The sequence below is a fragment of the Gossypium hirsutum genome, chromosome A11, assembly GCF_007990345.1.
Source record: "Gossypium hirsutum isolate 1008001.06 chromosome A11, Gossypium_hirsutum_v2.1, whole genome shotgun sequence".
Lineage (NCBI taxonomy): Eukaryota > Viridiplantae > Streptophyta > Magnoliopsida > Malvales > Malvaceae > Gossypium > Gossypium hirsutum.
This window is the reverse complement of record NC_053434.1, coordinates 121,537,213-121,609,301: the sequence shown is the minus strand read 5'-3', so window position 1 is coordinate 121,609,301 and position 72,089 is coordinate 121,537,213. Positions and strand designations below refer to the sequence as shown.

Here is a 72,089-nt window from a genome sequence, read left to right as displayed (position 1 = left end):
ACTGGCGTGCGTCCCACAAATACCTTCATGGACTTCTTCCAAAATTTTCTTGGCTTCCACAGCATCCACACATCTTAACAGTACTTGATCCTTCCTTTTTTTATATAACACTTCTCCATCTAAGACATATTCAATGGCTATCTTTCTCAGAGTTCTTTTGTCATTCTCTGTCGCTTGATCAGGGTATTCCCGATTCTTCACATATTGTAGGATACTCTGATACCAAGGACAATCATCTTTTCCCTCTTCCTCAATATTGCAGCAATTAGCCGGGGTCTCAGAGATACTCATCTGAACAGGCCTCATTGCCTCAAGTCTATTCACCTGAATCATCGAAGCTAGAGTAGCTAATGCATCAGCCATTTGGTTTTCCTCCCGTGGGAGGTAATAGAAGGTGATATCGTCAAACTCCTCAGCCAATTCAAGAACTAGTTTTCTATAACCGATTAGCTTAGGATCTCTAGTCTCCCACTCCCCTTTGAGTTGGTATATCACCAACTCTGAATCCCCGTATACTCTCAGTACTTTAATGTTCCGTTCAATGGCTGCACGAATGCCCATAATACATGCTTCATATTCTGCCATGTTATTTGTACAATCAAAGTCCAACTTGCTAGCAACAGGATAATGATCTCCACTTGGGGATACCAAAACTGCCCCAACTCCATTACCCGTAGCATTTGAAGCTCCATCGAAATTTAACTTCCATATGTGATCCATTTGAGGATTTTCTTCAGTATTCGCCACATGCATCAAGTCCTTGTTTGGAAAATCAAAATTCAAAGATTCATAGTCCTCCAAGGCTCTACTAGCTAGGAAATCGGCTATTGCACTTCCCTTTATGGCCTTCTGACTGACATATACTATATCAAATTCTGAGAGCAAGATCTGCCATCTAGCCATTCTCCCGTTCAAAGCAGTCGATTCCATCATATACTTTAAAGGATCTAACTTTGAAATCAGCCAAGTCGTGTGATACAACATATACTGCCTCAGTCGTCGGGTTGCCCAGATTAGAGCACAACACAACTTCTCAATTGATGAGTACCTCATTTCGCAATCGGTAAATTTCTTACTGAGATAGTATATTGCCCTTTCTTTCTTTCCCGTCTCATCATGTTGGCCCAATACACATCCCATGGAATTCTCCAACACTGTTAGATACAATATCAATGGCCTATCTGGACTTGGAGGTGATAAGACTGGAGTATTAGCCAAGTACTGCTTTATCTTATCGAAAGCCCTCTGACACTCTTCATCCCATTCACCCGGATTATGTTTCTTTAAGAGCAGGAATACTGGATCACATTTCTTTGTCAGTTGTGAGATGAACCGAGCAATGTAATTCAGCCTCCCTAGGAAGCCTCGAACCTCCTTCTGAGTGCGCGGGGGAGGTAAATCTCGTATTGCCTTTACTTTGTCTGGGTCAACCTCGATCCCCTTTTTGCTAACTATGAAGCCTAATAACTTCCCTGATCTGGCTCCAAACGTGCATTTGGCCGGGTTAAGCTTGAGCTGAAATTTCTTTAATCTCAAAAATAACCTTTTCAAGACCTGAACATGCTCTTCTTCCGTTCTAGACTTCGCGATCATATCGTCAACATAGACTTCGATCTCCTTGTGCATCATGTCGTGAAACAAAGTCACCATAGCTCTTTGATATGTTGCTCCCGCATTCTTCAATCCGAAGGGCATTACCTTGTAACAGAATGTTCCCCATAAGGTAATGAATGTGGTTTTCCTCATGTCCCCAGGATGCATCTTTATTTGATTGTATCCAGAGAAACCATCCATGAAAGAAAACAATGAATAGCCCGCCGTGTTATCTACCAAAGTATCAATGTGAGGCAGTGGAAAGTTGTCCTTTGGACTAGCCTTGTTCAAATCCCTATAATCCACACACATTCGTACCTTTCCATCTTTTTTGGGAACAGGGACGATGTTGGCTACCCAATCCGAATACTTGACTTCTTGTAAGAATCCAGCGTCGAATTGTCTTTTGACTTCTTCTCTTATTTTCAACACAATGTTAGGTCTCATTCTCCTGAGCTTCTGTTGAACGGGTTTACAATCCTCCTTTATGGGCAGACGATGCACCACAATGTTAGTACTTAGCCCAGGCATATCTTGGTACGACCACGCGAAAACATCTTTGAACTCTCGGAGCAAATTAATGAGGTCTTGCCTTGTCTTTGCGGTGATTTCAGTTTCAATTTTCACCTCCTTTCCATCCTCTAGGCTCACTATTTCTAATGATTCCCTATGAGGTAGGATATGCTTATCCTCTTGTTCCACCATTCTTAACAAGTCCGGAGATGCATCATAATCTTCGTCATTTTCAAAGTGGGATCCCTCTAAACACACTTCTTGCTCAAAAATAGGCTCCGCGTTTGAGGCAGCGTCACTCATGTCATTGATATCTGAAGACCTATGAGGGCATATCAAAGAATATACCAAGAATATATAAATTTATGAATATGTTTGTGCAAAAGAATTACAAATGAAAGAATTATTTGTAAGACAATCAATCAAATGGAAAATATAAAAGGAAAAAAAAGTGACTGATCGAGATGAACGTAGACACGTATTTCATTAAAATAATGATACTTAGGCCCAATGCCTATTTCACAAAAGATTTCATATCGTTTCTAGGCCAACAAACAACAGGAATGTTTTGAGCATTACTCTGAATAAGCCCTAAAGACTACAGGGATTTCTTCAGCAGTCCAATTGTTTAGCTCGCTTCCAGGCTCATAAGGGCAGATCTCCAACAAGGCCCTCCTTTCCGTTGCTTCTATGGCGTTGGTATAAACATTTTCCAACATTCTTCCTCTGCCGCTACCGGACACTCCACATTCAGAATGAATAAATCCTCCCGACACAAAAGATGCAGATATGTGGGGAAAGGTTAAAGGCTCACACTTAGCTTCATGTCCATTCAAACGCGCCCTTCTTTTCTCTTGTCTCTTCTCTACTTCTTTATTTTTCTGCTTCATGTCTGGCTTGTACCCTAAACCAAATCTATCAAACTTTTCCTTCGGCATTGGTGCCTCAATCCTCCCCTGAAGATATTTTCCCAATCCTTTCCCGGGTAAGGCTCTTCTTCCTACCATCAATCGCAATCCCATCTCAGTGGTCCTGGATATTTTCGGTACTGGAATTCTATTTCCCTCCGCAATAAACATCGCGTTCATAAATTCTAACGACCGAAAAGAACATTCTAGTGCCTCATCGTTGATGTCCACATAAGGTGCATCGCTAGTCATCATTGCGATAATATCCTCCTCTGCATCTATCGTTACCAACCGATCCTCCGATACCAACTTCACCTTCTGATGTAATGATGAAGGTACTGCCCCTGCTGAGTGTATCCACGGTCTCCCCAATAGACAGTTGTAGGAAGGTTTAATATCCATTACCAAGAAATCCACCTCATAAGCGACTGGGCCAATCCTTAATGGTACCTCAATTCTCCCCATAACCTCCTTTTTTGTTCCATCAAATGCCCTTACTATGCTCTGGCATGCTCTCATGTGCGAACTGTCTATTGGTAATCGACTAAGAGTGGACAAAGGCAATACATTTAGTGCAGATCCATTATCAACCAAGGCCCCCGGGAGTGTGTACCCTTTGCATCGGACAGTAACATGCAGGGCTTTAGTAGAACCTCTTCCTCCGGATGGTATTTCATCATCATTGAAGAAGATAAAATTGTCAGCACCAATATTGTTGATCAACTGATCCAGCTTGTTTACCGAAATATCGTCAGCCACATATGTTTCGTTTAGCACCTTTAAAAGTGCATTCCGATGTACTTCTGAGTTTAGGAGTAAAGCTAATACAGAAATGTGGGCTGGCTGTTTGTGCAGTTGCTCTACAACACTGTATTCACTGTGTTTCAAAACTTCAAAAACTCCTTTGCCTCCTCTTCTTTTATTGGTTCATTTACCAATGGCTCAACTTCTACTGCTTTCCCTTTCCTCTGTTCTTTCTTCCAATTCTCTTCCCTGGACGACTCTACTTGAGCGTCATGTCTTTTTCCATTGCGGGTGTAAGAACCTATTTCCTGGTTTCTTTCTGCTTCTTTTCCCAAAATGGTCACATTACACCCGTAATTCCACGGCACCATTTTGTTATCCCTATAAAAGAAATTTGATGGTTTCTGGATTACAATTTTCGGTGTTACCTGAGCCCTAACCTCATTACCCTTAGGGCATGAGATAATGACCACAGGATGATTTATTTTTGGAGCCTTTGTTCCCAACTCTGTCGCGCATATGCTCCTCATTTCTTTCGCATCTTCATAAAACCTCATCTCCTTGTTATCCATTATGCTTTGAACCAAAGCCTTGAATCCTTCACATTCTTGGATTTCATGCCCTGTTTTATGGTGAAATTCACAATAATTTCCCATCTCATGCCCTTCCTCAGAATCTGAAATAACCAACCCTCTTTTCGCCATTTCTTTCCAGACCCGTTTCAATGGAGTTTTTACTTCAGCAATGTCAGTCTTGACTTCTTCTCCCGTACCTTCGCTAACCATATTCACCCCCTTATCTGCGTGATTAGGTAACAGATTCTTTGTGTTAGGTGAGTCGTCAAGTTTGAAAACACCTAAATTGATAAGTCCTTCTACTACCTTCTTGAAGGCAGTACAATTTTCTATCGAGTGCCCAGAAATTCCCGCATGATAATCACATTGCGCGTTCGTATCATACCATTTTGGATACGGGGGTTGTAGAGGACTCAAGTAACGAGGAGCAACAACATGTGCATCGAATAAAGTCTGATACAACTCCTTGTATGACATCGGGATTGGCGTGAATTGGGGCTTTTCAGTAATTTGCCTAGCTCCCGGCTCTTGTCTTGATGATCCCTGTTGATTAGCAACCACTTTCTTTGGTTGATTCACGGTAATTGACCTACCATAAGCATTCACATTATTCACTTCATTTTCTCTTTTCCTCGGGGGTGCCCTCCTATTATTTTCTCCTCCATCTATTTTTCCACTTTTAATGGCATGCTCAATCATTTCACCATTCATGATTATATCCGAGAAGTTTTTTGAAGCGCTTCCCAACATGTGAGTGATGAACGGGGCTTTCAAAGTATTAATAAAAAGCGTCGTCATCTCTTTTTCCAAAAGTGGTGGTTGCACCTGAACCGCCACCTCTCGCCACCTCTGCGCATATTGTCTGAAGCTTTCGTTTGATTTCTTCTCTAAATTTTGCAGAGTTATCCTGTCAGGCATCATTTCTGAGACATGATTGTATTGTCTCAGGAAAGCCTGTGCTAAATCTCTCCAAGTAGCAATTTTAGCTCGGCTCAGCTGATTGTACCACTTTGACGCCTCTCCCGTAAGACTTTCCTGAAAGCAGTGTATTAATAATTGATCATTATTAATATGCCCCGTCATTCTTCTACAAAACATAGTAATATGGGATCCTGGGCAACTAGTCCCGTTGTATTTCTCGAATTCCGGCATCTTAAATTTGTAAGGGAGCACCAAGTCCGGAACCAAGCTCAGATCCTTTGCATCTATTCCATAGCTTTCGATGCTTTCTATTGCCCTAAACTTTTCTTCTATCCATTTCCATTTCTCCTCAAATTGTTTTGGAAATTCCTCCTTCGCCTTGTCCTTTTCAACCATCTCATCAAGATCTGGGACAGCAATATTATTCGGGCTATCACCGGGATTAAAGCCCGCTCCGGGTTGAAAATTCCTTGGGATTGAAGTATCGCCTTGGAACTGCTGGGGCCTAACCGACACAGAGGGTCTCCGCGGATGCAGCTCAGTCTGTACTTGCGCATGCGGAGGCGTGAAACCTGGAGGATAAAGTGGTTCACCATTGTTTTCTTCTTCACTAACAATCACAGGACCTTTACCCTTATCTACTCCCTTCAATAATTGCGTCATCTTAGCCACCAGATCATTTTGGGACTCCTCCATCTTTTGCACCATGTCACGCTGAATCTTTTCCATTTGCTCTTTCATTTGCGCCTGCAACTGGTCTTGCATTTCTTTTTGAAGTCGCTCTAGCTTCTCCAACCTTTGGTCCATAATTTTTGCCTTAGCTCGGGTGCCGTAACTTTGTTGGTTTTCCAGGTTAACTGAAATGATTTTATTCGATTAGGTTTTTTTTTAAATGGTCATTAATGCATATGATGTGATGCAATGCATGAAAAGAATGCAAAGAAAAAGAGGCACTGATTCTAATTCAACTTCATTAGAAAACTTTACTAGATAAAGAGTTTCTTTACATAAAATAGACTACATATATGGCTTTGCCCTTACACTCAAAGCCTTAACCTTTCTAAGAAGCCAAGCTAATTCTCGGCCCCTGTCCGACTTTAACTCATATTTCAAACTTAATAGATCAGCCTGAACCGCCAGGGTTTGCAGATGATCAGCTACTTCGCGCACTTGAGCCACCGCCTCTCCCATAATATAATCTCTTTCTCTAATCTGCTCTTGAGACCGACGGAATTGTCTTTGCCACTGCTCATTATTTTCTTCCAGAAGCTCTATCCGGATTTCACTATTTTGCAATGCATTCTCTAGCCTCCTATTTGTCCTTTTAATTCTTCAATTTTGTCTAAGCTCGCCCTTATTCAACCGTAGCATTATGATTACAGTACTGGTGAAGCGATCTTTCTAGTTCAGTTATCCGGACTTCAACTCCGTCTTCTCGTCTTGGCAACTAGTAGACTCTTTCCCAAGGCGACTTCTCGAGTCTGAGTATCCTGAAATTTCTTTTCCCATTGATTAGCTTTTGTCTTTTCCTCCTGAATTTCTTGTCGCCATTGTTCTGGCGTTTTACCCAAGCCAGCAGCTCTTACCGACCTATACAACTTCTTGTAATCTGTCTTCAGGCTGTCCAAATCTTCTTCTGCTTTGTTCTTTCCTTTTCTCAATTTATCGACCTCTAATCTTTGAATGTCCACATCCAGTCCTAACTGTATTTTTCTTCCTCTAGTTGTTCTATCTTCTTCCCCAATTCTAAACTCCTTTTTTCAAATTCTTGTTTGATGATTTCTATCTCAGAAGGCAAAACTTGTAAGTGTTCCTCTAAAGATCGAGCAGTTTTTACATTTGACGCCGGGATGTTGTCGTTGATCCTTTGATCACGCCACTGACTATACTCGGGGGTAATTGTCGGACCCACGGCTAAGATCTTCATTCGACGAGTCTGGTTCCAGGCACTAGATATTTCTCGAACCTTCTTCTTGTAATTGTCCTCCCTATAGGAAAAATCACAATAGGCCAACCCCTGCGTTGCTGGTATGAATTGTCGTGATCTATACTGTCTTGATACGAGTAGAGGAGCATATCCGATAGCTCCCCATATCCCGAGCAGCGGAACCCAGTCAAAATCTCCACATCGGTACAATATCTCATTAGGAATTAACCAAGGAGCCCTCTATTCGATATCTTCATCCTGGAGATTCTGGAGTATCTCTATCCATTTTTCTTCTGAAATATCATCCCGTCTTGGCGTGGCCACCAATTCTCCTAGAGGGGAGTAGCTATCAGAGAATACCCGATAAGAGACCTTTTCGACTTTCCAGAAGTGGCTATGGAACCATGCCAATAAGAGCTGCGCGCATCCAATAAACCTTCCCTCCCCTGCTTTTCGACACGCATTCAAGGATCTAAAAGTTTCAGCGAGTATTGCCGGAACCGGTGTAACCCCTTTACTAAGCCGATCAAACAAATCAGACACAGCCTCGTCTATGTGTCCTAAAGCTTTGGGGAAAACCACTAGTCCATAGATACCTAAAGCGAAGACATCGACCCTTTTCTTTAAGTCAGGATGTACAAGCACCAAATCTCGCAAACTTTTCCAAGGAACACATTTACTGTCGCCCTTCTGTTGGATCCGGGCAGCAACCCACTGCTCGCTCATCCCAGTGATGTTCATTAATTTCTTTAACAATGGAGGGACACAAGCAGCTCTGGAATAAGCCTTGTCGACTTGAATCTTTGGGCACCGAAGCAAGGTCGTATACTCCTCCACAGTAGGCGTCAAATCTACTTTTCCAAAAGTGAAACAACTGTAGGCAGGATTCCAAAACTGAGCAATGGCTCGGAATAAATACTTGTCCACTTTGACACTAAGCAGATAAGGTAGGTCACCGTAGTTACAATAGAACAGCTGCTTGGCCTCGACATCCCATTGATCCCAGACTTCTTTCATTTCTCGAAGGTCATTCTGGATTACACTGATACGGGTAAAATCCCACAATTCTGACACGTACCCTTCGGTAAGACTATCGCCTTTCTCTCATTGTGTCGTTTCAGCCCATATTCGCACAGCCACATTATCCTCTACTTTATCAAAAAACCCCTTTTCCATGATAAGCTTTCTACCCAGAAACTGAACATAAATCGACACCTCTTTTAGAATGAAGATGCCATGCAATCACAAACAAAGTAAATTAGCATTAAACACAGAATAAGATTTAAAATAAGCGACAATCATTCATTTAGGTAAGCACTAAAATTTGGAGTAGCTCTACCTAGGTCAGTTCCTATGGCTCATTACATGTGATTTGGTTCTAAAGTAGGGTACCTGAACCAGCAGATTCCTCGATCCTCACCCATTATAGGCTCATACGGACCGAGTTCGATTCAGGGGGATACATTTCCCTATGGCCATGCGGAGATGAAAATCTCACGAAGACATAGGTACGGATATATCCCGAAAGCGATTCACTATCCCATGCGGAGGTGAAAACCTCACGAAGGCGTAGCTTCTCACTCCCACTTAAAAAGGGTATGACCAGCGGTCATGCAATGCAATGTGCAGAGGTATAAAATAAAATACAGAACACGATAAAAAAAATATAACTCAAAACAAAAGAGATGCAATGAGAGGATCGTAAATTTAAATCGAATTTTCCACTTTCAACAGAAAGACAAGAAATAATCAACACGTGGCTTGACTCTCTTATTGTCCCCAGTGGAGTCGCCAAGCTGTTGACACCATTTTTTAGGATGAAAAATGGGGTTGACTTGGGTTTTGAAAAAAAGAAACGGGAGTCGCCACCAATCATCTTTTTTTATGAGGTGCGATTGGATCACCTCGAAGAGGGGTTGTTTTTAATAAACGGTTTGATTTTATTAAAACAACAAGTTTGGTCCACGAAATTTAGAAAAACGGGTTCGGGAGTCGGTTACGCACGAGGAAGGATTAGCACCCTCGATACGCCCAAAATTGGTACCTAGTTGATTACTTAATGTCTTAATGTCAAAAATTGAGAACCTTGAAGAATTTTAAAAATACGACCCTTGTATTAAAACGTTGAAAATTTTCAGGAAAAAGGGGATATTTCACGTTATTCGAGAAAGAGAATCATATCCAGTAAGTTAGGACACAATGTCTCAAATTCCCGATACGCGGATGAAAAATGCTTATTTAAAAGATATTTTATTATCTTGGTTTTAGAAATAAATCAGGCCCAGTAAGTTAGGGCACGATCTTTTCTTAATTCCCGAGATCGTTTAAAAACTTGAGTTTGAAAAGATTCGTGTATTTAGATTTATTATGAAAATCGAAACCCAGTAAGTTAGAGTACGATCCTTTCGAATCTAAACACGAAATATTTTTAAAACAAATTTTGTTATATCGAGTAAAATAAAACACGAAAATCGTAGTAAAAAATGTGAAAGCAAATTACATTGTTGTTATACGTGGTAAAATCATAATACACATAAAAATAAAAAATAATACGAGCAATAGCAACAATATAAAATAAATAGAAGTCATACCTACAATCATATAAAATAACAATATATATAAACAAATAAATTAAAACATTCATAATGACGAAAATGAAATAAATAAGTAACAAATACAATTAAATATAAAAAGATATATATAGACATAAACTAAAATATGTATATATATAAATTAACAAAATGTATAAAGTATGTTTTAATATATAAAAGAAACGATAAATGTGTATATATAAAAATATGTACATATATATGGGTGTATAAAACTATGGAATATGAAAATAATAAAATACATATAAAAGTAAGTACATATATATGTTGAAAAATAAAAGAAAGTATGTATGTACAAATTAAAGTTTAAAAATAATGAAAATATACGTATGTATACGAATAAATACGTTAATTTTGATACATGTTAAAAAAATATATTGAAAATGTATATATATTTATGTAAATTAAGATATACAAAAATATGTATGTACGTGCATATAAAAATATATATACTTATAAAATAAAAGGATATGTATGTATATAAATTAATAGTAATATGTGTGTATATACGGATTTATAAAAAAAAGTATATTTTAAACTATAAAGATTATATATAAATATGTATATATTTAGGAAAATGAAAATATATATATAGATATATAGATATGTACATAAGTTGTAAAATATATAAACTATATAAGTATATATGTTATAAAAACAATGTATGTATATCACAAAAATATATGCATGTATATGTATATATGTGCCGAAAATTTAAATAAAATAAATATAAACAAATAGGTAGTAATAATAATAATAATAATAATAATAATAATAATAATAGGACTAAATCAAAACGGAAACGAAATCTCAGGGCTGAAATCAAAAATGAAATAGAGTAAATGATTAAAATGTGAGGCGCGCGAAAAGGGAAGGACTGAAAAGGGAAATATTCCCTAGTCCTAGAGTGCAACGTTTCAGCGCAAAGGACCATACATGGTCAAAGGACCTGATTGAAACAGAAACAAAACTCGCGGCCCAAATCAAAAAAAAATAAAAGGTTTGATTGCATTTCAACGCAAGATGGAGGGACTAAATGCATAAATTACCCATTAAGGACAAGCATGTGCAAGATTCCCCACTAATGCGCCGTTCATGATTGAAAAAAAGACAAAAAAGGCTCTGCCTTCTTTCAAACCACCATTTTTTCAAACACCCAACACTTGGGTTTCTTAACACCTTGAGTGCCACCACGCCACCAAGACCGACGGCCGACGATGGAAGAAAAACCCCGGCGGCACGGTCACGGCCAACTCCGATGAGTTTCTCCTCTCCTTATTTCTTTTGTTTTTATTTTCGTAAGTAGAAAGAAATAAAAAGAAATCAAACTAGATGTAAAAACACACAAAAATAAAGAAACGAAAATTACTTCTCCGATTCAAAGTTTATGTTTTTATTGTTCTTGTGTCCGTAAAAAGAGAGGAAGAGCCCCCTTTGCCGGCCATCGACCACCGCACCGGTCGCCGGACGCCGGCGACGCCGCCGCCGTTCGCGGTGGCCGGAAAACCAAAAAAAGCTCCATTTTTCTCCTTTTTGCGAATAGGGTCCAAATCTGGGGTTAGAAAAGCCGAAATCCCGGCGAAAAGGGCCAAAATCGAAAGAGACCTTTCGGTTCTTCCTCTTTCCACCGCCGCCGGAAACAGGTAAACTCCTTTTTACTTTTATTTTTTTATCTTATATATATGTGTGTTGATTGAATGATAATAAAAAAGAGAAAGAAATACTATAGAAAAACCGAAATAGAACGAAAATAAAGAAAACGAAAAAAAAACAAGGTGAATCACCTTCTAAAGCCCCCTTTTTTATTTCTTTCAATTTTTTCAAACGCCGAATCTTCTCTTTTTTTGTTACAAAAGTCCCCCCCTCCTTTTTTTTGTTTCTCTTTTTTTTCCCCCCTCCCTGGTCCGATATTGCTTGTGGCTTTTATAGCCAAAAATACAATATTCTGTTAATGTTTATTGCTCCATTTTTTTCCTTTTCCTTTGCTTGTTTGCAGGTGCGACAAAAGGCATGGTGGTGGCAGACAGCATGGGAGAGTGGGAGTGGTGCTGGTGGCAGACAACATGGGAGAATGGGAAGAGGCAAGTGGGAGTCTAGGGTTTTGGGATTGGGCTTGGATGTTGGGCTAGGTTGATTTTAGGTTTTGGGTTTTATTATTTGGGTTATTTTGTTGGTATGGGCCCGGGCAAAAATGGACTTTTACAATATGAAAAACCAAAAAAAAAAATGCTCATTATATGAAATAAAATGTTTTTTTTTCTATTAAAAAATTCTAGAAAGAACCAATGAAGTTATTCCAAGATTTAAATATACCTAGTGAAAAAAACGATAAACTAGAACTTATTATTATCTTTCATTGTATGTTGGTTTGATTGCCATTGCTTTATTTGCTTCTTGCTTTGGTACATGTTTAATATAAATACAAAATATAAAACTTCTTGAATGATTACTTAAAGGATAAAGTATTTCATAAGTCTCTTAACTCTTTGTAAATTTAGAATTTAGTCCTTCTATTTTTTTTAGATTTCAAAATTTAAGTTCAAATGTTAGCACTAGTAAAATTTAACAATGTCAGTAAGTAGACTTCAATTTTGAAATTTAAAAAGTAGAGAAATTAAATTCCTAAAAATAAAAGTAAAATGAACAATTTATATGTTAAAACTACATATTTGAATTTTAGTTAAAACTACTTATAAAAAAAAAGAAAAAAAGAAGGTGAATACTTAATACACTGCTAATATTATATATATGTTTTAACTCCACTTATAAATTTATCATACACCTCACTTCTTTTATATATTTATTTGAAAGCTGCTCGAAATATTTATAAGGAAAGACCAATTTATGTGTTGTAATAAAATATGTCTACATTACTGCCAAAAAATAATAAAATATGTTCACATTGAACAACATCTATATCAGTCAGACAACCTCAATAAATATTTAAAATCAATAGCAAGTTGTTGGTTTGTATATTGAAAATGCTTGCTCTAGGTTTATCGTATTTACAAGGGTTAATATATCTTTTTGCTCCCGAATTTGCCACTTGTATTTGATTGCTGCTTAAATATTTTTTTTATTTAATTGGTATTTAAACTTTAATTTCGTTACATATATTAGTACCTCAACAATAATATTGTTAAAATTTACTAATGTAGCATTAATGATCAATAGTATGATGACACATAGAAACTCTACATCTTGACACGTGACAAAAACTAAAAATTAAAAAAAAAGAACATATAAAGTCAAATGCAAATTGTTGCTTTGTATACTCAAAATGCTTGCTCTTGGACCATCTTATTTATAAGGTTCAATTTGGTACTTAAAGTTTTCTTATTGGCCTATTTAGATACTTGAACTTAGTTTAAAAGTTCAAATTGGTCCTTGAATTTTATTTTGATCCAATTATGTTCTTGAACTTAGCTTTTTGGTCTAAACTAGTACTTATAGTAAATGACTTATTTTAATTGATTTAAACTATGAAGCCAAGTTCAAGTATTAATTTGAACAAAAAGACCAAGTTTAAGTACTTAATTGGATAAAAAAAAATGTTGGGTACCAATTTAAGGCTTAGGTTGGTTTATTTCATGGAAAACAACTTATGGAAAATGGTTTATGGAAAATGTGACATTTTTCTTTGTTTGAATTAGAGTTGTCCATAAGTCAGGTCATCCGGCCCTGCCCTAAGGCTCGCCCGAAAAGTGGACTTCTAACAGCCAGATAGTTACCACCATAAAAAATTGGTGGAACACTGTCTAAGTCACATCCTCAACAGATTTAATTGTTTTATGTTAGTGGCTTTATATTTTATGCATTCTTTATATTTTAATCCTGAATTTTCTGTGCAAACCCTTGAAAAAAGAGATTCTAAGTATGTATTCTGAATTTCTGATTTCTATTAGCTTTAATTCTCAATCTATAAGGGTATTGCAAGTTGGTAAAATGGATTGATATAGGCTTCCCCATTCTGTCAAGGCTGATACTTCTCAAGCTTTCAGCTCTACCATTCCATGTATTGAAAACCATGAAGCGGATTGCCGAGGTTGTCGTAAACTATCGTGACCCTTTGGACATGAGGAACCGAAATGGTCCACCACATGATATGAAAGCAACTCAGATAGCCCCTTTCTTCCACAACGTCTGGATTCGTATTCGTGTAATGGAAACACCCATGCCTGACAGATTAGCAAGAAGATTAGCTTTGTATATAGCTCCAATGTGAGGCCTGTGTCTAATAACCAATGTTTTGTTTGCTTTTTTGGCCTGATTGCTAAATGATTCCAAAACCAAAACAAGCTCACAGAATTATTCAAATTAGATAAACTTCCTTTTTCTCTAACGTGCTTATATTCTGTTGCTCAGTATATGTTTATATTCAGCTCTACTTCATTTTTTTTTTACTATGTTTGAAAGATAGATTAAAATTGTTCTGTTAAAACTGCTTTGTATGTTTCTTCATCTTCTCCATTATGCTCCTTGAACCAACACATAAAATTGTGAATCTTTGATCTTAAAATGGTGGAATCGGTTGATCATCTTCAATTCCAATCTTTGATATTGTGGTGCTACAACGTAAATGGCTTAATTTAGTGATGATAATTTTTCTAGAGTTACCACTAAATAAGGGCTTTTATATTGCTCTAAGCTATAAAAATATAAATAGTTATTGATCAAGCAATACTCTCTATCTCAAATAAGCAGGCAATCAATTTAGATTATGATCCAATTAGAGGTAACAAAAGGGTCTCTAAAATTTTCCATTTCTTTTTGCATATAATTTTGGATACTTTAAAGAAGGAAAGAGAAAGGGTGTCTGTCAAATCCCAACTTTGTTTTTTTTCTCTTTTTGTAGGATCTTTAGCTGAACATTTATTTTGATCTCACTGTTGTAGAAAATAGTGGATATTCTCTCTAACTAGTACTACTGTCAACACCATGATATTGAAACACCATAAAGCTTAGAGCTTGTGACATAGATGGAGGTTTTTACATGATGTTGAACTCCATATTGCCTGAATGCAATATAGAACGGTATTTTAAAGCACCGGAAAAGTCACTCCGACAAATATAAACTAGTTGTTAGGCTCGCCAAAAACTTTTTACTTACACTTAATTGGGGCAGTTTTATGGCATTTCACCGATACTTATAAATGTTGGTAAAAGTAAATAGTTTTTTTGATATAGCTTGTTATTTTTCTTCTCTACCCATATTAGAGAAATGATATATTAAAATTTGCAAATTCATGATCACTTCAATAACCTTGTTCAATGTATCGATCAAAGCAAGTTTAACACAATTATTTATAGATTTAATACAGATTTGGACATATTGATTGTTACTAGGGGTGAAACGTTTGACCGAATCGAGTGAAAAAATTTTGAGTTAATTAAATTGATAAGTCCTATTTTATTATCCTAACTTGATTTAAAATTTTTTTGAACCGACTCAAGTTGAATCGTGTAAAATTGTTTGAGTTAAATTAAAAAAATTAGATATGTCAAATTAAAATCTTGTTACAGTATAAACTACTTTCATGTTAAAGCACATAAATTTGAAACCATATATATTTAAAAACTTTTTCAAAGCAAAATAATAAAAGAATACTTTAATTAGTACAATAAACTTGAACCATTAATGAACTTATTTAGCTCTCCAAAATTATTATTCTAGAAAAAATTTAAATTTTTATATTTCTTTATATACTTTTTAGAAATTTTTTAGAAATCTTTTTAAAAATATAAATTTTAGAATTTTTACAAATATTTTAAATTTTTGAAAATTATTTTGTTTATTTTATAATTTTTGTTCAAAAAGAGACCGATTTGTTCACTTTAAAACTTGATAGGGATAAGAAGAGTATTTATACTAATTTGTTATTCGAATTATTCAAATTATTCAGATTGTAAAATTCAACTTAACTCGAACACGAAACTCGAATTATTTATTCGAGTTGACTCGAATAATTTGAACAACTCAATTTAATTAATTTAAAATTTAAAACTTTTTTTAATTTTTTCGAATCACTTCGAATTTTACTCACTCTAACCCTCCTTTGTTGTTGAATCTTTTAAAAGCAAATTCCCCACTCAATCGACTCCTTTTAATTTCTCTTCAAAAACAAAATTAATAGACAGATAGAAGGTAATAGCACTTAAATTTAGAACATAAAAGATTAAGGTATCTAATTTCCCACTAGCCGTTTTTCTTTCTCTCATTTCGATGCACTTTCACTAATTTCCTTCACAATACTGTTATTTTATTTGAATATTATAATAAAAAGTTATAGTTAATGAATTAAGAGGATATACCATATCTTTCAAAACTAAATCTTGTCTCTTAATTACTTTCCATTATGAAAACAACTTTTTAATAAAATATACAAATAGAAGATAAGATTGGAATGAGGGAGGGATTACTTCTCTCCAACATACATCCTTTTCTTTTCTTTTCCTTTCCAAGTGGCACAAATGTCTTGGTCCTCTGAAATGATGTTTTTTCCATTAGTTTAAAAATATTGATATATTTTAAAAATATGACCATAAATTTAGGAATCATATTACTTGAAAAGATTTAACGAATGTTGAAGGATGAAGGACAGTGGTGGATCCGGCACGTCCCAAGAGAAAGTAATCTTGTTGTTGATTGCCTGGTTAAATTGAGTTTAGTTTGTAGGTCAAGTCTATAAGTTTTTAAAGACACACCCATTGAAGTTCGGGATAGTACAACAAGATAAAGTCAGTGATGCTTTTGCTCAATTTAATTTGATGTGAATTTAGGATTTCTTTTTTATCACAAAAAAATATTGATATATTTTTAATATAATTTTATTACTAAATTAACTTTTGAATTATATTTTAATACAATTGGCTCTGTCACAACTCAAGAGCAGCATATTAGGATTGATTGCAAACACTTAATATATACAATAAGGAAATCAACCCCGGATGATCTAAAGCAGCGGGCATAAATTGGCAAAAAACTAAGTATCCACCAAAGTAGAGAGAATAAAGACAAAACCAACCTTAAAATCACTTGCAAAAGCAAGAGTACATGCATAAACAAGACTAAAAAGCGTATTACAAGAGTAAGCAAAAATAAAACTTAAGACAACACGAGTCCAAACCGACTAATGAAATTATTTATTATTCTGAAACTCTCAAAACAAGAATAAATTAAGAAGTTAATGAGGAGCTACTCACTTTTTAAAGAAATTGTTAATGGTTGGTGGTGTTTCAATTATGATAGACACCGTTATCTGTCCATTACAACTTATGAAAACAATAAAAATACTCACAAAATAAATCTATAAACTAAAAAAAGAGAAGATGTATGAAGTAAATGAGAAAAAGAAAGAAAAAGAAATTTCATGTAAAAAAAAAAACAAGCGATAACTAACCTAGAAACTAACACCATCACTAAAAAATAATTGAAGGTGATAATAGTTAAACAGAAGGTGATAATAGTTAAAATCACAATAAATATATGAAGTTTGTAATTTATGTTATATAAAACTAGTTCACCACTTGTTTTCCTTTCTCTCATCAGTCATCTCAAACAACTGTTCTACTTGATTTAACATATCTTTTTCATTTGTATATTTTATTAAAAAGTTATGTAATAATTGTAGTTAATCAATTAGGATGACAACAGAAAGTAAATGTTGTCACTTTAACTTTTTAATAAAATATACCAATGGATTAAGACTAGATGAAACTTAGTAGAAGAAAAGAAAAAGCACACAAATGGTGTTAATTTTATTTTATCACTATACCACAAACAACATTTTATTCCCCTTTTTAAAAGTAGAACACTAAATTCATAGTCGTTTTAAAAAGGGTAGCGATCTATTTACTACTTTAATTTTATATAAAAAATTATTTTTTTTAATTTTTTAATTAACTTTTATTTAATTTTATTTAATTTGTGTTTTTTTAAATCATTTCAAAATAAATAAAAAAGTTAATAATTTTTTGGCATCCACAAGTATATCACATTAATAATTAATTTTTTTAAAAAATATAAAAATTTTCTGAAATTTAAAAAAAATAAAAATTATCAAAAAAAATTTAAAAGTATAAATTTATTTCATAATAAAAATTATAATAGTACTCTATAATTTTTGAAATTTTAAAAATTCTACATACAATTTTCAAATATTAGATTTTTCGTTATCTAAATTGTATACCTCCGTCACTTGTAGTTATTTATTATTCAATTAATAACTGGAAATGATTGACAGATTCAATCACAATCTTTCTTACTTTTGAGATAAGCAAAATATGCAAAATTAGTACTTATTTTACTCTTTCTGCCCATCACGAAAATACAATTTCTCCTCTATTTTAGTCTCTCATTTTTTTTCTTCAATTTTCAGTAAAGTAAATAGCTAGGGACCTATACTAATAATCTATCTAATTTTATTGTAGAAATTTCAGGATTAATAATAGAACCATGCAACCTAAAAATATTTTTTCTTGCACTTGTAGTTTTTTATTATTCAATTAATGACTGAAAATAGAGGTGCTCATGGGCCGGGTTGGGCCGGGCCAGGCTCAAAAAATGGGCCTAAATTTTTTGCCCAAGCCCGACCCAAATAAAAACACTAAAATTCAGGCTCGGCCTGGCCCGCCCGTATTTATTTTTATATTATTTTATATAATTTTTAAATATATATAATACATCAAAAATACTAAAAAAATCAAAATAAATATTTTCTAACAAATTGAAAATAAATTTTAAAAAATATGTAGACTTAAATAGCACTAAAATAGATGCAACTTAACAAGTAAATACCTCTAAAATAATAATAAAATTAACAAATACCTTTAAAATAATAACAAAATTAATAATAAAATAAGTTTTATATAATATCCAAATGATAACAACAAAATAGGAGCAACTAATAGTAATATGGTAGTAAAATAGGGAGAAAATAACAAGAAAATAACATTCAAAAATAAAAAAAAATAGCAGAATGCCAAAAATACCTTACCTGAGGCCCGGCCCATTTTTCAAACGGGCCTCATTTTTTGTCCAAGCCCATTTTTCAGGCCTATATTTTTGCCCAAACCCTCCCACATTTTGTGCGGGCCTTCAGGCCGGGCCGGGTAGCCCGACCCATTAGCAGGTCTAACTAAAAATGATTGACAAATTCAATCATAAACTTCTTTACTCTCGAGATAAGCAAAGTATGCAAAGTTGTACTTTACTGTTTACCCATAAGGAAAATACAATTTCTCTTCTGATTTAGTCTTTTTCTTTTTCTTTTTTTTTTCCATTTTCAGTAAAAGTAAATAACTAGGGAACTATACTAGTAATCTACCTAATTTTATTGTAGAAATTTTCAAGATTAATAATTGAACCATGCAAACTAGAAATATTTTTTCTTGGATAAAGGAGGAGATTACTCAATTCATTACCGTATCGCTCATGATCTATATAATAACCTCCATCTCAAATGCATATCCCATTTTTGCACAACAAGGGTATGATTCCACGAGAAGCAACTGGGCCTATTGTATATGTCAATTGCCAATGAATAAACCCGTGGAGTTTAAAAAATAAAAGAGATGAAAAATTAAATAAATAACTAAAATAATTTTTTTTGTAAAGTTAAAAGAGCCAAATAAATGGGCTAAATTTGAAGAAAATGCTTATTTAGGGAAAAAATAGAACAACGAGTTAATTTTTAAGATATTCAGAGAAATAAGATGATTTTGAAGTGAGAACACAAAAAAGGGTCTAACAAAACATGTTTTCGTTTTCTCTCTCCAAAATCGGTCTATTTCCCTAAATCTCTTATAAACCGGCCCATTTCCCTAATTTTTTTTCTCAAAATCAACAATTTTCTCAAATTTAGCCAATCATTTTTTTAAGAAATTAGTAAATTTTTTAAATATAAATTTATCATAAATATACTTAAATAATTCACAAATATGTAGCAAATATAGTCTCTTAATGGTTTGATGCCACATTATTTATAGCCAATAATAGTTGCTTAGTTATTAGGAAGGATTAACAAAGATGTCAGCAATTACCGCAGCACCAAGCTTAAGAAGAAACTCATGGCCATGGATATGGTTTCTCAATTCCAAAAAAAAACCATCACCATTCCAATCTTTTCACTACACTCCGTCTATTTCATTTCAATCTTTATTATCTCTATACAAAAACAACATTACTTACCACACCCCAACCAGAACTTTCATGAACTTTGAGCCAATGTCATAAACAAGCTTTCACCAAGACACAAAGAATCTGAAATAAATCATGTAAAGAAAAATACAAAAATTGAAATAAACCAAATCCAGAAATTACAGATATATCAGAAATCTAAAAAAAAAAAACAAATAAAATAATCCAAATTGGTATGGGACTATGGGTATTTAGATTAGAATAACAAGAATAAATAAGTTCACATTTTTCATCCCTGAAATAGCGAAAATACAATTTTGGTCATAAAAAAATTGTATTTTAGAAATTGCTTTTATGAATAATTTTCATTTTCATCATCTATTGTTAATCTAATGTTATTGTACACTCGTTTTAGTCACCTAACTTTAATAGTTTTTCATTTTTGTCACTAATTTTATCTTTTTAATTTCTTTTTAATTTTTTAAACTTGTAAAATTAATTTTATTTTTTATTTTTATAGTAAAGCATTTTAAAATCTAGGTTTTCCATTTTTTTAAAAAAATTTAAATTATTTATAAAATTATTTTTTATAGTGACATACATTTGAATTAAGAAAATTCATCTCATGAAACGAAGTTTAAAAAATAAAAAAAAAAAAAAAAAAAAAAACTCTTTTCCGCTACAAAATTACAAGGCAATCTAATTGTTTGTAGGGTAAACATCGCATTAATTATTTATGGCCCATATTGCTTTTATTAAAATTTGGATACACTATACAGTTCATAGTTTTCATTTTGGTCATTAAAAATAAAAAATTGTATTTTAGACACTGCTGTTTTGAATTGTTTTTATTTTAGTCATCCTCTATTAATTTAATGTTATTATACACTCATTTTTAAAAAATTAAGAAGTTGAAATTATACGTGCAAGTTTTGAATGTCTTGAAGTTTGACATTGTGGCAGTTAGATTAAATCCTTTATTTTTTAAAAATTTTACAACTTTAGATGTTTGGAAATGCAAAGAGACGTTAGAGCCAACTACATCCTCCAAAGCCCAAAGTATGGTGTGCATTGTTACAATGAGAATAAGAGAATGTGAAATGATGAGACAAATAATTGCAAGCGAGGGGATGAAATATCATATGAAATTATTTTTAGAGAATTGTAATGCTTGGAGTTTCATTGTTTTTACAAGCTTTTGTTTAAGGAACCATGTCACATCCCGAAAATCGGAGACATTTTGCATTCTTTTTATTTTCAAACAATTTGGTCCTGTTATTCTCTCTGTCTGGGTTTTCTAAATGCTAACAGGAGACATTTTTCTGTATTTTTTTTTCTCACGTGTAGAATATTATGCATTAATTTTGGATGAGAATGAAAAGTAAGCTTATGTTATGTAGGCCTTTATTATTATTATTATTTGTTTAGTTGGTTTAGCTTTGTGTAAGCATTAGATTTAATAAAGAAATGAAAGTTCTTTCTGGAGTAGATTCTTTTCAAATGATTTTTTATTTGTATGATAAATTTGTCTTGCTTTGTTTGTGTACATTATTTTGCAGTTATACAAAAATTATGGAGATTTCTAACATATTTTAACATGAGAACTAAATTAGGTGCCATCGGCAGTCAAGATTTACTAATCTACAAAACAGAGTTTAGGGACATCATGTTCCTTTGAAAATTCTTTCGGTGGTTGATATTTTAAACAGTTGTTCAATTAGCCGACATGATTTCCACCCATGCTTTTCCCTTCTCTTAATTCTTCATATATATTTTTGGTTAAATTATAAAGTAAGAATTTAAATATATAATATATTAAAGTATATAAATTAAATGTCATATTTGAATGAAATATAAAGATGAAAACTAAAATTTAATCATTTTTATATAATTTCAAAAAGGTAAAGGGATTAGAACTACTTGACCATTATATTCTCATGTAAAAACAAAACAATGAATCAGTTATTGATGCTGAACTTTGGGGAGCTTTGAAAGGTCTCCAAACTTGCTTGGAACCTTAGGCTGAAATGAATAATTCTAGAATTGGACAGTATTGAAGCTATTCTGGTGATTTAAGAAAATGTAATCTCAATTGTGACACGTACTATTAAAAATTTGTTGCAACTTTCTTAGATGGTTAAAGTCACTCATATCTTCAGAGAGGGTAATAAGGTAGCTGATGGGTTAGCATCAATGGCGTTCTCAAGACGGATGGATACGTACTTTTTCATGCAACAGCCAAATGAAGTCCTCCAACCACTATATGATGATTATTCCAGAGTGGCTTTGTCACGTATAGCTTAAGTTATAATTTAATCCTTCTCTTTGTACCAAAAAAAAAAGCAATAAATGAATAGTTTGTCATGTAAAGAAGGTGTTAGGGCTTCTTTTTTTTTTAAAATGTAGTAGTATAGATTTTAATTATTAATAATTTTAAAAAAAATAGAAATAACATTAATCATAGCATCAAATGTAAAAAAAAAGTGGGACTTTGGGAATATGTCAAAATTATTCTAAGATTTTTTATAGGAATGTATCAAATCAGTAAATATTTTATAAGATTGCTTAAAAATATAACATTTAAATAAATTAGAAATACATTTTCTCTTTAAAAAGCTCCGATGAAAGATATATGGAGTGAGATATCAATTTTTATTTGAATTGAAAAAATAATAATCCATCTAATGAAAGGAAACTTTAAAAAGATATTTCTCTTGTCGGCTGCAAAAATATGAGGCAATTCAATTATTTGTGGTGTCCATGTTTGACAATGATTTTTAAACACCGCATTTATTGTTTATGGGCCATCATGGTTGACGATGACTTTTAAATACCGACTTTTAAACACCGTGTTACTTGTTTATGGCCCATTGCTCACGTTGCTTTTATTAAATTTTTTTAACTTTTATAAAATTTCATTTTGGTCATAACAAAATTGTATTTTAGAAATTGCTTTTATGAATAATTTTTATTTTCATCACCTATTATTAATTCAATGTTATTGTACACTCGTTTTAGTCACCTAACTTTAATAATTTTTTATTTTTATCACTAATTTTATCTTTTCAATTTCTTTTATTTTTTTTCAACTTTTAAAATTAATTTTATATTTTATTTTTATAGTAAAACATTTTAAAATCTAGGTTTTCCTTTTTTTTAAATAATTTTAAAATATTTATAAAATTCTTTTTTTATAGTGACATACATTTGAATTAAGAAAATTCATCTCATTAAAAGTTTTTTTTTCCGCTACAAAATTACAAGACAATCTAATTGTTTGTAGGGGTATGTTTGATACAACCACTTCCGAACATCGCATTAATTTGTTTATGGCCCATATTGCTTTTATTAAAGTTCTCATTTTGGTCAGTAAAAATACAAAAATTGTATTTTAGACACTGCCGTTTTGAATTGTTTTCATTTTGTTCATCCTCTATTAATTTAATGTTATTATATACTTATTTTAGTCACCCGATTTTAATAACTTTTCATTTTGGTCACTCACTTTTTTTAATTACTTTTTTTTCTTTTTTAGAATTAGCTTTAGTTTTTTCAATAAAAAAAAAGAGAAACCTGGGTTTTATAAGGAAAATGAGTAACAAAACTAAGTTTTTACATTAAAAAAAAACATTTGATCTTTTCAATTTCTATTTTAGAATTAACTTTTAAATTAATTTTTTGAAAAAGTAGAATTTGATGAAGGGTTTACTGTACGAATGACATATCAATTTTATTTGAATTAAAAATAATAACAATCCATCTCATGAAACAAAGGGTGAAAAATTTCTATTGTTTACTGCAATTGTTTGTAGGGGCCATGTTTGGTACAATGATTTCTAAACATGGCGTTAATTGTTTGTGGATAACGTTGTTTTTATTAAATTTTAGGTAAACTACATAATTGGTCTCTAACTTTCATAAATTTCCATTTTGATAACTAAAAAAATTATATTTTAGGCACTGTCATTAGAGATTATCTTTATTTTGGTTATCCACTGTTAATTTAATGTTGTTGTACACTCATTTTAGTCACACAATTTTAGTAAATTTTTATTTTAGCCACTCATTTTGTCTTTTTAATTCCTTTTTGTTATAAATAAAGAGAAATTGAGAGAATAAAAAATAAAGAAAATATGAAAGCAATAGAGAATGTACTTTATTAATCAAAGGGATGATTACAATACTTCATTAAAGTCTCTATTTATAGGCATAAGGAGTATAAAAGAAGTAGAGATCTAATTCCAATAACTATTAGAATTTAAAGTATATCAAAATTTTATCTTTGTCATGATGGACATTCAGTTAATAAGATATTATAACATTCTCCTTTGGATGTCCATTGGTAAATAATGTGCCTCATTAAAACCTTATTAGGAAGAACCATGTGGGATAAAAAACCTAATGAAGGAAAATAGTATACGATCTTCTATTACAAGCTGCCTCGTTAAAAATCTTTACCAGGAAAACTCAATGGGACAAAACCTTGGTTAAAGGAAAAGAGTACAACTTATTTTTAAACACCCCCAGATGACAACATTACATTTACATCTTTGAGTCAACGCATTTCAATCTGGTGTAGTAGTCTTTCAAATGTTGAAGTTGGGAATGCCTTAGTAAAAAGATCTGTTAAATTCTTACTAGAACGAATTTGTTAAACATTTATATCACCTCTTTTCTCAAGATCATGGGTGAAGAATAATTTTGGTAAAATATGTTTCGTTTTGTCACATTTGATATAACCACCCTTTAATTGAGCTATACATGCTGCCTTATCTTCGTATAAGATAGTTGGCATCTTTTCCTGTAGGTAAATTACATATCTTCTGGATATGTTAGGTTAATAACCTTAGCCAAACATACTATCAACTTGACTCATTCATTGCAATTATTTTTGCATGATTTGAAGAAGCAACAACTAATGTTTGCTTTGTTGAACGCCATGATATGGCAGTACCCCCACATGTAAATAAATATCATGTTTGATAACGACCTTTATGTGGATTCGATAAGTATCCAACATCAGCATAGCCGACTAATAGGGATTTTGAATCATTTGAATAAAATAACCCCATATCAATAGTACCTCTGAGATATTTAAATACATGTTTAATTCTATTCCAATGTCTACATGTTGGAGAAGAACTAAATATTGCTAACAAGTTTACAGCAAAAGCTATATCAGGTCTTGTGTTGTTTGCAAGATATATCAATGCCCCTATGGCACTTAGATATGGTGCTTCAGGACCAAGAAACTCTTCATCATTCTCGTAAGGATGAAATTGATCTTTATTTACATCTAACGATCGTACAACTATCGGAGTACTTAATGGGTGTGTTTTATCTATGTAAAATTTCTTTAATATCTTTTCCGTATAAGTTCATTGATGAACATGAATTACATCTTTTAAATACTCGATTTGTAATCCAAGATAAAACTTTGTTTTTCCAAGATCTTTCATCTTAAATTCTTTCTTTAAACAATTTACTGTATTTTAAAGCCCTTTAGGAGTTCCAATAATATTTAGATCGTCAACATAAATAGCAATTATCACAAATTTTGATCCAAACCTTTTTAAAAAGACACATTGCCAAATTGGATCATTTTTGTAATTTTTTTAACAATTATTTACTAAGACGATTGTACCACATACGTCCAGATTGTTTTAATCCATATAAACTTTTCTTTAATCTAATTAAGGAATTTTCTCAAGAAACCCTATATCTTTTTGGGATTTTAAATCCTTTAGGGATTTTCATATAAATTTCACTATCAGGTGTACCATATAAATAGGATGTAACGACATCCATTAGATGTATGTCAAGTTTTTCACGTACTACCAGACTAATAAGAAATCTAAACATGATTACATCCACCACAGGAGAATATGTCTCTTCATAATCAATGCTGTAGAGGGACTCGAGCTGAGTCTTCCTCACTAAACAGTATGCCAAATCTAGATACGAGCGAGACATCAGTTTCACCTAATACTAAGACTGGGTCTCAAAGTCGCTCGGCTGAGGACGACGCACTGTCCCAAGCCATGTTGAGAGTTTTGGAGAGGGTCGTTGTACCCCATTTTGGATCTGGAGGCTGTGAGTCGGTAATTGAACGACTCCAGTCTAATGGAGTTGAGCTGTTTAGGGGCGTCACAGGAGTCACTCCTACTATGGCCGAGTATTGTTTGGAGGCCATCGAGAGGATAATGAATGACATCGACTGCACTCCTAAGCAAAAACTGAAGGGTGCAGTATCTTTCTTTCACGATGAGGCATATTAGTGGTGGTTATTGATTGGGGAGAGTACTCAACCGGATCGTCTGAATTAGGACTATTTCAATACTGCCTTCCAGGAAAAGTATGTAAGCATGAGTTATATTGATACTCGTTGGCATGAGTTCATGAATTTCACGCAAAGTGATAAGACTATGGCCCAGTATGAGGCTGAATTTCTAAAACTGAGCCGTTACGCTCGAGGCATGGTGGCATCCGAGTATGATAAATGTGTCCGCTTTGAGAATGGCTTGAGGGACAATCTGAGGGTATTGATAGCTTTGCAGAGGGAACATGAATTTGCTATTTTGGTAGAGGTTAAGCGCGTGGAGCGCCAGAATAGAGACCGAGAGAGAAGTAAGAATAAGAGGGATTCAGAGACCTCTAGTTCTGTTCGGAGGCCTAAGAAACAGGTCAGACTTGATGGGCTTTCTAGAGTGGGAGTTCCAGTTGCTCCTACTAGGGTTCAGCCATGCAGTGATTGTGGTAGGCATTATCTGGGCGAGTGTTGGAGGAGATTAGAGGCTTGTTTGCATTGTGGGTCGTTAAAGCATCGGATTAGAGAGTGTCCACAATGTTCTGATCGGATGCAAGCTCCGGGTTCGGGTTTTGTTTAGCCTCAGAGGGTAGTACTGCAGCCATCTAGGGGTCGTGGTCTGGCTAGGAATGGTAATGGTTTGGGCCGAGGACAGAGAGCATCGGGCGAATATGCTAATCAGACTAAGGTGGGATAGCCTGCACTGGTTTATGTTGCTCGACGCCGAGAGGACAAAGATGCCCTTTATGTGACCACGGGTACGTTCTTTATTTTTGATGCTCTATATACTTCTTTGATATACATAGGATCCACACACTCTTACGTAGCTAGTTCTGTTTCTAAAAACTTGGGGATTACTGTTGAGTGTACTTCTAGTGAGATATTTATACTGAGTCTGTTGGGACAATCTGTTCGGGTAAATAGACTATATAGGGATGTACCGTTGGAAGTACAAGAGGTTGTGTTTTCGACAAATCTGATGGAGCTACCGTTTGGGGAGTTCGACTTGATTCTGGGTATGGATAGGTTAGTAGAGCACTGAGTTAGTTTGGACTGTGCGACTAAAAGGGTCATTCTAAGGACCGAATATGATAAGGAAGTGGTTGTGATCGGTGAGCGTCAAGATGCAATCTCCGCTCTAGTGGTCGAAAAACTAGTTCAGAAAGGATGTGAGGCATATTTAGCCTACATCAGTGTTTTAGTTTCTAGGGACTCTTCTGTCGGGGATATCAGAATAGTGAGAGAATTTTTGGATGTATTTCTTGATGAGCTACCTGTGTTGTAGGCCAATTTTGGGCCCTTTTACAAAATACCCACAACCCAAGTTTATCCATACTTAAAACTTCAACCCATTTCATAACCTCAACTACCCATACAAATTAACCCAAACCCCAAACACCCATTCAAGCTAACCTGGTCGGCCCATTTACCCCTTTTACACCCCAAACCCAATACAAAACCCTTAGCCCAACTAAACCTAAGCCCAAGAACAGAAACCCTAGCTACCCAAACACTTAACCCTAGCATTCGGCGCCGAACCCCACTTGCGCACCAACCCCCTGCCATCTGACCAGCGCCGCACCAACCTTCTGACACCAGCACTAGTCACCTGCTCCACCGTGCCCATCCCCTGCAAGATAAAAGGAAGCACGCAAACAGCAAATTTAGAAAAAAATAATGTAACTAATAGGGCTATATAAAGTCGAATGAAAAGTTGTAAAAGGGGGTTGAAAAAGAAAAGAAAAAAACAAAAAGAAGAGATAAGGAAACAGCTAATTCCAGAGCAAGAAAGATAGCAATTTCTTCAATATTGAAACAAATAACCCCAAATCAAACACCAAACAAAAAAACAGAGAACAAAACAGTGAAATCGGTGAGCGAAGGTGATTTACATTTATTCCCTTTTTCATTTCATTTACATTTTTAGGTTTATTTTCTAACTTATACAAATTTAAATATATATATAAATAAATAAATAAATAAATAAGAATAAAAAAAATAAGATTTTTACCTTTCGCGGTGGCCGGCGCCGGCACCGGTGGACCTCCGGCGGCCGTCCGGTGACCGGCTCGTGGCCGGAGCTCTCCCTTTTCCCCTCTCTCCCTTCTTTCTTTTTTTTTTCTTTCAGCTGTTTCAAATGAAAAAAAATAAAAAAATTTTAACTTATATAGGGGACCAAAACGGTGCGTTTTGGTCCCCCCCTTTAACCAATAAAACGGCGCCGTTTCAGGGGTGGGTCGGGTCAACCCGACCCGCCCCAACAAGGATCTGCGTGTTTTTAAAAGCGGAAGGGCTATTTGCGCAATCGGCCCTTCCGCATTTTCAGTATTTTAAATCAAGTTCAGTTTTAATTATAATTTGGCCCTGTTGTTTTGCTCCGCGTTCGATTTGGTCACCCCTTTGCTACGCAGTGTTTTAATAAACGGGGATATTGCGCTCTTGGCCCCTCAATGTTTAGTGCGCGTTCGAATTAGTCCCATTCTTCTGTTTTTCATTCCGAATTCGCCCCAAATTTCATTTTTAATTCGAATTTAGTCCTTTTTTTGAAAAATTTAAGTTGTTTTATATTACCTTCGTTGTTTTACTGTATTTTAGATATTATTTGTATTATATCTATTACTATATTTTATTAACATCATCAATATTTTGTTATTATTATTATATGATATTTAGTTACATATATGTGTATAATTACTTTAAAATGTCACATTTTTACTATTACATATATATATGTATTTACTATTATTATTATATTCATTATTAATGTTATTGATTTTCACTTAGTATTTATACATGTTTCTTCATGTATGTATTTATATAATGTACCGATGCTTTTCTTTTTCATATTATTATTTTAATATATATATTATATTTGTGTATATTATTATATATATTTTTAATGTTATGTATTGTATATTTCTTACTGTTCATATACTTTTATGTCGTTGTATGTATATTTTTTATTATTAGTTATGTATTTTTTTATATATACTATTTCATGTATGTATTTTTATATGTTATCCTTATTATTTGTATTGATATTAGTATATGTTTATATATATATCTTTAATATATATATAGGCATATATTTATGTAACATTATTAATATTCGTTTTCCACATTATTATGATATATATATTATGTAAATATTATTTTAAATACTGTATTGTATATATATATCCATAGTACCACGTTACATATATATTGTGTATATACTTGTTTTCTTACCCCTATTATATTTATTGTTAATACATTTATTTTTTTTATATATACATGTATACATACCCTTTTTGTAATATTTTTTTTTTACACATATATGTATATATTTTATTTTATTGTTGCTAGTTATTTACTTTTTTACTATCTTATATGTACTTCAAACACTATACGTATAATATATTTCTAACACTACTACTATTTATATATATATTTTACGTATATACTCTTAATCATCTTCATATGTGTATTCATTGTATTCTTATTACGTTCTCGTATTCAATGCTAACATTGCATTTGATCTTGCATGCACGGTTATTATTTTCTAATATTATTGTTATGTTTGTTATTTGTTTCAAATGTATCAAGCCGTTTCATTTGCTTATTTTCATTTCGTATCAATTATGTCTTGCATTCTCTTGAAAATTACGTTCCGGTTTTCTAATTAATTTCAATAGTCAAGGCAATATATCGATTTAACATTAAGTCATCGAGTTCATCGCTATGTTGGGTGAACGTCAATTGACCCGTGTTAAAGCGATATACCCTTCTAAAAGAAAAACGGAATAAACTAAAATTTCTCGTTTTTAATCGGATCACGACTAAATTTTACATTGAACCCGTATTTTTGAAAATCAAGACAACCTGTGTTTATGAGATACCAATTTTTGGGCGTCGCGAGGGTGCTAATACCTTCCTCGCGCGTAACCGACTCCCGAACCCTAATTTTTCTCTGGCTTTTAATGTAGACCTAAACTCACCCTTTTATTTGTTTTAAAAGAAGTCTAACAGGTGTCCGGTCACACCTAATAAAAAGGATCGGTGGCGACTCCCTGTTTATTTTAAAAATCAAATTTTAGCTTCCAAATTTTCAATAGATGGCCACAATTAGCGACCGAAACCAAACGAATCTTTACGTCGCTACAACCTGGTTTAACTCCAAATCAGGAAGTTGAGTTTGACATTGAGCTTCTACCGGGTACAGCTCCGGTGTCTATCGCTCCTTACCGTATGGCACTGAAAGAGCTTACAGAGCTTAACACTTAGTTTGAAGAGCTTCTTGATTGTGGGTTCATCAGTCCCAGTGTGTCTCCATGGGGGCACCAATTTTTTTATGAAGAAAAAGGACGGTATCATGAAGATGTGTATCGATTACTGGCAGTTGAATGAACTGACTATGAAGAATAAGTACCCACTTTTGAGGATTGAAAAATTGTTTGAACAGTTTCGCGGGGCTTCAATATTTTTGAAAATCGAACAATTAAAGCATATTTTAGGAGCCACATGGGTTCGACCTTCCCACATGGGCTGGACAGACGATCGTGTAAGTCATACAGGCTGCCACACAACCATGTGCCAGACCATGTCAATTTCGTGATTCGAATTCCAAATAGCGAAAAAACGTAATTTTTAGGCTTTTCAGGCATTTTAAGACCTATAAATACCAAATAGAAGAATAGAAGAGGGAGCAATCAGAGAGTATTGAAGAAAACAACTCGAATAACACCATTGAAGTCGACTCTGAAGCAAATTTTCATCAAGATTGAAGATCTTCTTTTTAATTTCATTGAAGTTTATTACGTGTTTTTTATTTATTGTGGTTATACTGCCTTTGAGATGTTTTTATTCACGATTTATGTTTTACGCAATAAATATTTAGATCTTGTTCTCAATTATGTGTGCTTAATTCTTGGTTTGATATTTCTAGACTATTAATCTATGTTTGATATGCTTAAATCAAAGGAGGAATAAACCTTGTTTAAGAGTAGATTTAGCATAATTAAGTGGAGTTGCATGCAATCCTAAAAATAGGACGACATAAATCTATAGGATTGGAGTCAAATCTAATAAAGGGATCCATAGATTGAGTTAATGTGACAATAAGGGTTTTTATTAGAAAAAACATTTCAATTAATCAACCTAGAGTCAGTTGCTTTTATGCTTGAATAGAGGTATTAGCATAATTTAGGAATTTCTACGGATAAAGATACCTAGTGAATAAATTGTTTAATTCAGATTCATAATGACAAATTAAGTTTAGGTGGATTCTTTCCTAGGTATTGTTCCGTTTCTTGATTATTATTCGATTATTTTCCTGATTTATTCTTTGCTAAGTTCTTTAGTTAGTTAATTTAGTAATTTTAGTTTAAATCAATCATTCCAATTTGTTGGTTAAATAATAGGAAAACAGTAATTACTAGTACTTTTAGGCCTTGTGGAAGCTATATGTTTACTCACCGTAGCTATACTATTTCTCGATAGGTAGTTGATTTCGTGACTATCAATCATCAACTGAAATTTAATTTTTAAATCAAACAAGTATGAGACTAAGTCCTTAAGAGTTAAAAATAGAGGGAATAATTTTCAAAACTTTGAAGAGTTAGGGACTAGCTAGTGGTATAATTAAACCTACTTGAAAGAATTCTATCAAATAAGCTATCTATTTGGAAAGTCAATGTATGTGGTTAGCAAGCTAACTGTTTCTAAATGATTCCACAACTAAAAACAAGCTCAAAACATTTCAAATTAGATAAAGTCTCTTTTTTCTCTAACATGCTTGTATTGTGTTGCTCAATATACGGTTATATTCTCTACTTCATGTTTTTACTATGTTTGAAAGATGATTAAACTTGTCCTGTTAAAACCGCTTTGCATGTTTCATCATTGTCTCCATTATGCTGCTTGAAGCAACACATAAAATAGTGAATCATTGATCTGAACATGGTGAAATTGGTTCATCATCTTTAATTCCAATCTTGGATTTATAGATATGTGATTTAGTAGAGTCCGAGCCTTTACATGCTATTAAGGGGTTCAGAGTTACCACAAAATAAGGGCTTTCATATTGCTCTAAGCCAACAGCTTGCTAGTCAATATAGGGAACCTGGCAATTTCACGAGGCCTGACTGATTGGATTGTACTCGAGCCTCTGTTTTTTTTATGGTTCTGAATGCTTTTGGTGAGTGGGATTTTGGTGTTGCTACATCTGTAGTATGATGTGGTGTCTTTTCTTGCTCGTCTTGTAATGTCGGCCTTGCTTTGTTTGGGGTGCCTTCAAATCCCTCTTTTTAAAGTCGGACCCCCTTTCTTTTTGCTCACCTTTTTTAGTTATCTATTTTGTTTTTATCCCTCATTTGGATGTTAGTTCTTTAAAGGCAATCGCGGCTCCTTTTAACTTTTTTAAAGGTGATGATGACCATATGGTGCAGTCCACACTCTCCACGCCCCTTCAATTATTTTACAGTAATAGCTAAGTTTGGAACAAATAATATCAAAAAAAGTTGTTAAAAATGTAAATTTAATTATTTAAATAATATATCAATAATTTTAAAAGAAATTGAGCGTAGTTAAGGGTTGGTAATGTAACCCCTAAAATATAAAAAATTTAATTTAATTTTTTAGAAATTATAAAAATATAGATTATTTAAATAATAATAAAAATTATAATTTAATTTCAATTGTCAATACTTTTTTTTTTTTGAATTCGTTGCTCGAGAAACATCGATGGTGCTTCTTGTTGTACACAGCATGTATCATTACTCTTGAATTAAGAAAACAAATAATGTGAAAAATATTATGTCATGAAACAGTTCCGTTATATAATGATTTCAATGAGATATATATAACATTTAAAAGCAAATTAAAGCACCTTTCAACACCTCTTATCTTCTTCTTTCATAAACAAAAGTTGTCTGTGTTTCATAAAACTAGTCCCCACTTACCCTTTATCTTTCTCTATTCTCACACTATCATTTTCTCTCTTTTACTAAATTTTAATTAGTTTTTATACCATTTAACTTTATATTTCTATACAATTTTGTCAAGAATCAGAATAGAATGAATCGATTACTATAAATTGTATGTAGTTTGTTCCAGTAACTGTAGTAACATTTCGTACCTCACGTTCAACAATTGAATTATTGATAATGTTATAAAATATTTGTGTTAAAATTTTATATTAATATCAATTTTACATTTTATCTTTAAGATAATTTTTATTAAAAAATCACATTTTTACATTTAATATATCTTTTAATTTTAAAATATATAACAACAAGAATCAGAAGATAATTGAAGCAACTAAGCAAGCAAAGAAATTAACCCATATATAAAAGATTAATAAATAAATTATAAGGGGATGAAAGTTAATACCAAATTTGATTACAGTGGGTGATAGTGATTATAATGCAACCTTTTTATTGATGTTTCTTTTGTGTTCAAAATTTGAAGGGATTTTTGTGTTTGTCTCCTTTTTCAATCTTTGTAAAATCCCCCCTCCTTTTTCTTACATGATTTTTGAATGGCTTTTTATAGCCATCTTTTACATGATTTTCTATTATTTCTTTTTCTATTTTGTAGGTGGTGGTGGTAGACAATGGATATCAAAAATGGGAGAAAAAATGGGGCAAGTGGGAAAGTGGCTAGGTGGCTAGGGTTTCTTAGTTTTTTTTTTGGGTTAGGTTTTTTTCTTTTTTCTTTTTTTGGGGGGTTAGGTTTTTTTGGGGGGGGCTTAATGGGCTTTTGAATTGGGTTTAATATTTGGGTTCTGTAATGGGTTTGGGTAGATGTAAATGGGTCATGGGTTAAGGGTTTTAGTGGGTTTAGAGGTTTGGTTGGGTTTTGATGAAATCGGGCCCGGGCAATTTGGGCTTCTACAGCTGCCCCTCTTTGCTCATTGTCGTGCAACAGGAATAGAGCAAAGACTTTCAAGGAAGACCAAATTTGCCCGGTCTTGCTAGGTCTTGACTTGCTTTAGAACTCTTATTGTTTAGTTAGTCCCTTTTCAGTCCACTGCATCTTGTAGCTTTGGTTCACTCCACTGCATCTTATGATATACGTCTTGTAGCTTCAATCTATTCCAATGTAACTTCAAGGATATGAAATTTATGGCTTCGATCTACTTCACTGTAACTTCAGAAAGGTGAGATCTACAACTTCAATCTTCTCTTCTATCGCTTCAGTGAGATAAGGTTTGTGGTCTTTTCTTCTACGGCTTCAGAAAGGCAAGATCTGATGCCCTCGATCAACTCTACTGCAACTTTAAGGAGACAGAATCTGACGTCTTCAATCAGCTTCAATCTTTATTCTCTACTCGGCATGTGATCCTCTCGCAATATGAGTTGATTTTTGAAACTTATCTTGAAAAGCAGATTTTGAAAATACCTCGACATGTGACTCGAGGCTCAACTCACCTCTCGCAGAAATTAAAAAGCTCAACTCACCTTTCGCAATATAAATTGAAAAAAATACCACAGTGTGTGATCTGAAGCTCAACTCACCTCTCGCAATATGAGTTGATTTTTTTGAAAGACAGAAATTGAAAATACCTCAGCATGTGAACCGAGGCTCAACTCATTTCTCGCAATATAAGTTGATTTTTTTGAAAACAGAAATTGAAAATACCTCAGCGTGTCTTGAGGCTCAACTCATTTCTCGCAATATAAGTTGAATTTTGAAAACAGAAATTGAAATTACCTCAGCGTGTCCCGAGGCTCAACTCACCTCTCGCAATATGAGTTGATTTTTGAAAACAGAAATTAAAATTACTTCAGCGTGTCCCGAGGCTCAACTCACCTCTCGCAATATGAGTTGAATTTTGAAAACAGAAATTGAAATTACCTCAGCGTGTCCCGAGGCTCAACTCACCTCTCGCAATATGAGTTGATTTTTGAAAACAGAAATTGAAATTACCTCAGCGTGTCCCGAGGCTCAACTCACCTCTTGCAATATGAGTTGATTTTTTTTTTGAAAAACAAAAATTGAAAATACCTCAGCATGTCTTGAGGCTCAACTCATTTCTCGCAATATGAGTTGAATTTTGAAAACAGGAATTGAAATTACCTCAGCGTGTCCTGAGGCTCAACTCATTTCTCGCAATATGAGTTGATTTTTTTTAACAACAGAAATTGAAAATTACCTCAGCGTGTCCTGAGGCTCAACTCACCTCTCGCAATGTGAGCAGAAATTGAAAATACCTCAACGTGTCTTGAGGCTTAACTCACCTCTCGCAATATGAGTTGATTTTTGAAAAATAAATTGAAAATACCTCAGCGTGCCCTGAGGCTCAACTCACCTCTCACAATATGAGTTGATTTTTGACAAACATAAATTGAAATTACCTCAGCGTGTGACCTGAGGCTCAACTCACCTCTCGCAATATGAGTTGATTTTTTTTTTGAAAGACAGAAATTAAAAATACCTCAACGTGTCTTAAGGCTCAACTCACCTCTCGTAATATGAGTTGATTTTTTGAAACATAAATTAAAACACAAAAATTGACAATACCTCAGCGTACCCCGAGGCTCAACTCACCTCTCGCAATATGAATTGATTTTTGAAAAACATAAATTGAAAAATGGAAATCGTAAATACCTCGTCATAAGACCTGAGGTTCAACTCACCTCTCGCAATATGAGTTGATTTTTTTTGATGAACAGAAATAAAAACATTAAAATACCAAAAGTTGTCAACTGGTGGAACTCAGATGTCTTTTCCTTTGATTCAGTACAGCTATCATCACATCCTCTTGCTCTACTGGAATACCTATATATGTCATGCATGATGTTATCATGATATGCACATTTTGGTCTTAAATGCCTTTATGCCTACATGATTATACTATGTGCCTTGGGCTTGTTTGTCATATGTCCTCTTTCGTCATGATTTTTGATGATCTGTGTTCATTGCTTTGACTCTTGACTTTCTATTTAGGCCTTGTACCCATCCTCAAGCTTCATGAGTAATCTACATTTCTCAGATATCACTCTTTTGCCCCTGGTTGAACTTTGTCCTTGCATTGAGGCTCTTGTACTTATCAAGTTCTTATCCAGGTAATGCTTAACATTTCTTTTGTTTAAAGTATGTCATTTCACTATTTATCATGCTTAACATTTCTTTTGTTTAGAGTATGTCATTTCATCATTGTCTCCATTATGTCATTTCACTATTTATCATGAGATGCATGAAAATGGTCAGGTAGGGACAAAGGGATACCTCACATTTATTTATTTCAAACGTGGCAAACAAAGAAAATTAACCAATGATAATGAGAAAGTGTCATAAAGAGAAAACGGATCGCATTCAATAGATACAGATGCTCTAGATATTCAACACACGAACTCTTCCACATTTCTTATCAAGAATCTTTTCTAGCATGGCTTCTTGCGTAGAAGATTTCGAGCTACTGAAAAATGCTTCAAATGCTGTAGTTTCGCTGTTTAACCCACCGTTCAACCGCCTTGCTCTTTAAGCCCGGGTTTGCTTTATTAGAATGCCCTTTTGAGTTTTCATCCTAATCTTTTGTGTTAATCAAGATGCTCTTTTTGGGTTTTCACCTTGATCCCTTTTTTTCAGGCATAATATTTCTTCATAGCATCTGAATTCACTGGATTCGGTAACTTATTCCCATCCATCTCAGTGAGAATTAAAGCTCCTCTTGAGAAAACCTTCTTTACGACATATGGTCCTTCCCAATTTGGTGCCCATTTTCCTCGCAGGTCTTTTTGTATTGGGAGAATCTTTCTCAGCACGAGTTCTCCTTCGTGGAATTCTCTTGGCCGTACCTTCTTGTCATGGGCCGCGATCATCCTCTTCTGGTACATCTGTCCATGACAAATTACCTTTAGACGTTTTTCTTCGATGAGGTTTAGCTGGTCATATCGAGCTCGAACCTATTCTGCTTCCTCTAATTTCGACTCTATTAAGACTCGTAGAGAGGGGATCTCAACTTCGATAGGTAGCACAGCTTCCATTCCATAGACCAGAGAGAAAAAAGTTGCCCCCATAGATGTCCGTATAGATGTGCGATATGCATACAAAGCAAATGGTAGCTTATCGTGCCAGTCTTTATATGTCTCGGTCATTTTCCCAATAATCTTCTTAATATTCTTGTTGGCCGCTTCAACAGCTCCATTCATCTTTGGGCGATAAGGCGAGGAGTTATGATGCTTTATTTGGAATTGCTCACACACTTCTTTCATCATCTTGTTGTTCAAATTCAATGCGTTATTTGAAATGATTCTTTCAGGCAAACCATATCGACAAATGATTTCCTTTTTCAAAAACCTGTAAATCGCAGTCTTCGTCACATTGGCAAACGATGTGGCTTCTATCCATTTTATGAAATAATCAATAACCACAAAAATAAATCGGTGTCCATTAGAAGCTTTTGGAGAAATTGGCCCTATAACATCCATGTCCCACATAGAAAAAGGCCACGGAGAAGTTATGACGTGAAGGGGTAAAAGGGCTACATGAATTTTATCACCATAAATTTGACATTTGTGGCATTTTCGTGCGAAATTAATGCAGTCGCTTTCCATCGTCAGCCAGTAATATCCGAGTCTCATAATCTTCCTGGCCATAGTGAAACCATTGGTATGTGTCCCACAAATTCCCTCATGGACATCTTTAAGATTTTTCTAGCTTCAACAGCATCTACGCATCTCAAGAGCACCTGATCTTTTCTTCTTTTGTACAGGATGTCCCCATCAAGAACGAATCCCGCTGCCATTCTTCTGATTGTTCTTTTGTCGTTCTCGTTTGCTTGTTCGGGATACTTTTGATTCTTGATATATTCTAAGACATCATGGAACCATGGCCGTCCATCTGTCTCTTTTTCAATGCTGAAACAATGTGCAGGGACTTCATATATGCTCATTTGAAGAGGCATTATTTCTGTTTCCCTGTTTGCTTTGAACATTGAAGCCAAAGTGGCCAGGGCATCAGCCAATTGGTTTTCTTCTCGTGGGAGGTAATTAAAAGTTATTTCTTCGAATTCTTTAATCAACTCTGCCACTAGATCTCTGTATTTAACCAGTTTTGAGTCTTTCACTTCCCAATCTCCACGGACTTGGTAAATCACCAAGGCTGAGTCTCCGTATACCTCTAAAGCTTTGACGTTTCGTTCAATAGCTGCACGGAGTCCCATTATACATGCCTCATATTCCGCTATGTTATTGGTACAGAAGAAATTCAGCCTGGCAGTGAGTGGGTAATGATTCCCTTCTGGCGATATTAAGACTGCACCAATCCCATTCCCCAATGCGTTCGATGCACCATCAAAGCTTGTCTTCCATGACTTCTCTTTTGGTGACTCGCATTCTTTTTTCCGTAATGCACATCAAGTCTTCATCTGGGAAATCAAATCTCAATGGCTCGTAATCCTCCGTTGTTCGAGTTGCTAAGAAGTCAGCTATTGCGCTTCCTTTTATTGACTTTTGACTCACATAGACGATCTCGTACTCCGATAGTAAAATCTGCCATCGTGCCATTCTTCCTGAGAGTGCAGGTGATTCCATCATGTAATTTACTGGGTCCAGCTTTGAAATTAACCATGTTGTATGATACAACATATATTGCCTGAGTCTCCGAGCTATCCAAACCAGAGCGCAACAGTATTTTTCAATGGATGAATACTTTGCCTCATATTCAGTAAACTTTTTATTGAGGTAGTAGATCGCTTTTTTTTCTTTCCTGACTCGTCATGTTGCCCCACTACGCAACCCATTGAATTTTCGAACTCTGTCAGATACAAAATTAATGGTATTCCCGGAGTTGGCGGTACTAGTACTGGAGGACTAGACAAATATTATTTTATCTTATCAAAGGCCACCTGGCATTCCTCATTCCATTCTCCCGGGTTATGTTTTGGAAGAAGCCGAAAGATTGGGTTGCATTGGTTGGTAAGTTGAGCGATGAATCGGGCGATGTAGTTTAACCTTCCTAAAAATCCTCTGACTTCTTTTGGCGTGCGCGAAGGTGGTAACTCTTAAATAGCTTTTATTTTATCCGGATCAACCTCGATACCTCTTTGACTGACAATGAAGCCCATCAATTTTCCCGAGGTAGCCCCAAACGTACATTTGGCCGGATTGAGCTTTAGCTGGAACTTTCTCAGTCTGTTGAACAATTTCTTCAGGTTCACTACATGCTCTTCTTCCCCTCGGGATTTAGCAATCATATCGTCGACGTAGACCTCTATTTCTTTATGCATCATGTCATGGAATAACGTCACCATATCCCTCTGATATGTTGCTCCAGCATTCTTTAACCCAAATGGCATCACTTTTTAGCAGAATGTTCCCCACATTGTTACGAAGATAGTTTTCTCCATATCCTCAGGGGCCATCTTGATCTGACTATACCCCGAGAATCCGTCCATGAAAGAAAACAATTCCATTAGAACAACTTTTCTAGAAAACAAATTCCCTTACATGAAAATAGATTACATATGCGGTATTGCCCTTCATAGTCCAAGTAAACGCTGATCTTTTCTTCATGGTCGAATCTTGTAAATTCTCCAAAATATGCCTTTGCTAGCTCATTGCTGCTTAATCTGTGCCTCGATCTCTTGCTCACTTATCTCCATGATACTCATCAAAAAGTACCAGCTCTCGGATAATCTTCGTCGGTAATTAAATCCAGTCATGTATTCCTTCGTGGACTTCTATCTTTCTCTCGTCATGCACTTGGATAACCTTTGTTGGCTTGAATTACATCATGTATTCCTCCGTGGACATCAGCTTTCTCTCATCGTGTTTATTTGGACTATATTTAGACGACCGCACTATAATTCACTTTATCAAAAAATTCGTTTCCTTATGACAAACTATTCTATTTAGGAATCTAATTTTGAATCAACACATTATTTTCTTTGATGTAATGTAATGCAAATGCATGAATGCAAAAAAAAAAAAAGAAAGGCATTGATTCTAAATTTAATTTCATTAGAACAACTTTTCTAGAAAGCAAATTCCTTTACATAAAACAGACTACATATACGGCTTTTCTCTCATATTCCAAGTGAAGACACCTATCTTCCTCTTCATATCCGGATCTTATGGTCGAGTCTGACAAATTCTCCAACAGATGTCTATATTAACTCCTTTTTTGCTCGATCCAGGCTGCGACTCGTTGCTCACTTATTGCTGTGATACTTGTCAGCTCCTTTAAGAAGGTCAAGACGTGACAGCTCTCGAATAGTCTTTGTCAGTTTCTGTCTTCAGGCAATGAAGCAAAGTCTTGTATTTCTTCACGGGCTATCAGTCTTCTTTCATGTGTTCACTTGGACCATATTTAGACAACCGTATTATAATCTACTTTATCAAGAAATTCGTTTTCTTATGACAAACTGCTCTATTTAGCAATCAAATATGAATCAATACCTCCTTTCTATAATGATGTAATGCAATGCATTGATATAAAAAAAACAAAAACAAAACACGTTAGCACAGGAGAAATAAATCAAATAAAGCACCTAGTCGGGTGACTGCTAGGAGTTCGGAGTGGCTTTACCTAGGGTGAGCTCCTAGGTCTCTCTATATGCTGCTTAGTTCTAAAGTAGGGGTACCCAAACCGACAGATTCCTCGATCCTCACCCATTATAGGTTCATACAGACCGAGTTCGATTCAGGGGAATACATTTCCCTACGGCTATACGGAGGTAAAAACCTCACGAAAACGCAGGTACGGATATATCCCGAAAGCGATCCACTATCCTATACAGAGGTGAAGACCTCACGAAGGAGTAGTTTTTCACTTCCACTTAAGAGGGTGAAATTGACCAATAATGCGATGCGATATGCAAAGATACCTCAAAGAATTAAACCACTTAAAGCAAGCATATTATGAAGAGAGTCGTGAAAATAACAGACAACGTGCAATGCAGTAACTTTAAAATTGATTTTCGATTTTTGATAAAAGACAAAAAAATAATCAATTTAAGGCTCGACTCTCAAATTCCCCAGCGGAGTCGCCAAGCTGTCGAAACCATTCTTTTGAAAACGGGGATCGACTTTGTTTGAAAGTGAAAATTAAAACGGGAGTCGCCACCAATCTTTTATCAGGTGTGATCGGATCACCTTTGTTTTAATAAATCAATTTTAGTTTACTAAAACAGGGCCTTTGGTCTACGAAACTTGAGAGAATGAGTTCGGGAGTCGGTTACGTGCGAGGAAGGATAAGCACCCTCGACACGTCCAAAAAATTGGTACCGAATTGATTAGTTATTGTCTTAATGTCGAAAATTAAAAAATCGGGAAGGGACTTGAAATACGATCTTTTCTATTAATACTGATTTTGAAATTCTTGAATTAGCTTAAATCGATTTGTTTAAAGATTTCCTTATCTCGAGATGTCGGAGTATCACATCCCGTAAGTTAGGACACAATACCATGAATTCCCGAGCACAAGGTCGTCTTTTAATTTAAATTGGAAATCCGTGTATTTCAAAACTCAAAAGGATATTTAGCTATTTAAAACCAACGAGAGAACCAAAACCCCGTAAGTTAGGGCACAATTCTTCGATGTTCCAAAATGCGAAACATTGCCTTATTTATTGAAATTAATTAAAACATGAGAAAAAATATTCCTAAAGTGAGAAATTAAAAATAGATAAACGATGCAAAAAATGATATCATTAATGAAAAATATTAACATGGAATACTAGAATATTAGAATAACAATAACAATGATATTTACAAAAAAAAAGAAAATAAAAACAAATCATGTACTAATAATAAAATAGGAAAAATGATATATTTGGTAATAATAATATAAAATAATAATATGTACATAAAAATACATATATATATGTGCATATAATAAAAGTATGTAATAATAATAATAATAATATCTACAATAAAAGAAAATATTAGGAAATGTACATAAAAAATATATACATAAAAAAATTTTACAACAATAATATAAAATAATGATATGTACAAATATATATATATGTACATAAAATATACACTAATGTAATAATAATTATAATAATACTAGCAATAGTAATAATTAGTAATAATAATATATACACAATATGGTATTTTAATATATATATTTTTATATATAATAATATTTAAGAATATATACATAAGATGATGTAAAATACATATAATATATATACGTATTAGAAATGATAAAAATTATTAACACACTACATAAGTAAATAAAATATAATAATAATACTAAAATAATTAATTTAAATAGTAAAATAACTAAAAATGATTAAATTGAACTAAAAACAAAATATTTGGGGCAAAATTGAAATAAAAATAAAAGGAAAGGACTATATTGAACACGCCCGGAAACAGTGGGGGGCCAAAACAGAAAATATTCCTTCCCTCAAAGCATAACATAGCAAGAGGGACTAAATCGCAAAGCGCTACATACTTTAAGGCCAATTTTTGACAAAAAAAATCATTTTGAAGAGAGAAAGAAAGAAAAAAAAAGAAGGGAGAAAGAAGAGAGAAAAAAAAACAACACAAAAAAAGAAAGAAAAAAGATTCGAAAGAAGAGGAAAAAAGAAAAAAATGCAACCTTTTTATTGATGTTTCTTTTGTTTCAAAATTTGAAGAGATTTTTGTGTTTGTCTCCTTTTTCAATCTTTGTAAAATCCCCCCTCCTTTTTTCTTACATGATTTTTGAATGGCTTTTTATAGCCATCTTTTACATGATTTTCTATTATTTCTTTTTCTATTTTGTAGTAGGTGGTGGTAGACAATGGATATAAAAAATGGGAGGAAAAATGGGGCAAGTGGGAAAGTGGCTAGGTGGCTAGGGTTTCTTAGTTTTTTTTTTTGGTTAGGTTTTTTTTTTCTTTTTTTTGGGGTTAGGTTTTTTTTGGGGGCTTAATAGGCTTTTGAATTGGGTTTAATATTTGGGTTTTGTAATGGGTTTGGGTAGATGTAAATGGGTCATGGGTTAAGGGTTTTAGTGGGTTTAGAGGTTTGGTTGGGTTTTGATGAAATCGGGCCCGGGCAATTCGGGCTTCTACAGTCAGGCTCGCCGAAAACTTTTTACCTACACTTAATAGGAACAGTTTTGTGGCTTTTCACTGATACTTATAAATGTTGGTAAAAGTAATTTTTTTATACCGCTTGTTATTTTTCTTCTCTATTCATGTTAGAGAAATGATATATTAAAATTTGCAAATTTATGATCACTTCAATAATGTTGTTCAATGTATCAAAGTAAGTTTTACATAATTATTTATAGATTTAATACAGATTTTGGACAAATTGATTGTTGCTAGGGTGAAACGTTTGACCGAATCGAGTGAAAAAATTTCGAGTTAATTGAGTTGGCAAGTCCTATTTTATCATCTTAACTTGATTTAAACTTTTTTTCGAACCGAGTCGAGTCGAATCAAGTGAAATTGTTTGAGTTAAATTTAAAAAATTAAATATGTCAAATTAAAATCTTGTTACAGTATAACTAATTCTATGTTAAAGCACGTAAATTTGAAATCATATATATTTGAAAACTTTTTCAAAGCAAAATAATAAAAGAATGCTTTAGTAAATTATGAATGAACTTATTTAGGTCTCCAAAATTATTATTCTAGAAAATTTTTAATTTTTTATATTTCTTTACATATTTTTTAGATTTTTTTGAAATTTTTTTAAAAATATAAATTTTTGAATTTTTATAAATATTTTGAATTTTTTAAAATTATTTTGTTTATATTATAATTTCTATTCAAAGAGAGACAAATTTGCTCATTTTAAACTTGACAGGAATCAAAAGGATATTTATTCCAATTCAAATTATTCAGATTGTAAAATTCAACTCAACTCGAAATTCGAATAAGTAATTTGAGTTGACTCAAATAAGTAATTCGAGTTTATTCGAATAATTTAAACAACTCAATTTAATTAACTCAAAATTAAAAAAATTAATTTTTTCGAATCAATTCAAATTTTAGTAACCTCTAATTATTTTTCTTTCCCTTTTACCGTGCTTGATTGCTGAACCTTTTAAAAGCGAATTCCCCACTCAATCGACTCCTTTTAATTTCTTTTCAAAAACAAAATTAATAGACAGAAAGAAGGTGATAGCACGAACATAAAAGATTAAGGTATCTAATTTCCCACTAACCCTTTTTCTTTCTCTCGTTTCGATGCACTTTCTCTCATTTCCTTCCAAATACTCTTATTTTATTCGTATATTATAATAAAAAGTTGTGGTTAATGAATTAAGGGGATACCATATCTTACAAAACTAAATCTTGTCTCTTAATTTCTTTCCATTTTGAAAACAACTTTTTAATAAAATATACAAATAGAAGATAAGATTGGAATGAGAGAAAAAGAAATACTAAGTGGAATTACTTCTCTCCAACATACATCATTTTCTTTTCTTTTCTTTTCCTTTTCAAGTGGCACAAATGCCTTGGTCCTCAAAATGATGTTTTTTTCCTTTAGTTTAAAAAATATTAATATATTTTAAAAACACGATCACAAATTTAGAAATTATAGTACTTAGAAAGATTCAACAAATCCTAAAGGATGAAGGATAGTAGTGAATTTGGTACGTCCCAAGAGAAAGTCATCTTGTTGTTGATTGTCTGATTAAATTGAGTTTAGCGTACGGGTCAAATCTACAAATTTTGAAGATGCACCCAATAAAATTCTAGGGATAGTACAATAAGACAAAATTAATGGTACTTTTGCTCAATTTAATTTGATGTGAATTTAGAATTTCCTTTTTATCACAAAAAGAAAATATCGATATATTTTTAATATAAATTTATTACTAAATTCACTTTTGAATTATATTTTAACTTTTATATTTATTTTTAAAGTTTGTTTTACAAATAATATTTAAACCTGAAAAAACAATTGCAATTAAAAAGAATATGACAGCAATATTTTTATTAGATGTCGTGTAATTTTTTAGACAAAATGAGATAAAATTAATAATTTATCATCAAATTTTTTTAATGAACAATATGATAATTGAAATATAATTTAAGGATGAATTTATTAATAAATTTTTTAAATAATAGAAAATATGGTATACTTTTCTAAATATTTTGCTACTATTAATATTTTAAAATTTATTGTATTTTACTATTCCTTTTATATCAAAAATACAAGAGAAGGTGATAATAGTTAAATTTAAAACAAATAAATGTAGTTTTTAATTTGTGTTATACAAAACTAGTCCACCACTTTGTTTCATCAGTAATCTCAAACTAGTGTTCCCACCACATTTCCCCTTTAGATTTAAAAATTGACAACTACAAATATTTCATTTTCATTTGTATATTTCATTAAAAAAAAGTAAATGTTGTCATTTTAATTAATTTCCAACTACAATTATCAAAATATGAAGAAAACAAAAAGCAGGAGAGAAGTGGTACTAATTTTATCTTACCACTTGCACCCCAAACAACCATTTATTCCCCTTTTAAACTACCACACTAAATTCGTACTCCTTTTCAAAAGGATAGTGATCTATTTACTACTTTAATTTTATATATATATATATATAAAGTTATTTTTATTTTCTATTTTTAAAAATTTTTAATTTGTGTTTCTTTTTTGTGTCAAAATGAATAGAAAAGTTGATATTTGTTAATTTTGCTGAAATGACATCCACTTGTATGCCATACCAACAATTAATTAATTTTAAATATATATATAAGTTTTTAATTTTTTTAAAAAAATTTTAAAAAAGTGTAAAATTTATCAAAATTATTTAATAATAAAAATTATAATAATACTCTATTATTTATTATTCAATTAATGACTAAAAATGAATGACAGATTCGATCATAATCTTTCTTACTTTCGAGATATGCAAAGTTTTACTTACTTTATTCTTTCTACTATCAAGCGAACACAATTTCTCCTGTTTCAGTCTTCTTTTTCCAGTTTTTAGTAAAAGTAAATTGCTAGGGAACTATACTAGTAATCTCTCTAATTTTATTGTTGAAATTTTCGGGATTAATGATTGAACTATGCAAACTAGAAATATTTTTCTTGAACAAAGAAGGAGATTACTCAATTCATTTCCGTATCCCTCTTGACCTGTATACTAACCTCCATTTCAAATGCATATCTCATTTTTGCGTAGCAGGGGCATGAAAATCCACGAGAAGCAACTGAACTTATTGTATGTGTCAATTGCCATTTAACAAATAAATCAGTGGAGTTTTAAGAACTAAAAGAGATGAAAAATTAAATAAATAACTGAAATAATTTTCTTTTATAAAGTTAAAAGAGCCAAATAAATGAGCTAAATTTAAAGAAAATGCCGATTTTGGAAAATCGACCTATTCCCCTAAATATCCTAAAAATTGGCCTATTTCTAATTTCTTTTCCAAAATCGGCATTTCTCTCAAATTTAGCCCAAATAAATGATTATGCTTTTAAGAAATTAGTAAAACTTTTAAATATGATTTTATCATAAACATACTTAAATAATTCACAGATATGTAGCTAATATAGGCTCTTAATAGTTTGATGCCGCATTATTTATGTCCAACAATAGTTGCTTGGTTACTAAGAAGGATTAACAATGATATCAATAACTACCAAAACACCAAGCTTAAGAAAAAACTCGTAGCCATGAATATGACTTCTCAATCCCAGAGAAAACCACCACTAGTCCCATCTTCTCATCACACTCCATCTGTTTCATTTAAATCTTTATCATCTCTATACAAAAAATTGCACTACTTATCACAATTCAACAGATTTTTCACAGCCTTTGAGTCAATGTCACAAACAAGCTTTAACTAAGACATAATGAATCTGAAATAAATCATTTAAAGAAAATATAAAAAAAAATTGAAATAAGGGTAAATTACGCTAATAGTCACTCAATTTTGGGAAGCTGACAAAACAGTCACTTTGGTTTCAATTCAGTCACTCAACTTTCGAAAAATAATAGAACAGTCACTACCGTTACAAATGTAACAAAAAACCGAGGTGGCCCGTTAACTTGCCATGTTGGCATCCCACGTGGAAACGATGACCTCTACACCATCCTGTTAACTTGAAGTATTTGACTAGAACAAAAAAGAAAAAAATCAATAGGGAAGCAAAAGATGGAAGGGGAGAACCCAGATATATATGCTCTTTTTTTCTTATTCTCTATGTTGTTTTTCTTTTTCATCTTGTTTGTTTCCTCTGTCTAATCACTTTGTCAAACTTGTTAGGAAGAAAAGAAAGGAAAAGACAATAAAAAGAAATTGAAACCAAAATTAGGATTTAGAAACTGGTAAAATACAAAAAACCCATATCTTTCTCTCTTTCTCCTACTTTATTCTTCTTATTGTCCTTCAATCTTTGTTTTTTGTTCTGGTTACTTATGTAATGTTATTGACCAAAATTCGACGAGAAGGCTTTTTTTTGTTTGTGATTTAGTATTTCAGGAAGAAGTTTCCCTATGAGACAAAGTTTAACCTTTGAATTTTATCCACAACAGAAGAAGAATATTAGGAAAAAAAACCCTAACCCAGTTTAATGGCGATGCAAGTGGTGGGGGTCGAAGTACTTGCCGATGCTGTAGGTTTGTTTGTGGGGTGGATTTGTTTCTTCTTCTTCTTCTTCCTTCTTCTTCTTCTTCTTCTTCTTCTTCTTCTTCTTCTTCTTCTTCTTCTTCTTCGTTGTTATTAAGGTTTCTTTTTTTAGTTTCTTCTTAAATTGGGTGAGTTTCTACTGTGGACAACCAACGTGGCTAGTTAATTGGTCACGTCACCTATCTCGTTAGGTTTGCACGGAAAATGTTAGTGGTTGATTGATTTGTCACTTTTCGATAATGCTAGTAACTGTTTTGTTATTTTTCAAAAATTAAGTGACTAAATTAAAACCAGAGTGACTATTTTATCAACTATCCCAAAGTTGAGTGACTATTGATGTAATTTACCCTTGAAATAAACCAAATCCAAAACTTAATATTTATTAGTTATCTGAAAAAGGAACAAATAAAATAATCCACATTGATATGGGTATTTAGATTAGAAGAGCAAGAATAAATAAGGTCACATGTTTAATTTCTGAAATAGCGAAAATAGAGACTGTACCAAAATCGAGATGTCTCAACGCGTTTTGATTTGTTTAATGTCGCCAATGAGAGAAGGGACGATGCTGGTGAAAGAAAGGGAGAAAAGCAAAGGTGATTTTGTTAAAAGAACATAAGTAAAGAACTAAGAGAAGCGAGTGTAAAATGACTTGGGAAAATAAAAGGATAAGTCGTTTTTTCAGTTCACCAGTAAAATAACCTAATTTCAAATTTTTAATTAAAATATTAAAATTTAGAATGAATTAACATTAAATTATTAAAAAGTATATTAATATGATGTCAGTATTTCATACCATTATTTCCGAACTTGAATTTATCTATATCGAAAAACAATAGTTCTACATTTTCAATACTATTTACGATAATAGTTATAGAAATTGATGTCTGAGTCCCACATCTTTTTTAGCTTCCCATGTGAAAGTCATCGGTTGCTGTGCTTGAATATTGCAGGCTCCTCATCTCCATTACTTAGATCTCAGCGACTGCCTACCCAAACCCACAACTGTTTCCTTCTCTATTTTCCCAACTTAGCTAGGTTCAGTCCACAAAATAAACCTTTTCCAATTCTTCACTCTTTGTCTCCTACTTCCCTCTGATCATCTTCTGCTCCGCATTAGCTTGTTGTTTGTAACAACAGTTTCCTTGTTTCCTTATTATTATTTGAATCTGCTCCCCTCTTATTCTATCACATGCACTTTTTGCTTGAGTTTTGAATACCCCTTTCCCAAGAAAAACATGGAAGTTATTACGGGCACGGCTAGCAACCTTGTTACCGGAGTTGCGGGATACGTGTTCCAAAAAGTTAAACGTAATTTCAGCTATGTTTGCCGCTATAGAAGAATGGTTTCGGGTTTCGAGAGGAAAGTCGAGACGTTGAAAGACAAAAGAGACGGAGTGCTGCTAGATGTTGATGCTGCTGAAAAGAACGGCGAGAATATATACCCCGAAGTCAACAGTTGGCTGGCGAAAGCCGACAAAATGACTGATTCAGAGTTGAAGGAAGTGAAGGGTCTTGAAGACGAAGCAAAGAACAAGTGTTTCATCGGCTTGTGCCCTAATTTCAAGGCTCGCTAGCAGCTTAGCAAGAAAGCAGAAGAAGATGCCGCTGCCGTTGATGAACTCCTCCAGCAAGGCGGGTTTGACAAAGTATCATATCGGGATGTCCCGCAGCCCATATTGTTTGTACCTCCTAAAGATTTTGAGGACTTTGATTCAAGAAGGCTGATGTTTAACAAAATCATGGAGGCGGTGAAAGATCCTAAAGTCAACATAATAGGAGTGCACGGAATGCCTGGTGTTGGCAAGACTACGCTTGTGAAAGAAGTTGTCAGACAAGTCAAAGAAGATAAGTTATTCGACTCGGTGGTTATGGCTGTTGTGACTCATACTCCTGACGTCCAGAAAATTCAAGATCAAATTGCAGATATGTTGGGATTGAAATTTGAGGAGCAAAGTATGACTGGAAGAGCAAGTCGTTTGTGCCAAAGGTTGAAGAAAGAGAAGAAGATTCTTGTTGTTTTAGATGACATTTGGGCAAAATTAGACCTGATGGAAGTGGGGATTCCTTTGGGAGACGAGGATCAGGGATGCACCATACTGCTGACATCCAGAGATCTTAATGTTTTGTTGGACATGGATGCTAAAAAGAGTTTTCCAATCGGAGTTTTAGAACATGAAGAAGCATGGCATTTCTTCAAGAAGATTATAGGGGATGGTGTTGAAAGTTCTGACTTGTTGCCTATAGCAACTGAGGTAGCTAAAAAATGTGGTGGTCTACCAATTGCCATTAGAACACTTGCGACGTCTTTGAGAAATAAACCTCCATTTGTATGGGAGGATGCTTTGCGACAACTAAGCAAGCCATCGTCTAGAAACTTCAAAGGAGTACCAGCAACTGTATATTCAACTATAGAGTGGAGTTTCGATCGTTTACAAAGCGAGGACCATAAACAGACTTTCTTACTTTGCAGTCTAATGGGTCATAATGCTTCCCTTGATTTGTTGCTTGTGTTTGCAATGGGGTTAGGGTTATTTCATGGTGTCAGTACAATTAGCTAAGCAAGGAACAAACTGTTGACAGTGGTGAGTGATCTCAAAGCCTCTTGTTTGTTACTTGATGGTAATACCAATAAGCACTTTGATATGCATGATCTTATTTCTGATGTGGCCATGTCAATCACTTCTAAACTGAACTCTGTGTTTGTTTTAAGATACAAACAAGATTCGAATGATTGGCCAGATGATGAAACGGTGAAAGAGTGCGACAAAATATCATGTCTTGATATGAGCGAGCTTCCTGATCAGTTGAAATTCCCCAAACTTACTTTTTTAGGTATGGGTAGCAAGGATCCTTGGATGAAAATACCAACAAACTTTTTTAAGGAAACGAAAAATCTTAAAGTCCTATTTTTGGGTGGTATGAATTTATCGTCCTCGCCTTCAATTTCCTTGCTAGGAAACCTTCGAGCACTATGCTTGAGAAACTGTGTGTTGGGAGATATAGCCCTTTTTGGAGAGCTCAAGAATCTGGAGATTCTTAGCATTGCGAGTTCTGATATTGAAATGCTACCCAAGGAATTAGGACAACTGACTAAGCTAAAGCGGTTAGATTTACGTTCTTGTTCCAAACTCAAAAGAATTCCACCTGGTATCTTGTGTAAATTGTCAAGATTAGAAGAACTATCTATGGGTGACAGTTTTGTTGAATGGGGAGCAGAGGGACACTCCAGCCTGCAAAGCAATTCTAGTCTTGCTGAATTGAAAGCTTTGTCATGTTTAACTGCTTTAGAAATTCGTATCTCTAATGCCAAGATTATTCCCAAAGACTTCTCCTTTGAAAAGTTGCAAAGATACATTATTTTCATCGGAGAAGCATCGCATTGGGATTGGGATTGGGATTGGGATTGGGATTGGGATTGGGATTGGGTTTGGGTTCGTGAATACTCCAGAACACTAAATCTTAACCTACAGACAAGCATTAGCTTTCTTAATAATGGAGTCAAAGTTTTATTGAAGAAAGCTGAAAATTTATATATAGATGAAGTGAAAGGTGTGGAGATTTTGTTACATGAATTAGAAGTTGGGAATTATTTTCAGCAATTGAAGAATCTGCATATCCAGAATGGTGAGATGGTCCAATATATCCTTACAGAGAGTGATGCAGTTCAGAAAATTGAATTTCTTCAACTTGAGTCACTGACACTGCAGGGTCTACCGAATCTCATTAGCTTTTGCTCCAAAAAAGAAGGTTCAACTTCCATATCTCCACAAGAAAGTGCCCTTTTCAAGCAAAAGGTATTTAAATACTTTTTTCTTCATCCAGTGCATGCATTTTAATCCACTACACTTATTTTTACAATTTTTATAATGTTTTGTATAAACTACACAAAATATTATTCAATTACACAAGACATTCACTTAATGTTTTGTATAAACTAAATTATATTTTTTTATAATATTTTGCGTAGCATAAAGCCAATGGAAATATCAAATTAAAGAGCTTTTTTTTTAATTTGCCTTTAATAAGATTAGATTTCGCAAGTAAACAAGTGCTTGTGTGCAGATATTGTTTCCTAAGCTAAAGAAGTTGAAACAATTCTCAATTGGCATTGAAACAATATGGAGTTCTCAAGCGTTTTGTTCAACTCAAAATTTGACGAGTTTGATCATTCAGGGCTGCGCCAACTTAAAATATGTCTTATCCGACTCCATGCCTGAATATTTGCAGCAGCTCAAATGCTTGGAAATTAGTGAATGCAAATGTATACAAGAGATAATATCAACGGATAAGATGATCCTAAAAACATTCAAAAATAGAGCTCTAATCCGCTTCCCCCGATTGAACTTCCTCAAATTGAAGGGTCTTCAGAATCTCATCGAATTTTGCCATGAAGATTATACCGTTGAATTCCCAGCCTTAACGATTCTTGAGATAGAAAATTGTCCAGAATTGAAGGGATTCATCCATAATTCTATGAGGAAAGATATCCCTACCCATGAAGTTTTGTTCAATAATAAGGTGTTCTTTTCGGTGTGGTGCATTTTTCTTTTCTCTTTTTTCATTTTTGTTGTTATATTTAACTCTTTTAATCATTGTTTCCATTGGCATGAATAATGAATTGTAGGTTGTTTTCCCCAACTTGGAGAAAATCACAATCTCCCATTTGAAGAATGCAAAGAGGATATGGCACGACCAACTTCATACAAATTCCTTTTCTATGCTAAAAGAGTTGACTGTTAAGGAATGTGATGCGTTATTGAACATCTTTTCACTTTTTCTTTTGGGGTTTTTTCAAAGATTGGAGAAATTAATAGTGATTGATTGTGCTTCACTAGAACAAGTGTTCCAACTCCAAGTACAAAATTTAAATATTGAAGAAACATATGTGGTAAACAGTCAATTAAAAGAAGTGAATCTCGTTCGCCTACCAAAGTTGGAGCATATTTGGAGCGAAGATCACGAAGGAAATATTTCTTTTGAAAGTCTACAACAAGTACGCATTCAGGAATGTTGGAGCTTGAAAGCTTTATTTCCATTTTCAATTGCCAAAGATCTTCAGCAACTTGAAAGACTTACTATTAATAGGTGTGGGTTGGAGGAGATTGTTTCAAATGGAAGCTTTGTTTCCCGTGTTAAAAAATCATACGAACAGGAAGTCTGTTTTGCATTTAATAAGTTGTCCTTCCTTAAACTTTGGGATCTACCATACCTAACATATTTCTACCCAGGAATGCATAAAAAAACATGGACTGTGTTGACACCATTTTTTGGATGAAAAACGGGGTCGACTTGGGTTTTGAAGAAAATGAAACAGGAGTCGCCACCAATCTTTTTTATAAGGTGTGATTGGATCACCTCGAAAAGCGGTTGTTTTTAATAAACGGTTCGATTTTATTAAAACAACAAGTTTGGTCCGCGAAATTCAGAAAACGGGTTCGGGAGTCGGTTACGCACGAGGAAGGATTAGCACCCTCGATACGCCCAAAATTGGTACCTTAGTTGATTACTTAATGTCTTAATGTCGAAAATTGAAAACTTAGAAGAATTTAAAAAATTCGATCCTTGTATTACAACGTTGAAAATTTTTAGGAAAATGGGCATATTTCACATTATTCGAGAAAGAGAATCATATCCAGTAAGTTAGAATGCAATGTCTCAAATTCCCAATACGTGAATGAATGCCAGAATTTTACTTATTTAAAAGATATTTTATTATCTCGGGTTTAGGAAAGGGGTCATGCCCAGTAAGTTAGGACACGATCTTTTCTTAATTCCCGAGATCGTTTCAAAATTTGAGTTTGAAAAGATTAGTGTATTTAGATTTATTGTGGAAATCGAAACCCAGTAAGTTAGGGTACGATCCTCTCGAATCTAAACACAAAATATCATTTTTTAAACAAATTTTATTATCGAGTGAAATAAAAACATGAAGTCGTAGTAAAAATGTGAAAGCAAATTACATTGTTATACATGACAAAATCATAATGAATACAAAAGTGTAAAAATGATACGAGCGATAGCAACAATATAAAATAAATAAAAGTCAAACCTACAATCATATAAAATAACAATATATATATAAACAAATAAATTAAACATTCGTTCAAATAATAATGAAAATGAAATAAATAAATAGTGAATACAATTAAAATTTAAAGGGATATATATATATTTATATGTATAGACAAAAAATAAAATATGTGTGTATTCATAAATTACAATATATATATAGAGTATACTTTAAAATATAAAAAAATATGCATATAGATAAAAATATGTACACATATATATAGGTGTATAAAATTATGGAATATGAAAATAATGAAATGCATATATAAAGTAGGCGCATGAAAATATGTATGTACAAATTAAAGTTTAAAAATAATGAAAATATACCTACGTATACAAATAAATACGTTAATTTATATATATATGTTTAAAATATATTGAAAACATGTATGTATATGTCTATGCAAATTAAGATATACAAAACATATAAATACATACATATAAATATATATACTTATAAAAATAAAAATATGTATATGTATATAGATATATATAAAAAGAAATATGAGTATACGTATATATATTAAACAAATTATATGTAAAATATGTACATGTATATATACAAGCACTTATATGATAATAATAAGGCATATATATATATATTTAAAAATACATAAGTATATATGAATAGAGATATAAAAGTAACAACAATAATACCAATACTAATAATAGTAAAGATGATAATAATAATAATAATAATAATAATAATAATAATAATAAAGTTAACAAAATTGACTAAATAATAAAATATGCTAAAAAAGGGCCTTAAATCGAAATGAAATAAAACATATAGGGCCAATTCGAAATAAAGGAAAACGAAAGGGATCCAATTGCGACGCGCGTAAAAAAGGGAAGGACCGAAACAGAAAATAACCCAAAATCCCAAAACGCAGCACCTCAATGGACTAAAATAAAACAAAAGTAAAATGTTAGGGCTAAATCAAAATAAAATAAAACAACAAAATAGGACCAAATTGAAACACACCGCGAATCAGAGGGACTGCGCGCATAAATTGCCCAAAAACTAAAACACGCGGATCCTTCGGGTCGGGTCGGGTCGACGCGCGGATCCCCCTTTGCTAAAACGGCGCCGTTTTGTGTTTAATATAAATATAAAAAAAGGCTAAAAACAAAACTGCTTCATCATTTTGTTGAAAAAACAGAGAGAAAACTCTCTCTTTTTCATTTTTCTCAGGCTCCGATTCCGGAGATGGCTCGGCCAAGGCTTCCGGCGAGTCTCCGCCGTAGAGCCACCGCGTGTGGCGGCCGGAGGTCCAAAATCGGACCTTTTCGGTCCCTCTTTGAAGCCTAGCGTCCCTAGGGTACGGATCTAGGGCCAAATCCCCGAAAAAAGAGCCGGAGACCCGAAGATCGAGGGGAAACCGCTCGTCTTCTCCCCTCCGGTGCGGCGCAGGTAAGGTTCTTTTGGTTTTTCGTTTGTTATTTAGTGTAGAAGATAAAAAATAAACAATAAAGAGAGAAGAGATTTAGACACCAAAAGGTCACCTTTTTTATCTCTTTGTTTTTTTCTTTTCAAAAGGGCTCCCAACCCCTTACAACTGATTTTGCTTGGCTTTTTATAGCCATTTTACATGAGTTCTTTATCTATTTTTGTCTCTGCTTTGCGTGTTTGGTTTCATCTTGCAGGGAGTCAGAGGAGTTGGTGGAGCAGGTGAGGCCGTGCGTCGGTGGTCAGAGGAACGGCGGCAGTAGTCAGGACCGATTAGGTTTTCTTTCTTTCTCTATTTTTTGTTTATTTTGGGCTGGTAGAAATGGGTTTGGGTTAATTGGGTTCTTGTTTTGTGTTGAATTGGGCCTCGGGCAAAATGGCCTGTAACAGCTGCCCCTCTTTGCTCGTTGTCGTGTAACGAGAACAGAGCAAAGACCAAGAAAGGCCAATTTTGTCCGGTCTTGCCGAATCTTGACTTCTTCTAGTGCTTCTTTTCTTCAAATAGCCTCCTTCCAGTCCACTATGTCTTGTTGCTTCGATCCACTCCACTGCACTTCAGAGTGATGCGTCCTGTAGCCTTTATCTTCTTCGTAGCAACTTCAGGGGGACGAGGTTTGTGGTTTTCAATCTATTCCACTGCATCTTCAGGGAAATAAGACTTGATGCGACCTACTCTGCTGTAACCTCAGAGAGATAAGATCCTTTATTTTAACCCACTCCACTGTAACTTCAGGGAGATAGGATAGTGTCTTCGATCTGCTCCGCTGTAATCTCAGGAAGATAAGATCCTTCATTTTAATCCGCTTCACTGTAACTTCAGGGAGATAGGATTTCTGGCTTTAGTTTGCCCCACTGTGACTTCAGGGGACAAGATTTGTAATTTCCAACCTATTCCACTACAGGTCAGGGATATAGGACTTGTGGTTTGAATCCGCTTCCTTACACTTGAAGATAAGATTTGCTGTCTTTGATCTACTCTGCTACGGCTTAGGGAGACAGAATCTGTAACCTTTAACCAGCTCCAATGCAACCGATGGAGGCAAGGCTTTGTTTTTTTTTATCTGCTTTGCTGTTAATGCAGGAAGGCAAGATCTGCTTCTTTAACTAGCTCCACTGCAATCGATGGACGCAAGGCTTTGTTTTCAATCTGCTTCGCTGTTAATGTAGGAAGGCAAGATCTTTGTCTTCAACCAGCTCTATCACAACCGAAAGAGGCAAGGTTTGTGTCTTCGATCTGCTTCGCTGTCAATGTAGGAAGGCAAGATCTTTTGTCTTCAACCAGCTCTATCACAACCGAAAGAGGCAAGGTTTGTGTCTTCGATCTGCTTCGCTGTTAATGCAGGAAGGCAAGATCTGTAACTTCATTGATCTGTCCCTTGGGGAACATGACCTGTATGTTCTATTTTATGAACCTAATTGTGCCTAGTGATTAGGATGACATAATCAGAATGAATCAAATGCTCCTAACTAGATATGTATGAATGACATTTGAATGAATGCAAAATGTCATGAAGATGATTCCTTAATGCTTAGGTTAACATCACGTAAAAACTTATTAAGGTTTTATCACTGACGTACTACAACGCCTTTTTGCTCGTCGGGTATATCCAAGGAAACACTTAATCTGGTTGCCCCCCACTGTAAACCTTAAAGTTTAATCTATTAGGGCACAAAATTTGTACCATCATTCTCCCTCTACAATCCAAGGGTAGAAAGGTATGACTTTTCTCAATCTTCTCCTATCGCAATTCAATGATATTGAATGTGAAACTCTTTGGTCATTTACCTCATTCCCAAGGTGTCATACCAAATGCTCATGCACAATTGCAAAATTTTCTTCTCCCAGAAGACCTTCTCCTTTTGCCTGGTAAACATCGCTTGTTGGCTCATTGAAGCTTTGCCACCAACACGACATCTTGTCATTTTGCTCAATCAATATTTGGACAACAAAATCTGAAGAGAAAGTCCAAACTTAGACTCTTCCTTCTCAAATTTCCAACCTTCGAATTTGGCATGTTCTAAACAATAGTCCTGTTTCAGGTTCCTGTATTATTTAGAAACTTTTCAGAGTAATATGCAAACTTCCTTTGTGAAAGTTTTATTAGTCCATTAATCATTATTCCAATGCTTGCAAAAAGGTCATAACAATGGATAAGAATAAAGTTGGTTCTGAGCATAGCTCGAAAGAACAAGTTATCGAAAATAGTGAAGATGGACAACAAAAGAATCAATTGGGAATGTATATCTTGGAAAGAAAGAAAAGTATTCCAAGAACAACAAATAACATGAGAATTGGGTGCCCCAGATATCACAGCTTGGATTTCTCTACACAAACTTTCTGAAGACCCTTTTGAGTTGGACATGTGTTTAGGAGATCTACAATGCTCTGTCGATGCCCCCAAGATGTCGCCTATCCTTTCCTGTTGATTCAGGTATGGCAAGATCAACACATGCCTCAATATGAACAAAACTTGAGCAGCTTATATCACCTCATGCCCCATTCTGATCAATATTTGAGCCGCCCTTTTCGGTTTTCAACTCAAATCCCTTTGGCCTAAGGTGCCCTTTGCGGGTTTTCCCCTTAGCCTCTCCATTTTTACTGTTTCATTTTTTTATTTTTTCATCTTCTTCTTCTTCTCTTTTTTTTTTTTTGAATCAAAGTGCCCTTTTGCAGGTTTTCACCTTGGTCCTTCCTTCTTCTTTAAACGAAGTGTTTCTAGACTGGATCCGAGTTTATAGGATTAGCAATCTCACTCAGGATCAGTGCTCTTCTAAAAATGGTCTTCTTTACAACATAGGGACTTTCCTAGTTTGGCATTCATTTCCCTTTAGAATCCTTTCGTTTAAGGAAGAGTCTTTTTCAACCTCCAGCCCTCTTGTGGAATTCTCTGAGACGAGCACGTTTATTATGGGCTCATATTATTTATTTATGGTACATCTGACCCTGATGAATAGCTTTTAACCCTTTTTTAGGGCCAACTAACCACATTGCGATTGGATCCCTTCATCAAGCAACGAGGGGATTTTAATAGGTAGAACTACCTCAATCCTGTAAACCAAAAAGAGAAGTGTTGCCCCAATACCGATGTTCGACAAACAATTAGGGTAAATGGTAATTTCTCACGTCAATCCTCGTAAGTCTCAGTCATTTTCCTTCAATTTTTGATGTTCAACTCTAGGAACTTCAGTGACGAATCGTGGTGTCCACTTCTGAGCTAATTTGAGACTTCAGCTATCGTGCTATTGTTTAACCTCAATGCATTCTCCAATACTCTCTTCTCTAAAATTCTGTATCGGTATACGATGACTTTAGCTCATGAAGTAGCCTCTCAAAATGAAACAATGCCCATTAGAAGTCTTCGATAATGGTGATGTCCATGCCCCATTGTGCTCAAAATTTGAGTCACCTTTTTCGGGATTTCATCTCAAAACCTTATTTGGTCATAAAATGCCCTTTGCGGGCTTTCGCTTTGGCCTCTCCCTTTTTTCCTTTTCTTTTTCATTCTGATTTTTCATCTAGATTTCTCTTTTTCATTCTTCTTTCTTTTTCTCATTTTCATTTTGATCTTGATTTTGATTTTTTCTTCTTTTTGTTTTTTATTCTTAAGCCTTTTGGGCCGCAACTGCGACAAAAACTTTGGATCTTCCTCTTTGATCAGGATGGACCCAACAACAACCTGAAGAGATGGAAATTCGACTTCAAATGGGCAAAGCTATGCTGAATTGACGAGAACGGTATTGCCCCGGTAAAGAATTGCATCGTTCGCACTGTAAATTTCTGACATCGTACTGTTGTGCAGGTTTTATTATAAGAATCGAGGCATACCCTGGTATGATCATACAAAGACATCTTTGAATTTTTCGTCTCTGTAGGCAGGTCAATTCTAGTCTTCATCAAGCTCACAATTTCTAATGATTCACTGAGAGGTAGGATCTGTTTATCCTTTTGTTCTACCATCCTCAACAAGTTTGGAGATAAGCTACGATCTGTGTCATCTTCAAAGTCGTGAGATCCCTCAAAACACATATCTCGCTCAAAAGGAGGTTCTAAGTCTGTAGCAGTGTCATTCATGTCGTTGATATCCAGGGACCTATTGTAGGTACAAAATAATATATATAAGAATGTATGAATTTAAGAATAATTATCTGCATAGTATGATTATGAATGAATGAAAGAATGATTTGGATGGAAGAATAGAAGTATAATCAATGAAAAAAATATTAGTTCAAAAGATCGCAAAGATGCATTCCATAATGACGTTCAGACATAAGCCTTTTTCACAAAAGACTTCTTGTTGCTCTAGGCTGAAAGCAACAAGTGTGTTTTGAATATTACTCTGAGTAAGCTCTAAATACTACAAAGGTTTCTTTAGAAAACTCCCAGGTTTTATAAGAGCGAACATCTAATAAGATCCTTTTTCAATTATGCCTTCATATATGGTATTGATGTGACAACTTCCCAACACTTTCTCATATATTGCGTTCACCCCATTGTTAATCATGATTGGGTGGCGAATTTTCTGCATTAGATGAGTCACCAAACTTGACGACACCCATGTTGATGAGCTTTTCAACCAGTTTCTTGAAGGCTATGCAGTTCTCTATGGAATGCCCCGTATTTCCAGCATGATATTCGCAATGTGCATTCGCATCGTGCCATTTGGGGTACGGTGGCTGTGGAGGTTTCGTGTAGAGAGGGGCAACAACACGTGCGTTGAATAAGCTTTGATACAACTCCTTATATGCCATCGGAATTGGCGTGAATTGAAGGTTCTCAGTGCCTTGCTTCACATACGATTCTTGTCTAGATGAACCTTGCTGACTAGTAATCACCTTTCTTGGCTGTGTAATCGATTTGTTGTAGGTGTTCACATTGCTCACATCATTTTCCTTCCTCTTTAAGTCTGACCTTCTAGTATTCTCCCCAGCATCAATCTTTCCACTTCTCACGGCACTTTCAATCATTTCACCGCTCATGACTATGTCTAAAAAACTCATCGAAGCGTTTCCCAACATGTGAGTGATGAACGGGGCCTTCAATGTGTGGATGAAGAGCATCGTCATTTCTTTCTCCAGGAGTGGCGGCTGAACTTGAATAGCGACCTCCCTCCACCTTTGTGCGTATTGCCTAAAACTTTCATTAGGCTTTTTCTCCATATTTTGAAGGGTAATTCTGTCAAGGACCATATCAGCTACATGACTGTATTGTTTCATAAAGGCTTGTGCTAAATCCCTCCAAGAACTAACCTGGATACGTGTCAATTGATTGTACCACTTAGACGCTGTCCCTGTGAGGCTATCGTGAAAACAGTGTATGAGCAGTTGGTCGTTGTTGACGTATCCAGCCATGCGCCTACAGAACACAGTAATATGAGCTTCTGGGCAGCTGGTCCCATTATATTTCTCGAATTCCGGCATCTTAAATTTGTAAGGAAGTACCAAATCCGGAACTAAACTCAGATCTTTCGCATCTATTCCACGATAGCCGTCGATACTTTCTATCGCTCTAAACTTCTCTTCAATCCATTTCCATTTCTCCTCAAACTGCTTTGGTAACTTCTCCTTCGTCTTGTCTTTCTCCGCTACTTCATCGAAGTCCGGGACAACCAGATTATCGTCAGGACTAGAACCAGATCTGACCTGAAGGTTCTTCGGTATTGAAGCGTCACCTTGAAAGTGTTGAGGCCTAATTGAAACAGAAGATCTTCGTGGATGTGGTTCAATCTGAATTTGCGCTTGCGGAGGCGTGTATCCTGGAGAAAAAAGTGGCTCATCATTGTTTCCTTCTTCATCGCAAACCACAGGATTTTTCCTTTTATCCACTCCCTTGGTTATTAATTGCGTCAATTTAGTCATTAGTTCATCCTGAGACTCCTTCATCTTTTGTGCCATGTCTTTCTGGATCTTTTCCATATGTTCTTTCATTTGCACCTGTAACTGGTCTTGCATCTCTTTTTGCGTTTGCTCCAGTTTCTCTAATCTTTGATCCATTTCTTTGGCTTTGCGACGAGTACCGTAAGGATGTTTGGTTGATTGGTTTTCCAGATTAGCTGAAATAATTTTACATAATTAGGGTCACTTCGTGAAAGTCTAATGCATATGATGCGATGTAATGCAAATGCATGAAATGAATGCCTAAAGAGATGTTGATTCTGATTCAATTACATTTAGGAGACTTTTCTAGAAAGCAAATTCCCTTACATAAAACGGATACATGTACGACCTCACCCTCATATTCCAAGAAACAACATCGATTTTTTTCTTCATCCGCATGTTTGAGGTAATCTCACCAATAGATGCCATTGCTAGCTCATTTTCTTGATCCTGGTTGCGATCCATCATCTGCCCATCTTCATAAGGCTCGTCAGCTTGTTGAAGGCTTTTGGACAATCGTCTCGAATCCCCAGGCCACCAAGCAAGGTCACGAACTCTTCCATCGCCATTCTTGTGTTTCTCAGAATATGTTTGGGAAGTCGTATTGTTTTCCACTTTATCAAGGAATTCGTATTCCATGACAAGCTTTCTAATTTAGTAATTGGATTGGAATCCATATCTCTTTCCTAAAATGCAATGCAATCATAATCAAAACAAAACAAGATCGGTTAGTAAAAAACAGAAGCAAACAAGGAAAACAAAAAGTACCTAATCAGGTAGATACTAGGGGTTTGGAGTGGCTCTACCTAGGTTAAGCTCCTAAGTCTACTATATGAGGGTTGGTTCTAAAGTAAGGGTACCCGAACCAGCAGATTCCTCGATCCTCACCCATTATAGGCTCATACGGACTGAGTTCAGTTCAGGGGAATACATTTCCCTATGGCCATGCGGAGATGAAGATCTCACGGAGACATAGGTACGGATGCATCCTGAAAGCGATACACTATCCCATGCGGAGGTGAAAACCTCACGAAGGCGTAGCTTCTCACTCCCACTTAAAAAGGGTATGACCAACGGTCATGCAATGCAATGTGCAAAAAATAAATCTGAACTTAAACACAGCAATTATGAATCATAATGACGAAGATCATAATAAAGATAAAAATACAATGAAAGGATCGTATATTTAAACTAAGTTTTGATTTTTGACAAAAAGACAAAAAGTAATCAACTCATGGCTTGACTCTCGTGTTTTGTCCCCAGTGGAGTCGCCAAGCTGTTGACACCATTTTTTGGATGAAAAACGGGGTCGACTTGGGTTTTGAAGAAAATGAAACAGGAGTCGCCACCAATCTTTTTTATAAGGTGTGATTGGATCACCTCGAAAAGCGGTTGTTTTTAATAAACGGTTCGATTTTATTAAAACAACAAGTTTGGTCCGCGAAATTCAGAAAACGGGTTCAGGAGTCGGTTACGCACGAGGAAGGATTAGCACCCTCGATACGCCCAAAATTGGTACCTTAGTTGATTACTTAATGTCTTAATGTCGAAAATTGAAAACTTAGAAGAATTTAAAAAATTCGATCCTTGTATTACAACGTTGAAAATTTTTAGGAAAATGGGCATATTTCACATTATTCGAGAAAGAGAATCATATCCAGTAAGTTAGAATGCAATGTCTCAAATTCCCAATACGTGAATGAATGCCAGAATTTTACTTATTTAAAAGATATTTTATTATCTCGGGTTTAGGAAAGGGATCATGCCCAGTAAGTTAGGACACGATCTTTTCTTAATTCCCGAGATCGTTTCAAAATTTGAGTTTGAAAAGATTAGTGTATTTAGATTTATTGTGGAAATCGAAACCCAGTAAGTTAGGGTACGATCCTCTCGAATCTAAACACAAAATATCATTTTTTTTAAACAAATTTTATTATCGAGTGAAATAAAAACATGAAGTCGTAGTAAAAATGTGAAAGCAAATTACATTGTTATACATGACAAAATCATAATGAATACAAAAGTGTAAAAATGATACGAGCGATAGCAACAATATAAAATAAATAAAAGTCAAACCTACAATCATATAAAATAACAATATATATATAAACAAATAAATTAAACATTCGTTCAAAATAATAATGAAAATGAAATAAATAAATAGTGAATACAATTAAAATTTAAAGGGATATATATATATTTATATGTATAGACAAAAAATAAAATATGTGTGTATTCATAAATTACAATATATATATAGAGTATACTTTAAAATATAAAAAAATATGCATATAGATAAAAATATGTACACATATATATAGGTGTATAAAATTATGGAATATGAAAATAATGAAATGCATATATAAAGTAGGCGCATGAAAATATGTATGTACAAATTAAAGTTTAAAAATAATGAAAATATACCTACGTATACAAATAAATACGTTAATTTATATATATATGTTTAAAATATATTGAAAACATGTATGTATATGTCTATGCAAATTAAGATATACAAAAACATATAAATACATACATATAAATATATATACTTATAAAAATAAAAATATGTATATGTATATAGATATATATAAAAAGAAATATGAGTATACGTATATATATTAAACAAATTATATGTAAAATATGTACATGTATATATACAAGCACTTATATGATAATAATAAGGCATATATATATATATTTAAAATACATAAGTATATATGAATAGAGATATAAAAGTAACAACAATAATACCAATACTAATAATAGTAAAGATGATAATAATAATAATAATAATAATAATAATAATAATAATAATAATAAAGTTAACAAAAATTGACTAAATAATAAAATATGCTAAAAAAGGGCCTTAAATCGAAATGAAATAAAACATATAGGGCCAATTCGAAATAAAGGAAAACGAAAGGGATCCAATTGCGACGCGCGTAAAAAAGGGAAGGACCGAAACAGAAAATAACCCAAAATCCCAAAACGCAGCACCTCAATGGACTAAAATAAAACAAAAGTAAAATGTTAGGGCTAAATCAAAATAAAATAAAACAACAAAATAGGACCAAATTGAAACACACCGCGAATCAGAGGGACTGCGCGCATAAATTGCCCAAAAAACTAAAACACGCGGATCCTTCGGGTCGGGTCGGGTCGACGCGCGGATCCCCCTTTGCTAAAACGGCGCCGTTTTGTGTTTAATATAAATATAAAAAAAAGGCTAAAAACAAAACTGCTTCATCATTTTGTTGAAAAAACAGAGAGAAAACTCTCTCTTTTTCATTTTTCTCAGGCTCCGATTCCGGAGATGGCTCGGCCAAGGCTTCCGGCGAGTCTCCGCCGTAGAGCCACCGCGTGTGGCGGCCGGAGGTCCAAAATCGGACCTTTTCGGTCCCTCTTTGAAGCCTAGCGTCCCTAGGGTACGGATCTAGGGCCAAATCCCCGAAAAAAGAGCCGGAGACCCGAAGATCGAGGGGAAACCGCTCGTCTTCTCCCCTCCGGTGCGGCGCAGGTAAGGTTCTTTTGGTTTTTCGTTTGTTATTTAGTGTAGAAGATAAAAAATAAACAATAAAGAGAGAAGAGATTTAGACACCAAAAAGGTCACCTTTTTTATCTCTTTGTTTTTTTTCTTTTCAAAAGGGCTCCCAACCCCTTACAACTGATTTTGCTTGGCTTTTTATAGCCATTTTACATGAGTTCTTTATCTATTTTTGTCTCTGCTTTGCGTGTTTGGTTTCATCTTGCAGGGAGTCAGAGGAGTTGGTGGAGCAGGTGAGGCCGTGCGTCGGTGGTCAGAGGAACGGCGGCAGTAGTCAGGACCGATTAGGTTTTCTTTCTTTCTCTATTTTTTGTTTATTTTGGGCTGGTAGAAATGGGTTTGGGTTAATTGGGTTCTTATTTTGTGTTGAATTGGGCCTCGGGCAAAATGGCCTGTAACAGACTGCACTAAAGCAATTGAGGATATTTAGGTGCGAAAGGATTAAGATATTTGGGCATACAGAATCCCAAATCCAACGTCCACTTTTCCTCATTGAAAAGGTATGAACCGCCACACCCTTCTTTTTTTTTTGGCAAAGTTTATAAATTGTATTTAAATTATTTTGTACCTTTCAACTAATACATTCATTCAAATATTCATTTGAAAATAAAAAATAATTAAAATAATCACCGAATTCATATTTTTCCTATTTAATCCATAATCTCTAACTGTTCTAAATCTTATTTTAGTATTGAATTCTTTGTAACTATTTACCTGTTAATAAATTATATTGCATTTTTTAAAAATATATATATAACATGCATATTCTTAATACAATAATTAAAACTACAAATACACATCACTTCAAACATTTGATTACGGACTTATATTATATCTTATGGTTGTTATTTTGTGTTAGGTCTTTCTATTTAAATGAAATTTTAAATCAAATACTTTATAAAACTCGTTGTTCTTATTTGTTGCTTCTTAGGTTATCCCCCAATTGGAGAATGTTTCATTTAGTCGTGGTGATGTTGAGATGATAAGTGGATATGGTATAAGCAGCTTCGTTCGAAATTGTTTTCTAATTTGAAAGAGTTGAAAGTAGAGCATTGTGATGCATTGTTGAACATTTTTCCACCTTTTTTCCTCGAAGATTTCAAAAGGTTGGAGAAACTAATAGTAGCTGATTGTGCTTCACTAGAAGAAGTATTCCAAGTCCGAGGGTTAGATATTGAAGAAGCATGCATTGTGACCAGTGAATTAAGACAAGTGAAACTCGCTTGCCAAAGTTGAATCATGTATGGAATAAGGATTCTAATGAAAATATTTCTTTTGAAAATCTTCGAGAGGTAAATGTTCAAGAATGTTGGAGTTTGAAAACTCTGTTTCCATTTTCAACGGCCAAAGATCTTCAGCAACTTAAAACCCTTATTATCGATAGCTGTGGGGTGGAGGAGATTATTTCAAAGAGAGTTGAAGGATCAAACAAACATGAAATGTTGTTTGAATTTAATCAGTTATCCTTCCTTGCACTTTGGGATTTACCAAACCTCGTATGTTTCTATCCAGGAATGCACAACATAACGTGTCCTATGTTAAAAAGGCTGAAGACACATTGGCCAATAAAGATTAAGAAGTTAAGCCATGTAGTGTCACAACTGTTACTAGTTGGAAAGGTACGTCTCTCGCCCTCTCTTTACAAAGAGTTTCATTTAAAGATGGTTCATAAGACTTACTTGAATCATTTATTTCCTCTCAACTATATGCATTTAATTTTCATTTATTAAAAAAATTCATCATTTAACTTCAGATTTTATCCTATCTTCATAAGTTATTACTTTATAATTTAATCGACAAGCATTTTATTTGGACACCCCAACTATATACAAAGCTAGAAACACAAATATTGGTCTTTTTTTTTCCTTTTAATAATAGTAAACAACAAAATCAAGCATTGAAAAGTGCAGAGTTAATCAATGCCTGTTTTTTAATTCATTGGTTCTTTTATAGCCTCATGTTTGTGTTAGACCTTCCTATTTCTCTGCAATTTAAAAACCAGTCAAATATATCACCATTTTTTGTTGTTGACTTCTCAGATAATCCCTCAACTGGAACACATTTCACTTACTACTGAAGACATTGCAACGATCACTGGTGGCCAATTTGCGATTGACTTGTTTTCCCATATTAAAGTTCTTGAAATCACTGAATACCTCAATGATTCAACAGTTTTTTCATTCCGTTTCCTACAAAGATTTTCCAATTTGGAAAAGATTGAGATGGTTAATTGCAATTTTATAGAGTTGTCTCCTTACGAAGGTGATGTTGGTGAGGAGAGAGACTTGACAATGTTGCTCCCACGAATTAACCAGTTAAAATTGAAAGGTTTTGATAAGATGACACATCTATGGAAGCAAGGCTCTCCCCTCCATCACATTTGTACTAATCTTGAAACTCTCGTAGTTCACAAGTGCGGCAGCTTAATCAATATAGAACGTGCTTCCTCATCTTTGCGAAATCTTACAACTTTGGAGGTTGGTTACTGCAAAGAGATGGTAGAACTGATTACATCCTCGAAAGCCCAATGTTTGGAGCAGCTTGTTACACTGAAGATAGGAGGATGTGAAGTGATGAGAGAAGTAATTGCAAGTGAAGGAGATGAAGCAACATATCATGAGATTATTTTCAAGGAGATGAAATGTTTGGAGCTTAAGGGTTTACAAAACCTCAAAAGCTTTTGTTCAGGGAACTACACTTTGAAGTTCCCATCATTGAATGACGTAACAGTGATCGACTGTCCCGCGATAGAGAATTTTTGCAATGGAGCTTTAAGCACACCAAAGCTACAAGAGGTACAAACAGGACGGGATGTTAGAAAATGTACCTGGGACCTTAATTCTACCATTGAGCAGTTGAACAAAGAAGGTACAGAGTACTGAAATTCGTAGAAATATATACATGTTAATTGTAACCTTGTAAGCTTATTGTAAATCCATCTGATATTGAATTTATATGCTCAAGTATAAATGCAAGTCTCATCTTGTTATATATGACTCATTGTTATTACAGAATATGAGGTGTCTGAAGAGACGGACAAAATAATTGAAGTGAGATGATGATTTCGAAATGAAAAGCCAAAAGGAGAGGTATTTTGAAGAGGTTCTTAAATGGCAATTTCTTGTGAGCAAGTATTGAATCTTGACTTTGGAGATTTGATGGTTTTATATTCTTGGGATTGTAGCATTCTTTGTGTTTTCATTCAATTTGATCTTGTTAACATGTAAAATATATTAGCCTGCTTTATTATCCATAGTGGTGATTTGTGCACCATTTGGTTTACAAAGCTGAATATTAGGCATTAATTTGGATTGCAGGTACAATTGTTGATCTTTTTGGCAGTCAATATTGTCTGGAACCCAATATTCATTTTAGTTTGCTGCTTGAATTGTATTCTCTAATTTGTAGTCACAAGATATACCACTAAATTTGTTGAAGTTGGCATGCATGCAGCACATGAAGCAGCCAAGAAGGAAAAAAAACTGTATAGCCATACTTATGCCGCCAAAAGTTCAAGCTGCTGTTCATTTTGTTACTTCAAGCACTAGTTTAGTTTTTTAGTTCAAAATGAACTGAGTTGATATAGCTTTTAATGTAATTAGGTGCTCAAAGATTAATAAATCAGCCTACCTATGTGTGCAAGTAATATTTTTATAAATTCTAATGTAACTTAGTGGTGTTAGGTGGATGTAGTTGACTATAATGGTTTTATTTTTTTTTATTGAAAAGATGAGCAAAAATGAGCTGAAGCCATAAGCTCCTTTGCTGCACATTTGTGTGCAAGTAAACTATCATACTGCCTTGTTCTGTGTCCTGTATTTCTTCCTTTACTCCTTCAAATACCCAACAGAATTACAAATAAATAAAGAGATAAACAAAGTTGACATTTCTTCCTTTACTCCTTCAAAAACCCAACAGAATTACAAATAAATAAAGAGATAAACAAAGTTGACATTATTATATTCTCTACGTATTTGATTTAGAATCTAATGTTAGAGGTTTGTGACTACCCTTCTCAATAATATCATCTTTATGGTTCGAATTTATATTTCTCATTGAGAATGCAATGTGTTTTATCACTATATCTAAGACTTGGTGTAAATACAAACATTATACCAACACTATTGGTCAAGTTCTTTGAAAACTTTTCTTCGACACCTAGTCGGTGATATTAGTAAGGAGAATTTTATGACTTTTTTTTATACTTACAAATGTTGATAAAAAAATTTTTTTATGGTGCATGTTAGTGTAATAGGCCCAATCTGCCCGAGTCTATAAAAAACTAAAAAAACCAAAAATAATAAAATAATAAAATCAAAGAGAAATAAATAAACCAAATTGTTTATTGGCCCAATGTCCATTTACAAGATTTCGGGCCTAAACTAAATAAAAACCAAACCCATTGACCCAGACCTAACCCAATTACATACAATGGCCCAAAAACTACACCTAAAACCCCTAGCCCGATTTACAATGGCTCAAACTCGAGACCCAAAAGGACCCAAAGAAGTTCAGCAGCCTGAGAACACCAGAAAATTTTGGAATATGCTAGAGCAGCGCCAGAAGGTTGGGCACCCACGAGCGGTTTCCCACGCACGGCTTCCATGTCACCAGGGTCTCCTTCTCCGTACAGCCACACCTGCAATAGAACACACGAGAAGAAGCAGCAATAACAGAATACAGTAGGAAAATAATGAAAAAATTGATTTTCTGTAATTTTAATTCTTGTATTTTTGGCTATAAAAAGCGATCATTTGTACTGTAAATGATTACACACGGATACAAAATACAAAGAATCAACAAAAAATAAGGAGGTGATTTCAAGTTTTTTTTCCCTCCTTCGTTTTTAATTTCTGTTTCTTCTTGCATATATTTTGCTTAGTAGAACAATTTTTTTTTTAAAAAAAGGGAAATGAAAGAGGTTTACCTTGATGCACCAACGAGATCCTTGTTTCCTTCGTCGAAATCGGAGTTTGAAATGGGGATTTTCGAGTGAAAGTAAGCTTTGAGTCTCGGCTTTGATGGAAATAAGAAGTGTCTCTACATCATTCACCAATTAAAATGGTGAAATGGTGATTAAATGGCCGAAATGGATGGAGAGCACTCAGGCTGTTGCGCCGAAACCCTAGAAAATGGGTATTCGGTTTGTGGCTTTTGGAAATGGCTGATTGCCATTCGATTTCTTTTAATTTTGGAACAAAATGATACGGCGCGGTTTCAGGGGAAGTGTAACAGCCTAATTTTCAGTGGTGTCGGAACAGTGATTCGAGATCACTATATCCGACAAATGAGTAGGAAATATTATAAATTTAGTGAGTATAAATTAAATGTGAAGTTAGGAAAAATTTTGAAATAGTGAATAGTGTACTAGAAATAAATATTAAAATAATTAGAATCGAAAAAGAGGTATCGAGACCTCGGGAATTTTAAATCGAGCCATAAATATTTTTATAAATATTTATGGAGTGTTAATATGTTAGTATTAAAGTTTAGTCAAGAAATTTTAAAGTTTTGATAGTTAATTGAACAAAAAGGACTAAATTGTATCAAATGCAAAATTATGGGAAATGATTAAATAGCTTAATTGATAAAAGAAAGAGGGTTTAAAAGAAAAATAGACCCAAGGTCTATTTGGGCTGGACGGCAAGGGCATGAAATCACCAATAAAATAAGGAGAATTAAGGGCAAAATTGGAAAATTACAAAATTTACTTAATAAAGCTAGGACTAAAGTGGAATTATCTAGATTTCTCTTTATTTTTCTGCATCTCATCAGAAAAACGCCATGGAGGAGTTATATTAAGCTGGTTTTTCATATTTTTACTCCAAGTAAGTTCAATTCTTGATTATTTCTTGAAATTTTTGTGTTTTTGTGACTTTTACAACTAGGTCCACTTGTTGAATTCATTAGTTTTTGATTCTATGAAAGAAATTGAAAGTTTATATACATATGTGCTGGAAGTATATGATTATTTGGCATGTAATTAGAGTTTTAAATTGTTTATATGTTGATTTTATTGTAAGAATTGAATAGAAAGTGAATGTTTGGGACGTAATTGTAAAAGAGTTTGAAGTTAGAGTTTTATGTGGAAATTATGAATCTAAATAGTTATGAAATAACTTATAATGTTTATGAAAAGTATTAATTGATAAAATTATCTTAATTTAGGGGTTAATTGAGCAAGGGTTGAATTGTATGAATTGTGAAATTTGGGGCAAAATGGAAATCAACATTTTGCACTAAAACTGTTTTGGACAGCAGCAGTGGTCTAACTTTGAAAAATCACCAAAAATTTTAGAAATGGAATTAGAGGATGAATAAAATATGAAATTAAAGCTTATTGAGTCTAGTTTCTTATAAAATAAATTATGTAAGCAATGGAATTGTAAATTATGATATACAATAACTTTTGTGAGACAAGGTCAGAATGCTTTCGGGTTCCGCTGTTCTAATTTTTTAAAATCATAAAAAATTAGATAAAAATAATTAAGGGCTTAAATTTATATTTTTATAATCCTGAATGAGTCTATTTTTAATAGAAACAAACGGGAACATCATTTGAATCTTGTACGATGAGATAATTAATTTTTAGTGAAGAATGGTTGGAACTGTCAGACAGCAGAACAGGGGAGACTTCAATGAATAAACTGTATTAATTGGCCCAACCAGAAATTATGAAAATTTTATGGTAAGAAGATAGGTGAATCTAGTTTCTGGGAAAATTTATGGATCTTAATTTGGACTTCTGTAGCTCAAGATAAAAATAATTTAGTGACTATGACACAGATGGACAGCTTGAATATTCACATAAGTAGATGGTGAAAATTATGGATAATGTTACCTACAAGTGTGTTGTTTATACTAATGATGTGGATGGAGAGGAGGAAGAGGAAAATATACAAAAAATATATGAATGACTCGTGTATAAATTGATCACATACCCGATTATAATCGATAAGTGTTGAATTAGAAACGATATAATATTTTATTTGGAATATTTATTATGAAACTATGATTATCGCTATAATAAAAAAATCGAACTTGTGAGTTTATATAACTAAATTTAGTGACCATTTGTTAATATTATTAAATTTCAATATTATTTTATGAATGGTGATTAATATTTATGTATGTTAATTGTTGAAAATAAGTAAATTATGTACAAAAGTTATGAAATTAAACTGAGAATTTCGGAGGAACAGAATGCAGGAAATGAGTACAATCTTTTAGTGAAAAAGATGAATTGACGGTAAATTACCCAAGTAAACCGAGATTCAGCATTTGTTGCGAATTCTCGTGTTTTCTTTCCGTTTAGCTCTTACGAGCTTCCGTTAACTCATATGAGTTTCAGTTAACCCTTTTGGGGTTTCAGTTCAGCTCTG

At 33.9% G+C, this 72,089-nt stretch overlaps 3 protein-coding genes, 1 long non-coding RNA gene and 1 pseudogene across 4 annotated transcripts; 4 read left to right on the top strand and 1 right to left on the bottom strand.

Annotated features, from left to right (window-relative positions):
• The first annotated feature begins 10,915 nt into the window (after positions 1 to 10,915).
• On the top strand, positions 10,916 to 12,263 carry LOC121209497 (uncharacterized). The gene is made up of 3 exons (XM_041080229.1): positions 10,916 to 11,048; positions 11,209 to 11,433; positions 11,787 to 12,263. The coding sequence occupies exons 1-3, from the start codon at positions 11,008 to 11,010 to the stop codon at positions 11,917 to 11,919; spliced, it is 399 nt and encodes a 132-aa protein (XP_040936163.1). The 5' UTR covers positions 10,916 to 11,007; the 3' UTR covers positions 11,920 to 12,263.
• A 36,739-nt stretch (positions 12,264 to 49,002) lies between these two features.
• LOC107943269 (uncharacterized) lies at positions 49,003 to 49,341 on the top strand. The gene has a single exon (XM_016877017.1). It carries the CDS (start codon positions 49,003 to 49,005, stop codon positions 49,339 to 49,341), a length of 339 nt encoding a protein of 112 aa, XP_016732506.1.
• A 150-nt stretch (positions 49,342 to 49,491) lies between these two features.
• LOC107943270 (probable disease resistance protein At4g27220) lies at positions 49,492 to 68,365 on the top strand (annotated as a pseudogene).
• LOC107935227 (uncharacterized) lies at positions 66,222 to 67,589 on the top strand. The gene is made up of 2 exons (XM_041082214.1): positions 66,222 to 66,326; positions 66,747 to 67,589. The coding sequence occupies exons 1-2, from the start codon at positions 66,222 to 66,224 to the stop codon at positions 67,587 to 67,589; spliced, it is 948 nt and encodes a 315-aa protein (XP_040938148.1).
• A 667-nt stretch (positions 68,366 to 69,032) lies between the features above and the next one.
• Positions 69,033 to 69,958, bottom strand: LOC107935232 (uncharacterized). Its single transcript, XR_001694167.2, has 2 exons — positions 69,635 to 69,958; positions 69,033 to 69,346 (listed from the first exon to the last, which is right to left on the bottom strand). It is a non-coding gene; the product is annotated as an uncharacterized lncRNA (long non-coding RNA).
• Between the last annotated feature and the right edge of the window lie 2,131 nt (positions 69,959 to 72,089).

What these genes read in the sequence shown, in the direction of transcription:
- LOC107935227 (XM_041082214.1), top strand. Translation starts at nt 66,222, where the DNA reads ATGCACAACATAACGTGTCCTATGTTAAAAAGGCTGAAGACACATTGG. An exon ending in AACTGTTACTAGTTGGAAAG is followed by an intron (nt 66,327 to 66,746) that starts GTACGTCTCTCG and finishes TTGACTTCTCAG; the next exon opens with ATAATCCCTCAACTGGAACA.
- LOC107943269 (XM_016877017.1), top strand. Translation starts at nt 49,003, where the DNA reads ATGGAAGTTATTACGGGCACGGCTAGCAACCTTGTTACCGGAGTTGCG.
- LOC121209497 (XM_041080229.1), top strand. Translation starts at nt 11,008, where the DNA reads ATGGAAGAAAAACCCCGGCGGCACGGTCACGGCCAACTCCG. An exon ending in CACGGTCACGGCCAACTCCG is followed by an intron (nt 11,049 to 11,208) that starts ATGAGTTTCTCC and finishes GTCCGTAAAAAG; the next exon opens with AGAGGAAGAGCCCCCTTTGC. An exon ending in TCCACCGCCGCCGGAAACAG is followed by an intron (nt 11,434 to 11,786) that starts GTAAACTCCTTT and finishes GCTTGTTTGCAG; the next exon opens with GTGCGACAAAAGGCATGGTG.